The sequence below is a fragment of the Lissotriton vulgaris genome, chromosome 1_1 (assembly GCF_964263255.1).
Source record: "Lissotriton vulgaris chromosome 1_1, aLisVul1.2, whole genome shotgun sequence".
Lineage (NCBI taxonomy): Eukaryota > Metazoa > Chordata > Amphibia > Caudata > Salamandridae > Lissotriton > Lissotriton vulgaris.
In genome coordinates, this window is record NC_141685.1 from 1,919,520,709 (window position 1) to 1,919,592,797 (window position 72,089).

The window sequence follows — 72,089 nt, forward strand, 5'->3', positions numbered from 1 at the left end:
GTTTACTTCTTTGTGGTTTGCCATTCTAAGTACAATTGTTAATTGGGGCAATCCGACCCATGAGTTGGACTCTGAAGGCCTACAAAGAAAAGGGGAATTACTGATTTCCCTTCTGGTAATGCCAAATAAGATTTTTTAGTTCTTACTCTTTTTCCCTTAGACTCTCACATGTAGATAATGACTGTTGTGAGCAGCCGATATCTATGTCTGGAAGTAAAGAGAAACACAGTGTTCCTGCAGCTCTCTCAATTCTTAGGGACCCATTGTTGCTTATATCCTCTCCATTACAATTAGGCTGTTGCAAAAGGGAAATCAACCTATTTGCGATCGTAAAAACATGATGGTAGTATGTACATATGCTATTTTGCGAGTCACTGACTTGCAAAATAAAGTTTGCAACTTACTGTTATGAAGGGGCAAACCAAGGGCGTCCCTTCCTAATAGCGAGTCTAAACGGCATGTACCATTGTTTTGCGACCGCATTTGCAGTCGCAAAACTCGCAGTTTACCACCTACTTGAAGTAGGGAAGGGGTTCAAAGGGGACCCATTCCCCTTTGTGAGTGTGTGCGAAAATATTTTTTAAGAGAAGGCACTGGTCCCAAGTTTCATTTTTCTTTTTTAAATACATCCCGTTTCCCTTTAAGGAAATTGGGCTGCAAGAAAAAAAACAGCTTTATTCGAAAAGCAGTCACAGACATGGTGGTCTGCTGACCCCAGCAGGCCACCATCCCTGTGAGTGCTAGCCATTCCCAATGGGGTCGCAAATTACGCGTGCCTCATGAATATTAATGAGGCATGCAATTTGAAACCTGATTGGGAATCGCAAATCGTGTCTCAAACACTGTTGTACATTCACTTTTGCAAGCTACAATTTGACACAAATTTCGACTCCCAAAAGTGAATTGTCGTACATCTGGCCCATAATATCTGTTATAGTTGCTCTACTAACTTGAAGTAGACTGATATTATCTAGGTCTGCTTTGTCTAATGAACAAGTGACCCCTGAAACCTCTGTGCTGGGGTTAACAGAGGTAGATATGGCTCACAATCTGTAAAATAGCATCCACATCATTAATGAACCGGTCTCTGTTTGCACAAAAATACTACAGTAGTAACTGTAGGAAAACCTATCATACATAAAAGGAAACCATGGTGTTACAGTACAGGATTGACAACATATCAAATTTCGTATATTACAGAAAAGCAAAAATGTATACTGTAACTGCTAGTTAATACAAATCACAAATTGAAGCTCAAATTCGTTCCCAAATATTCCTATTGTGAGCTTTATGTTGATGGCCGAAGACATCAAAGTCACCGAAATGGGGGTTCCTTAAATGCCCAGCTTATTCTTCAGATTTGTTTTCATCCAATGCAAAAACCAATGTTACTATTCTTGCTTAAAGTCAATGATTAATCCCAGGCATAAAATGTGCTCTTACAGAGTACACAGCCACAGTTGAAAAATCAATGCTTTCACGTGGGCCGTAAAAAAAAAGACCCCAAGAATTTTCTTTCAGCAAGAACGGTTTCTATGGATAGATGTAGATTGTGGGACCTGTACGTGCAAAAAATATTACTTATTCTACTGATTTAACGAAGCTTTGAAGTGCACAAAACATGTTTACTGATGCACGATGTACTATCTAGAATGAGCATTTACAAGACAACAGGGCGGGAGTTGGCATGGTATGGCCCAATGACCATGCTTTCCTTTTACTTAGGGATGTGCTACCAGTGCATGTCACACATCCTTGCTTCTTGCAATTGTTTTGTTATTCAGGATTAAGATCACTTGCGATCATGTGGCTGAACAATGCTTCTGAGGACTCATCTCACGAATCCTTGTGCAGCTCCTGCGAGCGTTCATGTATGCTAGTCATACATGTAATGACCTGTGACTACAGTAGACTGGGACTGTTGTCAAAGCTCGAGACCAGTAATAATTCAGGCACATTGGCTTTTTTTTTTATCTGCAATAATAATAATTTACGACATTGGAATGTTGGGAGCTCCATTGAAAACAATGGAGTGCTCTGGGCTTATAATGGCTGGTATAAGCCTGGAGCTCCAACATTCCTTTATTTCTTTGTTCACAGCTCTGGCTGTGAACAAAGGCTCCAGGTAACCTGAGGGGATTCCAATCCCCTCACGCTCCCAAAAGGCTTTGTTTTTTTTGTTAGAACATTCTGTCCTCTAGTGACAGAATGTTCTAATAGCCTTATAGCCCTTCGTAGATGGGCTATACTGCTATTAAAGTCCCTCTCCCTTGTTAAAGGCCCTCGCCTTTGGCTCGGGGCCTTTAACGCTGGAGAGGGCCTTTAATAGCCGGTATAGCCCTCTACGGCGGGCTATAAGGCTATATTAAATCATACATTCCGCACTAATTTCGGTAACTGTAAATCACAAAACATAGAGAAGACATGAGTTACTCTCCACTTCACCTATAAGTTTCAAGTTTACATAGATTGCCAAATTAACGTACAGACAGAGACTATTGCAGGAATTTCACAAATAACATGAACATCACGGGAAAAAGCGAGAAGGCATTATCTTTTGTTTGGCAGCTACTTGGTAGCTAAATAGTATATTTTAAAAGCTGGTACAAATGTTATTTACTTGTGTATAAGACATTTTGATTTGCTGCTTTAGGTCTGCCCGAGACCTTCATTAAATACAAGACATTTTGTAATTAGAACAATTGGGAAGGCTCTAATGCATTTCACTCATCAACACTGGTATTCACAAACTTATATTTCACAGTTATTTAGGTCCAAGAGTTCCTTTTCCCACATACAATCATCAGAGGACTGTAGACTCTGGGAAGTAAGTGCAGGCAAACATTAACAGTGAGTACATTCAAGTGGAGCAATAACCTGAAAAACACATCGGCTTCCAGGCTGTAAACTCTTGCAACAAAACTGCAGCTTTTTCTTCACAGATATTGCAGATGCGCTGCACCGTGCACTACAACAGTGCTGCACTGTATCAATGTTTTGCCAAAGGACTGAGCAAACAGTCCAGAATGATTTCAAGTATAACTAGCCAAGGCACCAGAGCTGGATTTGATGTCAAACATTAGCTGAGGAGAGAGTACAGGTCCTGGTATGGGAAGTTGGTGCACGGATGCACAACATGACCCACATGGCCAGATTTACATAGGATCCACATGAAGTTGACCAAAAACAGCTACATTTGGTTAAGAGCTCCATCACTTTCAAAATTATGGTACTCGAACCGCCAATTCAGTTAGACTCGCAGTAGTAAAATGTTTTTTTTAAATAAAAAGCAAAAATGTGATAATTCTATAGGTGCACCGTTCAACTTTTGGAAACATTTAATCATTTTACTATTAACAAAGCGCACTTTCAGCGGTTGGAAGATACACGGAGGAGCAGGCTCAATGGACGCTCTGAATCACGACAGCCGGTAAAGAGCACAGCGTGGTATTCAGGTGTGTCGAGTTCCATTCTTGATGGACTGATCATTTTGTAGAAGTAACCTTATGAGCTCCAGTGACACCTCTTGAGATGATCAACTCACTCTCTCACTCAGAGCCACCACTTGAAATCTGCAGTCTCCTCTGAGCAGAGCTGCTGGTTCTCAGAGCTCCTTCACTTCTTCGCCAAGTGATGGGGCTTCCAAGGCTTCCTGGGGTTTTGAAAAAGGTTTCATGTTGTGTCCGGTGAATATTCTTGGGAGTTTGTGGGGTTGACAACTGCAGAGAAAGATATAAAAACATCATTCTTTTTCTAATTCACACCAGGAAAGATGAACTTAGCACAGTTTTGCATCATTTTGTATTCAACAGACTACTCCAGTGAACAGCAGTTTATTTAGTATTCTGTAAAAGTGCATTGCTTGTATACTTTGGGAAACCAGTTGATAATGTAAAACAATAAAACCAACATTTGCACTGAAAACTGGTACAACAGCTTCTTAATAAATACTAACATAAAAGTGCCAAAAATAAAGACAAGGCAGTTCAAGATCGTCAACACATCCATGAACTTGCATATATGCCCATATGCAACTGAAAAGCTATAAGGCATCTTTACGTAGGAAAGAAAGCCTCTTGACAGTTGCTTTAAAAATGCGTTGGAAGACTAGATCCTAAGGTAAAGAAGAAGAGTTCTCCTATGAAAGGATACAAGGAGGAAAATGCACAACCTGGAAGTAATACTAGTGTGCTTGTGGTGGTCAAATACTATTAGGTTTAAGGGCAGAATCGTGGCACAGAAGGGGAAGGTATGGCTAACTCTGGAGAGGTGTCAGGTTTGGAGTTATTTGAAAGCAAGCACGGTACATTTGTACACGAGTATTTTTCTTCCCTCCTATCAAGTACTGAGAACATTCAAGTGCATTGAATCTTTATTGCCACTCTCTACCTTGGTTGGATTATACTTTTGCACACACACAAAGTGCAATTCCAAATGTCGACAGTAAAGTGGGGAGAGAATGTGGTCTAACGGCTAGGACGGTCGATCTCGGAACTGGGGAACTAGGTTCGAGTCTCGGCAGGGACGCTCAACATTCGGCGATTCTGGGCAAATCAATTAATCTCCCCGTGCCTAACAAAAAATAATCTGTAACATAACTGGTGCTCATGTAAAGTGCTCTGATACCTTTGGGTCTAGTTATCGATATATAAAACTCTACACAAAAAAAGACAGCTGTGCAAATATCAGGGTTCACAGGAGAATGCAGAGAGGCTGACTTAAATAAGGACTCAAGTGCTGAAGATCGCCCTAAAAGATCGGGGGCACTGGAAAACGGAGTGGTGCAGGGCCCTTTCACCACCATCCATTGTCAGCTTGTGCAAAGAAAGAATATGGTGAACTATTGATCTCAGGCAGGGCAGAATAGTAACTGCCAGTTTATGGCTACATGCTTGCTCAAAGAAAAAAAAGATTTCCAATAGGGATAAAAGAATTATTACACCACAGGGCACCAATATGCATTTTCTTGGTCATTCCCAAATCACACATTTTAAATTAGTGACAACAGAACAAAATGCAGAAGAGCCTATTAAGGGCAGAGGAGACTTACAGCATTTTGAATTCATTAAGTCAAAAGTTGTATTAGAGTTTACCTTGTGAAGGCTAGCTTTTAGAAACTATGTATATTTTACAAACATTGGAAAGTAATTGTAGGAAGTGGCTATTAATGTGGTTATCAAAAATCTGATATATTGCGTAAAGAGTCCAGGAGTTCTCTTATTAGTGGACAGGGGCTAACTATGGCAATCCCAAAGTGCTCCGTTAGGTGGTAGTGAGGTTGAGCAGTCTTAGGCTTAACACAGATGAGTGCAAGACATCTGAAAATACAACAGTCAATAAATGAGACATGCGACTCAAAAAGAAGATCCACACTAATTTACAAAAATGTATCTTTATATATGTTTAGGCATCTGAAGATAATTGTTCAGGGAGTACGTTTATAAATATGAATTATTTTCAGTTCAAAAAGTCGAAATTTCTGGAGGATGCAATGTTATCCTATGGGAGGAAAAAGCAATGCAGCATTCAGGTATATTACAACGACTTACGGGACCCATCTCAAAGGTGTTAAAATGAGTAGTGGGCAAGGTCCAAGGCAGCAGCAGCAGAACTCCGCCACCAGCACTAGGGCGGCTGAGTGCAGAGATGCAAAACAGCGGTGGGTGCCCAATGTTATTCTATATACAACAGTCATGGTAAAAAGAGGCTGCAGGCATTGAATGGGGGAACCTGTCGGGCTGAACCAACAGGGGTGATTTGAGGACGAAGGGACACCTTTGGTCCTCTTCTCCATGGCCTAGGTACGACGGGCACAGAGGTATCTTTAGGAATCAGGTTTTCTTACCAGGAGAAGTTGCAGTAGAGGGGGGCCTAATGCGGGTGACATCAGGGGGTCTAGAGGAAGTCAGTGGATCTCTTCCGTCTTCTGCTTTTGCGGCTCTTCTGTGTCCTTCTTGTTCATAGGTTGTCAAGATCTGCTCGGCTCTTCTGGTGTCATGGGCTCCCCTAAATACTCAATTTAGGGGTGTTAGGAGTGTGTAGGGCAGAAGCCAATGGGCTACTGACCCTAGGAGTTACTACGCCCCTATATGACCAATTCCTGTTGGAAGTGGGCAGAACCCTGTCCCAAATTTCCTAAGTATGCCCTCACAAAGATGGCTACTAATAAAACAAAATTGTGTCCACCTCAGTTTAGCCCACCTTAGGGGAGGTACAAGACTGGGGGTGGCACACCTATCCGACTAGCTAATTTTCCCGATTGTCTGGGTGCCAAAGTGGCTCTGGCCAAGGGGACCAGCTTCCCTTCTATGAGGGGGAGCCAGATTTGCATTTCAAAGGAGGCAGCTGATTGAAGCTTGCCGGCCTAGGACGACTAATCAGCAGGTCATCCTGTGGGGGAGGGTGGTACATCCTCTGCCTCGACAGGCTTTCTTTCTGGGCCTCCTGAAAGCAAATGCTCTCATCCTAGGAGTTCAGAACAGTGTCTTGGGGGGCAGGCTGGCAGAAACCAGTCAACAAGCTCACCAGAAGATGGTAGGTTTTATGGGGGCGCCTCTAAGGTGCCCTCATGGTCCATGTATTGAGGAATCCATCAATGGAATCAGTGTGGGTTCATTAATAAGAGATGTTTGATACCAAACATCCCTATTTTCAGTGAAGCCATCATGTAGCTGGGGAACTAATTTTCACCAGTGTCCCCTCACATGTAACATTCAGCATCCTACATTAGGGCGGTCAGGCCTGCTTTAGGGGTGACTTACAATGCAAATGCTACTTACCAGTATGCATCTGTTCTTGGCATGTAGGGCTGCTGACATTCATATCTGTGCATAGATCGCCGCCTAGTGTTGGGTCCGGATGATTGCACATTGTTGTCCTGGAAGAGTCTTCGAAGTATCACGAGATAGGTGGCTCCTCCCCTGGACTACAGTGCGCATGGGCATCGCCTCCATCCCCAGATTGTTTTTAGCCATTGGCAGAGATGGAGTGAAGTATGTGAGTGATGACCATGCTATGAGCATATAAATATATGAATACTGCAGCTGCTACAGGCGCCGGGGAGGAGGGCGGGCGATATGAATGTCAGCAGCCCTACATGCCAAGAACAGATGCATACTGGTAAGTAGCATTTGCAGTTCGAGGCATGTGGGCTGCTGAATTCATATCTGTGCATAGAATACATAGCAGTCCCTCCATTAGCGGCGGCCGCCCGTGCCAGCTGCAGCAGTCTGAAAAAGTGTTTTGAGAACAGCCTGACCAACAGCTGCCTGCTGTTTGGAGTGTACGTCTACACAGTAATGTTTAGTGAAAGTATGTGTGGTAGACCATGTGGCTGCTCTACAAATATCTTCTAAGGGAATGTTACCTAGGAAAGCCATAGAGGCCCCCAACTTCCTGGTGGAGTGGGCTCTTGGTGGGATAGTGAGAGTGCGTTTAGCTTTAGCGTAACAGATTTGAATGCATTTCACGATCCACCTAGCGATCCCAGCTTTGGAGATAGCGTTTCCCTTGTGGTGTGTGGCAAAAGCAACGAAAAGCTGCTTGGTTTTGCGAAAATCTTTTGTCCTGTCCACGTAGTACATCAAGGCTCTTTTAACGTCAAGGGTGTGGAGCATCCGCTCCGCCAGCGTCTCTGGGTTTTGGAAAAACACCGGCAACTCAATTGTCTGGTTCATATGGAATTGAGATACAACCTTGGGTAAGAATTTAGGGTTAGTGCGGAGCACAACCCTGTTAGCATGTACTTGGAAGAAAGGTTCTTGGATGGTGAGCGCCTGCAACTCGCTAACCCTCCGTAGCGATGTAATTGCTACTAAGAAAGCAACCTTCCAAGTCAGAAACTGAAGCTCACAAGAGTGCAGTGGCTCGAAGGGAGGACCCATCAGTCTTGTAAGAACCACATTGAGGTTCCATTCTGGAGCTGGTGGGGTCCTTGGTGGAATGACTCTCTTGAGTCCTTCCAGAAAAGCCTTGATAGCAGGGACCTTAAAAAGCGACAGTGTTGCCTATTCTGGAGGTATGCTGCCATAGCAGACAGGTGAATGCGGATGGAAGAGTACGCCAAATTGCATTGATACAGGTGGAACAGGTAACAAATGATGTTTTGAATGGAAGCAACTAGCGGGTCAATATCGTGGTTAACACAGTAGATGACAAACCTCTTCCATTTAGCCGCATAACAAGCTCTAGTAGTGGGCTTCCTTGCCTCCCGAATGATGTTCATGCAATCGGGAGGAAGATTGAAGTAGCCAAACCCTAGGACTTCAGGAGCCAGATCGCCAGGTTGAGCTGTTGCGGATCTGGGTGCTGAATGTCGCCATGGCTCTGCGTCAGAAGGCTGGGAGTGAGATGAAGCCTTTGATGCGGTACCACAGAGAGTTCCAGAAACGTGGTGTACCACGGTTGGCGAGCCCACGTTGGAGCAACCAGGATGAGAGTCATCGAGTGCTGCCTGAGCTTGCGTGCCACCAGCGGTATCAGAGGTGCTGGGGGAAAAGCGTACGCAAATCTGCCTGACCAGTTCATCCACATCGCATTGCCCTGTGATTGCGGGTGTGGGAACCTGGCGGCGAAGCTTTGGCATTTTGCGTTCTCCTTTGTGGCGAACAGGTCTATCTCTGGATGACCCCACCTTTGGAAGTACGGTTGGAGTACTGATGGATGTATCTCCCACTCGTGCATTTGATGGCTGTGCCTGCTGAGCAGGTCCGCCATCTGGTTGTCCTTGCCCGGGAGATGCTCTGCCATGAGGAAGATGTTCCTATGAATGGCCCACTTCCACATGCTCTGAGCCAGATGAGACAGCTGCGGAGAGTGTGTGCCTCCCTGCTTCTGAATGTAGTACATGGCTGTCATGTTGTCCGTCCGGATCAACACGACTTTGTTGCACAGATGTACTTTGAACGCCTTCAAGGCCATGAAGATTGCCATCAGTTCCAACACATTGATGTGCATCTTCCTTTGCTGTAGTGTCCATAGTCCCTGCACCGTGTAGTGGAGTACATGCGCTCCCCATCCCTGGAGAGAAGCGTCCGTCGTCAGGATAATCTGTGGCACAGGCTCTTGGAATGGTCGGCCCTTGCAAAGGTTTTGTGGATTCCACCAATGCAGAGATTTGTATGCCCGACCGCTCACCAACACTAGGTCTGTCAGTTGCCCATGAGCCTGAGTCCACTGACGTGCTAGGCACTCCTGAAGCGGACGCATATGTAGTCTTGCGTGCGGGACAATGGAGATGCAGGAGGCCATCATGCCTATCAACTGCATGAACACTCGCTGGAAGCGAGTGTTGGGGTCTGAATCGTTGGATCAGCGTTTGGATACTGGCGATTCTCACTGAATTTGGCTGCGCAGTGGCTGCCAGAGTGTTTATTGTCGCGCCCAGATACTGTCGTACATGGGCGGGCTGGAGATGGGATTTCGGGTAGTTCAGAGAGAATCCCAGATCGTGCAGGAGATGAATAGTGCGGGACACGTGGTCGGCGCACTGCGGCTCTGTTTTTGCCTGAATGAGCCAGTCGTCCAGGTAAGGGTAGACGTGGACGTTCTGGCGTCGTAGGTGCGCCGCCACAGTCGCCAGGCACTTCGTAAAGACCCTTGGCGCTGTGGTGACCCCGAACGGCAGAACCCTGAACTGGTAGTGCTGGTCCTGAATTGTGAATCTGAGATACTTCCTGTGGGAAGGATGCAAGGGGATATGAAAGTATGCATCTTTTAGATCCAACGTAGCCAGGAAGTCCCCCTGTTGAAGCAGAGGGAGTACCTGCTGCAACGTGAGCATATGGAAATGCTCCGAGAGAATGTACCAGTTGAGGGGCCTGAGGTCCAGGATGGGCCGTAGGGATCCGTCCTTCTTGGGGATTAGAAAGTACAGAGAGTAAACTCCTGTACCCCTTTCTTGCAGTGGGACGAGCTCTATTGCCCCTTTTTGCAGCATGACTTGAACTTCCTGCTGCAACAAGTGCAAGTGCTCGCCGGACATAGGACGGCTTCTTGGAGGTATGTTTGGTGGAGTGGAAGTAAGTTCCAGACAGTAACCGTACTGGATAAGAGACTTGACCCACCTGTCCGTGGTGATGGAATTCCATGCGGGCAGGAACTGCTGGAGTCTCCCCCCGACCGGTGTTGTGTGGTCGGGGGGCAGTGACAAGGCGTCACTGCTTGTTGGCGGTGGTGGACCTGGAGCTGTTGTTTCCACGTCCCCTGCCTTTGATGCTGTTGCCTCTATAGCCACCTCTACCCTTGTTGGTGTATGAGGTTTGGGTATTACTTTTATAATACTGTGTGGATTGCGATGCCTGACCCCTTGAGGTGCCTCTGGTATTGGAGCGGCGAAAGGAACCACCCCGAAACTGCTGAGACTGGAGGGCCCCCATAGACTTCGCCGTGTCTGTGTCTTTCTTCATTTTTTCCAGTGTCGCATCCACCTCAGGGCCGAACAGGTGGTCAGGATTAACTGTTTGGTTCAGGATGGTTGTTTGTATATCCGGTTTGAAACCTGATATCCTAAGCCATGCATGTCTTCTCAGCAACACACTAGTGTTGATTGCCCTGGAGGCTGTGTCAGCCACGTCCAGCGCACATTTGATGGAAGCGTTTGTGATGAGCTTTCCTTCCTGAATTAACATTTCCACTGCCTCCTTGTACTGGTCAGGCAAGTGTTGCAGCAGTGTTTCTAGGGTGTCATAATGAGCCCTATCGTAGCGTGCAAGTAGGGCCTGCGTGTTTGAGATTCGCCAAATGTTAGCTGCCTGTGCAGCAATCCGTTTCCCTGAGGCCTCAAATATTTTAGACTCTTTGTCTGGGGGAGGAGCGTCACCAGTGGTCTGCGAGTTCGCCCTCTTGCGTGTGTTGGATACCACCAACGAGTCCAGTGGCAAGTGTCCCTTGATGTATGTTGGATCCGAGGGCGCTGCCTTATATTTTTTGTCAATGCGAGTATTGATGACACGCGCCCGTGTGGGCTCTTTGAAGACCTCAGTCGCGTGCTTTAGCACTCCCTTGAGCATTGGCAATGTCTTGACCGACTTTTCAGCCACTGAGAAAGTGTCAAACAAAAAGTCCACATCCACAGGATCTGAGTGCAGCTCGACCTCATGGTTAGCTGCAGCTCGCTCAATCAAAGCGTTGAAGGCTGCCGAGTCCTCCGTCGGTGAGGTCTTTGCAGCAAAGAGCTGCGGTTCCTGACCCGATTGCGGGTCGTCCGGGTCGCCTCCGGCAGACCAAGGCTCATGTTCCTCCTCCGGATCCGAGTACGCCAGATAGTTGTACTCGACCTCCTCATCGTCACCATCCCCTGCGTTGGAACGCGTTGGCGAATGTTCTAAAGCTTGAGGAGAGGCAGGCTCGATTGGGGCCGAAGTACCCGTAGAACCCTTCTTATTTTTGAGAGGAATGCGAAAATGTTCCAACACCGGCTCCGCGGTGATTTTCCTCTTGAGGAGAGACAGTTTTCCGGTATTGGCGTCGATGATGACCTCTCGACGCTCTTCCTCTGTAAGCGGCTGGAGCCGAGGCTTCGCCACCACCAGTGCTGCTTCGGGCGTCGACACCTGCTTCGAGGGCACACCTGCCCCATGCTTCGGAGCGAAAGCCTTCGGCGTCGACTTCGGCGGCAGGGTGAAGCGGATAGGCGTTTGCGCCTTTGTGGGCTTCGTTGTGTGCTTCGGCACCACATCCCCTGGTTCGGGAACCACAGCGTCCTTCCGAATCCGTTGCAGGGACTCTGCGACCTTCTTCGTCAAGGCCGTGGAGGGCTTGACCGGCTCGAGCGATCTCCCCGAGTCGGGAGTCGGGTCGGCGAGAGGCAACGTCTTAGGAGCCGACACTTCACGGTCCTTGTCCCCGACGGGCGGAGCCGTGGAATCGCCTTGACGCTTCTTCGAAGCCTTCTTCGGGTCATCGACCTCGACCATCTTCGGCGCCGACGCGGCCGCGTCGGTCGACTTCGTCTTCGGCGTCGACCCCGAGGCCCTTGGGTTGGCCATCTTGGCACGGCTCTTGAGGTCGGCCATTTTGAATTTTTTGGAAGTCGACGCCTCCAGAGCCTTTTGCACCAGTGCAGCTTGCACTTTCGGTTTCGAAACCGGAGGAGTGGATACCAATGGCTTCACTTTCGTTTTTGTTAACGGGAGTGGCGCCTTAGAAATGTCCGTGACCGGGCCCGGAGGCGGGGCTGCTGGACTAGTAACAAAGTCTTGGAAGGCCCGAAGGCGATCCCTCGACCTGGGCCGCATGAAGGGGATTGACCCCTGAGTCAGTCTGGGGACGCTCTTCCTCCGAGCTGTCCCCCACGGTGGCAATTGCCCCATCGTCGTCCCCTACCTCGTCGCCGGCTTCGTCAAAGTCCTCGTCTCCCGCGTCATAGGCATCCCCCTCAGACGCGGGGCTAGAGTCCGAAACCCGCATGACATAGTCGTCTTCAACAGATTCTTCGAAGATGTCGTCCGGCGGGGGCGCCGATGTTGCCGATAGCTGGGCCTGGAGTCTAGCGGCCCGACGAATCTTGAGAGTCTTCTTGCACCGGAACTTCGAGCAGGCCATGCACCTGGCCTCATCATGGTCCGTGACAAACATTTGTTGCACACAGGGTGCACATCGAGGTGTGAATACTTGGAGGTGCACACCGGGCACCTTTTGAACGGAGTCCGTTCCATGTCTGGAGCGTCGAGTAGGCCCGTCCGCACCGAGAGCACGCGGATGGGTAGCAAGAGTTCGGAGCTGAGAACAGACAAAAACCCGAACGAAACGATACCGACGCCCAGCCTAAAGACCTTTTGGTCTCGAGTTAGAAGAGTTTTACAACTATCGATTCCGACAGAGGGAACCGAAACACATCCGAACCCAATGGCGGAAAAAAACAATCTGGGGATGGAGGCGATGCCCATGCGCACTGTAGTCCAGGGGAGGAGCCACCTATCTCGTGATACTTCGAAGACTCTTCCAGGACAACAATGTGCAATCATCCGGACCCAACACTAGGCGGCGATCTATGCACAGATATGAATTCAGCAGCCCACATGCCTCGAACATATTGCATGAGGTGCTAGGGGACATGGCACACAGGGATGTGTTTTCACTTTTGTCTGCACCAAGACACGCATCCTACAATAGCAGCCTTGCAGGTGGTTGGTGAGAAGTCCCTTTGGGTGGCACAATTCGTGCTGCTACCCTTAGCGACCTTCTTTAGTACCTCAGGCCCTAGGTACCAGGGTTACCATTTACTAGGGACTTACAGAGGGTGCTAACGTTTTGCTGATTGGGGACACAATTGTACAGTTTTAAGAAAGAGCTCTGGCACTGGGGACCTGGTTTGCATGAACCCAGTGCGCTTCCAGTCGAAAAAACATAAGTTACCAGGTAAAAAGTGGGGGTGACCATGGCAAAAAGAGCTACTTTCTTACAGTCATGTCCAAAGGATCAGATCCTTTCCAAACTAAACACACAAAATCAAACTGCTCAGTAAGGTCCAATTCAAACAAAAATCACACCAAGCGTTCAGCTTTGGAATGAATTGCATCCGGATCTTTATAACTAACCAATTTGACCGCGTAAACAAATAATTTATACCAAGCTTGGCTTGACTTGAATTTCTTGAAAAAATTCTGACCTGTTCAAAACAACTTTATCAGGCACAAAGAACAAGTCTTTGGGTTCTTCTCAACTGAGAAGCAGTATGATATGTTTTTGTCTCCAATTTGAGATTTCATGAGTAGAAACAGTGTCTGGATTCATGAGGTGGTCCAGACTCCCTGGCGCCGAAAAGCTATAGTTTTGCAAAAATGGCTATGAGCTGTGCACAATGTGCCTGATGAAATGTCACACCTCAAGCTACACTGGCAACTATCTGCAGGCTATACTAAGTGGGTTATGCCCTTCTGTAAGAAATTGGGTTTTTGTTGTAGGTGTCCCACCCTTATTAGCTACTAGCTGCTGATTTTCGACTCAGACAGTGCACTGAGGCTACTAACTAAACCTCAGTGCCAGTGCTCCTTCCTTAAAACAAGGTGATGTCCAATTGTTTCACAATTGGCTAAGGACTTTAGCACCCCTGCAAGTCCCTAGTAAATGGTACCCCAGGGGTCAAAAGTAGGACAAACAGGAACTTCTCTCTCCAACTGAGCATGAGGTAGAGTTCTAACTGGCATAAAAAGTGTCAGTGGCTGGGTGCAACAAAGCCTATAAGATGGACTAGATGGTTTCTTAATGGATTTCATACCCATAAAGCAAATGGGGACACGTACTCAGGTCGTCTGCTTTCTGGTTTTAGGTTCCCAGCAATGTAAGAGGCTAGTTCAAAATGACGGCTCATTCCCACACTTTTGCTGTTAGTTGGCAGAACTGCAAAGAGTGAACACTTCTTGCCTTGCTGGTAGAATAGGGCTGTGTTCTTGTCCATATCAGGCATTCACATTCTGGGCTAATCCTCTGGAAAGAAGGCTTTTTATACAACCATGAAAGCCACTTCCACACCACCACATGTATGTAAAGCACTGGTGGAGATTACCTTTCGGTGACCCACCACATTCTATCCACCAAAATTCTGTAAGTTACAATAATTTGTGGTTATCATACAGGCACTTCACCAAACAAAGACATAGGCATGAGCTCTCTGGCTCAATGTATGCACTGGTGCTGTGTGGATGGGGACAGAATTAGACTGCCTGCCCAGCACTTGATCCAAGTGTCGAAACTGTAGAGCAGGAGAGAATGCATGCGGAGCGAAGCTTAGCATTGAATGGCCACCATGATGCAAGATGCATGTTACCTAGTAGAGGTCAATACTTGGGTAAGGCCTGAGGGAAGGCCTTTGCTAATCCGAATTACAGAATGAGCCCTCAGAATTGGATCCTCACGTAGGGCATGACGGGAGGCTCAGGGTGAGGCAGGCTATTGAAGAGTGGACCCTTCTGAAGATACAGAAGGGCAGCGATCAGGACCAGGATATTGGTGCAGATTTTTAGGGAGGGTAGACATGTTTAGACCATAGTGCAGCACCCTGTATCTGTACTGTTGGTTTTCCTGTGTATTTCTGCATTACGGGTACATGCAAGCATCTTTCAAGTCCATTAAGTGAAGCTAGTCATTATGTACAGATGCAAGATCTAGAGCCAACATTAGGATCTTGACTTTTGATGGGGCCCTACTATGCAGTATTTCTCAACCAGAGATCTCATGAACCAGGCCTTGGAAAGAGAAGGCAGTCACTTAAGTCTAGAGCGAACAAAGCCATGACTGAAAGGACTGCAAAGAAGAGGCTGGAAAAAGGAGACTGGTTTGGACAGTAATATTTAGATTGTCCTTCACAATTTGCCAGTGGCTTTGTTCAGCTTGTACTTGTGCAGAAACTCAATGGTAATGTCAAATTGGCTCTTTCGTTCAGAATAAAAGCCAATGACTTTTTCCTGGGCCACCTGTTCTAGAACCAGAGAGGTTGGCCAAGTCTGTGCATGAATAGTTTGATGTTCATAAACGTTTAGGGATGTTAATGAAGTCCCACATTATCAGCAGTTTTGAGCCAGTTTGAGGGCCTTGGTCTTAATATTAACTGCTGTATTTGGTGCAGGAGCTGTGGATTCCACAAAAACTTTGATATCCTGATTCTCAGGCAGGGTGCCAATCTCTTGATGGAAGTCTTGCAAGGGAATTTGCTATTATTACATTTTACCACCTGGAGAGTGGATTTACCTTTGTACTCACCAGATACCAGACCCACATGCTTGCTCTTGTACCTTTATAGCCACATCCCATACCTCAACTCTTGCAGGGAGGACAGAATGTGAATTAACTGGAGCCCTAATCAGCCTGCTGCCATATTCAACATTGAACCTGAACAGTAGAAATGGACTGCTGCTGGCAGTGCTAGAGGATACAGGGGAGCTGGTGTCGGAGTGGGTTAAACTACTGCCAACAGATACCCTAGAAGCCAGAGAGAAGCTGGTTCAATGTTTAACTTGCCACTAAAGACATTCAGAAAGAAATTCTGAACTGTGGAGGGACTTACGCCCTGAGATTGGATCGGAGGTATGTGGAGCAGGTGTGGACTGGGGGTGTTAGACCTCTCTGCTACAGTATTACTGATATACTGCAGTATCCTGAATGTACAAACCAGCAAATGCTGTATTAGAGTTCTAGGTGTTTGCAGCATTATTATGCAACAGCAGCATATGAGAAACAGACTATTAGGCATGGACACCTCAAGGTTGCCTTCAGGAAAATGAGGCCTGGTCTATTGTGTCACCTCTACAAACAGAGCATCACTGCAATTATAAGCGAACATTTGAGACCTGGACAGTTGCTCACTAAAGTGCTCCTGATATTCTTTTACAATAGCTCAGTCAACAATAAATATCTGGAAAAACCAAGTTCCCTCAGGTTGGAGCTTGAGAAAAACTTTTTTTTTTACAAAGATTCATTAAAATCTGGTTATTCCATGCAATGGTACAAGAATATCATCTGAGCAAATATGCGTTCCCAAAATTACTTACCAAAATATCCCCACGTTGAAGTTAATAATAAAAAGTCTAAACCCTATCATGCAATAAGTTCCAAACAATTTTCTGGTATGCAACATTTCAATAGATTAAGCTGCTTGCTAAGAACTCTTCTTGAAAGTGAAATTAAAATACTGCAGTTAGGAATCAGGTGATAAGGAACTTAACACCACAGACAGCACACATTTGATAATTAAAGGGGGAGCTGCACATCAATGTAACAAGAATACCTGAAAACCAACAGTTTAAGAATAAAAAGTGAAGCCAAGAAGATCCAAAAGAAATCAAGGTAGCGTGAAATCTCACTTTAAAAGAACTGTGTGCCGGTCGAAGACATGTAAAAGAATTAGTGGATAAATGATGCATTCAGTAGAGACAGTATAGTACATATGGAGGACATTTCTCAGTGTTATGGTAGAAGGTTTGGTAGTAGTAACACAAGGAGGCGGACCTCTCAAGCAGCCAAGGAAGAGAGGATAGAAACAAAAATTATGGGGTCCATTAGGATGTCGGGCGGACCGCCACCGCCATGCGGGCGGTGGCGATCCGCCCGACAACCTTATCCGCCCGCCATCCGTTTCCCCCCTGCCATATTACTATGGCGGGGGGACCGCGGTGGACTGAAACACGGTCCGCCGCTTTTCCGCCCCGGTCGCATTGCGGCCATGGCGGAAAAGGGTGTATATGGGGGCCCTGTGGGCCCCCACGGTGAAGGCAAGCTGGGGGTGCACATGGGGGGCACCTGTGGTACCCCCCTGCATTTGCATACACAATGCGGCATGCACCGCGCGGTGCCTCCCGCTTTGTGTATGCAAATGCAAGCCATGCATTTATAGCATTGCGGCGGGTGCAGGTGTAAACACCGCCCGCCGCAATGTTATAAATGCATGATGCGCCCACCACAGTGGCGGGCGCATCATAATATGCAAGGCGGGACCGCCGCTTAGCTCGCAAGCCGTCCCATTTTCCGCGAGGATGGTGGGCGGGCGAAGTCCGCCCGCCATCCTAATGGGGCCTATATGTCTATAATATATTTAAGGTGGTAGTTTAATCTGAGCTGTAGCCAAAAAGACAGAATGGAATTAACTGTGGTTATCCTGATTTAAGATCATTACCTAACTGAATTATGTGATTGTATTCCAAATGCCTCAGCATTCAAATGCCTCAGCATTCTAACACACTCGTTTATATTCACTTACAATGTCTAGCACAAAATGTGTTACAAACTTGCATTTGTGCATGAAATGCTTGCTCTATGATTTTATACCTCGCCATCAAATATACATGACAAAACCATTAGAATGGAGGGGCGGTGTTTATAGCCACAAACATGGAGAGAGGAACTGATGCAATGGGAAGCGAGTCACAGTTTTGAATATTTCTTTATCCCCATTGTTGTTCGGCTCATTAACACGACTACAGTATCTAACTCAAACTTAAGGTAAAGGAGAGGTACCAGCAGTATGAAACTGAGAACGAGTGGCCAGCAGTTAAAAAAGAAAATTGTTTGTATGGCGAAATTAAAATGATCTCATCTTTTAAAATTGTGTTCTTGTAACTAGAAATACTTATTTCAATTGCTTACCTGTTGAGGATTTTTCATCGCCAGTGGTTGTCCTCTACAAACAGGCGAGTCTGTCCTAACTGAGCCTTCTGCGCTTCCTACCACTGGAGAATAGACCTGAAGTGATTCCAAAGAAGGTGACTCGTCAGCCTTTGATGCAACCATTGATGCAGCTCCAATTAGAAGGTGAGTCGCTGACGCCATGCCAGGTGCATTAAAATTCATTGACCCAACATTTGTAGCGGAGGTAGACGGAGCTGTAGGCAGCTGACCGGCGATGGAGGGAGAGCAGAGAAAGGGAAACTGAGGCAATGAAGAAGATGGCACCATCACACAAGGAACATTCACTGGGGGTAAATGACTGGTAGAAAGTGCAACAGCACCGGTGGCTTGATTTGCAGATAACAAGAAATTGAACCCATTTAAACCTATGGAAAAGAACACATGAGACATAAATAGGCAGAAAATCCTTTTTGAGTAAACCAACAAATTTATGTTCAAGCACAACTTAATTTGTCTTTGTTCGACTAGAAAGCCATACAATATACCATGAACATGTTAAGAAAAATATAACATACAAGTAAGGCACATCTTTTTTGTAAATCTAATAAAAGAGCATTTTTATGTAAAAGTCACTTACAAGCAGAGGAAGGCACATAGAGATACTGTGGAACGGAAGCCATATTTTCTTGAAGAAATGTTCCTTTGGGGTGTACAAGTTCACTGTGGTCCATACGCAAAGTCATATTCTTCTGTCCATTAAAAGCATAGGACTTATTCAACTCTTGTTCCTCTGCAATAACCGGGCTGTGACATCTTGTTTGAAAGTGATCATCTCCCTGATCCGCTGGCAAGCAGTTGTCTCTCTGGAGATATTTTAGCTCAGTTGGCTTTAGGTGTTTCTAGAAAGAAAATAAACAAAATGATGTGTTGATATGTGAACAAGATGTACTTCCCCTGCACATTCTACTAAAAAAAGCAAGCATTATTTAAAATGATAGAGGGAATACAGAACAATTACCACTCATGTGCATTGGCATCAGACAAATATCAAATGCTAATCACCTACAGTTCTTTAAAAATAACTCACTACTCAAATTTTTTATACCACACCCTCTTTCTCATTCAATAACATTTTTCTGGGAAGCTTATCTGAAGATTGGAATATGGGTCAATCACAAGTACAAATCGTAGACTAGTTGTTAGCAGTTGCTTTTCAACAGATAACAAAGAATAGAAAGGATACATCTAAACTGTCATATTTAACATGGTGGTACGCTGTATGTCATAGCCACAGGCTAGATACAACCTTTGTATATCCCCTACCTCTTGCTAAGAATGGCTTACAGCTATGGTCCCCTCTCACACTATTTTTAGATAATAGCGCAAAAAATTTTAGATTATCCTTGCTATTACATATTCCTACCATATTAAGTCTTTCTTCTTTTTTCTTCTTTTATTACGGGTTTGACAAAACAGCTCTCCATATTTCTTAAAATGTTTCATTTGTCTCCTCTAGACAGAATTTGGTATATCAGTGCTATTTCCTATGTAATCTTTAATGTTTGATTGTACGAAGTATTGATGTTTGTTCAATTTCTTCAATAATTGTGCTTTTGAAACTAAAAAAACAACGCAGTATAACACATTTAAGAAAATTCGAGATTTTGTACTTCACGGGCTCACCGTCAAGTAACCACTATCTAAGAGGCTCTGCTGCTGCAATAGTGTTGAGAAGATTGTTTTTTGGTTGTAGAATACCTCATGTGCAATCCCTCCTGGGCAGAAATCAAGGTTTTCTTTCAAAAACAGTACTGCTTTGACATACACTATTTCAGAAACATTTTCTATACAAAACTATCCTGATAACCCAGATCTGTCATGTCTGCTATGGGATCTAATTTTTACCTGAAGGTTCTACCACAAATTCTTATTTTGATACAGGTGGGATGGGACTTTGACTCAAACAGGGGAGCTGCCTCCAGTAGCAATGACAATGCACTCATCCTTCCTGATCAGCTTAGTCAACTCCGACAAAAAGTTATCTTCCATGATATTTCAACTGAAAGCCATTTCTCAAATACTTTAAATCCTATTACATTAGTTTGTATGCACATTCAGGACAAATGGTAAAATACTCCGAGTAAAGTATTATTCCAAGTCCTGAAGAGATAATTTGCTAACGTGGTCAGTCCTCAAAATGTTAGCAGTGATAACACCATCAATCTTAAATGGATATTTTGAAGGATTGGAAACACATTTTTGGTAATCATTTTCTCAAACGCATCTATTGCATCAATAAGGCATTGTGCAACTATTTATTTCTGTCTACTTCTGTGTGCAAAAGAAGAGCACTAGAATTTGAAAATGTTCTTTTTTGAAGACGGAGACCCATTGCATTATGTAACATGCACATACAGGAGTTTTACGTGGAATCTTAGCGTGTTTTGTGAGTTTTACGTGGAATCTTAGCGTGTTTTGTGTGTTGGATCAAACACTTTATACTTGCTTTCTCCCATTTTAAATGCTTACGAACAGTCCACTAATACACATAAAAATACCATGTACCTTCGGTAAAACGAGTGAGAGTGCATCTTCTTGCATATCAGTCTTTCGGATTTTAGTAGCTGGTTCCTCATCTTCGCCAGCTGAACATGGGGACACTGCAGAGGAGGCCAGAGATGATCTATCTGGGGATGCCCAACTATCGTAATGGCTCCTGCAAAAGTCTCCTGCATTAGTAAGGTTTTCTGTTGTAGAACTGTCCCTGAGGTTATGGCACAACATGTACACAGAAGCAGAAGGAAGGCAGACAAATGGCTGGCTTGTGAGCAGCGCAGGGTTCCTGTTGTCAGCTGTGGCAGTGGTATGTCCAAGCATGCAATTCTGCAGAGATATCTGAGAATTATTTGACTGGGATGCAGTTGATGTTATTTGTGTCGATTTGAGGCAATATTCTGACTCCCTCGGCACAGGGAGCCCAACAGAGAAAGGCGTAGTAGCACTGTTTCCTGCAAAACGGCTCCTTTTAGGGGAAGGCTTTCTACTCCTAGAAATAGCAAAACAAAAAAGGAATTTATTGTATATCAGCTTAAGGACTTTAAAAAAAAAAACACAAAATCACATATTCATTTTTAAGACATGCTACTACAGAATGAGGTTAGAAGTTTTTAATCCTTCAATTACTTACCGGTAATTACATTACTCTGAGTCCTCTTCCCTCGCTTCTATTCATTATTACATTGAGGCAATCCTGCCTCACTAGACATCAATACCACATGGTTCTTTTCACAAAAAAAAATGACCCTTGTCCCCCAATCCTCCTGTAAATATCAGGTAACCCGACAAGTCTAATTTTGGTTGGCCAGTAAGTAATTGAAGCATTAGCTCAACGTCCCATACCTTGCTTGCCTTCACTTCTACATTGAAAAGTCCAAAGCCAAACAGGACGACCAAAAAGGTACTGCACAAACACATGTTTATTAGACACAAAGACAAAAGGCCTGAGTCAGATCTTGGTTGACAGGTTACTCTGTCACAACGGTGGCGGATATCTCGTCCGCGAAATATAAATCCCATAGGATTTAGTGTAATTTATATTTCAGTGGACAAGATACCAGTCACCACTGTGACAGGGTAACCCATCTCCCAAGATCTAAATGAGGCCTACAGTAATGAACCACTATTTAGATGTGGCCAACATCTTAAACACAAACACCTCAGATAGGTTAACCTCCTGAACAATCCTATAATGAGTAGCCAAAGTCAAAGGAGACGCCCAGGTGGCTGCCCTGCCGATCTCAGCAATGGAAGCCCCCTGGTATCTCAGGCCATGAGGTAGACATAGACCATGTACATCTACCCTGAACCCCTAGAACCTTGTAGGCCAGAGAAATCAATGTCCGAACCCACCAGCTGAACAAGGAAATGGAAAGCTTCAACCCCTTATTCACAGGTCCAAAATTCACACAAACAGTGAATTGGAATGCCGGACAGGAGCAATCCTATCCAAACATATAAGAGCTCTCCCGACATCCACACAATGCAGCCTCATTTCCTCAGAAGAAGAAAGAAACTCAAAAAAGGAGGGCAAAATCAACTCCTGGTCCTTATCAAACTGGGAAACAACCTTAGGATGAAATGAAAGGCCGCAAAATGACTATAATCAAAAATCAGACAAAAAGGATTCTGGAAAGATAAGGCACCCAGCACTCTCAAACTCCTAGCCAAAGAAACAGTCCACAAAAAGCAATTCTAAGGGGCAATAACTTTATGTCAACGGAATGCAGGAGCTTAAACGGAGGAGCCATCATTGGCTCCAAACACAAAGATAGATCCCAAGAAGGGAAGTGCTTACTAGGAGAAAGAAGACCATTCTTCAAACCCTTGAACAGAGGACCCACTAAACCTTCTGAATCTGCAGATTGTTCCAAGAACTCCTAAAAGCTTTAATAGCTGCCCACTGAAGCTTAAAAACCCAAAGATGCCCCATCCTGAAGAAATATCATCACCGCAATAAGTCAAACAAAGTAGGGTCCAAACCCTTACTCTGACAGCATTTACTGACGGCACGCCAGTGCCACAAATAAAATGTATAAGTAGACGAGTGCCTAGCAGCCTGCAGAGTCGGAGTCATACTAGCCAGAATACCCTTATACAGCAAGCCTAACCTTTCAACCTCCAGGCCACTAACCTCATTCTAGACAGAACATCCTGCTGCAACACTGGGAACAACAAGAGAGAGGGATTCAGTGGTAACATCCACTACTCCTCCGGCCTTATCTCCACTAGAATAGGAAATTAAGGAGCGCAGCCAAGCCGTGGCAATCAGAATGACTGACACTCTCCCTCCGCACCCAGAGAAGAAACTTGTGAATGAGCGGAAAGGGAGGGAAGGCGTAAGGCAGACTCCAAGGCCACCTGCAAGCGAAAGCATCCTCTGCCCTAACCAGACACTCCCTGGCCCATGAGCAAAACATCAGCATTTTGCCGCTGAGAGAGCTCATAAAGATATATATCATCTAGACTCCCCAATGATCTGTAATCTCCACAAAAAGCTCCTACAGGAGGATCGAGGGAGGGTTGTTTTTATTCGTGAAGAATCGCGGAAGAGTCTGGTGATGCAGGATTGCTTCAATGTAGTAATGAAAGGAAGCGAGGGAGGGGATAATGAGGTCATTTGATTGTCCACAAAAAGTCAGTTACAGTGCATACATTTTTTTCTTTCATTGAAAAAGCTGTTTTTTTTCCTGTGCCTACATTACCCTAACCGTCCAGTATCAAGAGCCATCTGCCAATACAAGGCAGTAGTAAGCAGTGACACGTGTTAATGATAGAACAATTAGACAATGAAGGAGATCGGGTAGTATACATGTGCTTGGATTTTAGAATGGAAACAAATATACTGTACATGATTAAGATTGACAGTTTAAATTAATGGTTACCCGTAATGCTAGTCAGTTAGATTTCTTGAGACAAACCATGTATGAAATGAAGCCGCCGCCCAGATCTAGACAGTTTGAGGCGCTACGTAAATGGGATAACATGTCTACGGAGAAAGAGAGAAAGAAAGCAGCAAAGGAGGTGAAGAGATCATTTAGACATTGGCTTTAGAATAAGTAGGATCAGCAGGAGAAAAGCTGGAGGGTGGAAATAATTGAGTGTGTGTAAACATTCTGTGCATAGTCACTGAGAAGGAGGAGCACGATAAAACCAAATCGAAAAAGAAAGATGAGCAAGCAGATGAGACTAATAGAGATAAATCAATACATAAGTAAGCGTTTGCATTCTAGACCTCCTCCATATTCAGACTGAGCAGTTAATACAACCTCTAATGCTGCAGGGATGGACACAGGTGCTGGGGGGATTGCGTTGTGGTGCAAACTCCTACTGAAGCTGTACCAACTGCTGTGACAGAGTTGGCGATGACAGCAGTAGTGCAGTGCTGAGTACAAGTAAAGACTTACCATCTCAGACTCAGGCTGTCACACCTGTGAGAACAGTGGTGGCAGACGAGCCACGTAAAGAGATTAGCATTGGAATTCTGAAAATTGAATTCAGTAAAATGTTACAGGGCAATGTAGATTGAAATATACTTTTTACTTACAATGCTGATGAAATGAGCTACTTGGTAAAGGAAGCAGCCAGATATGCAAAAGCGGCACATGATAAATTAGTGTAATTAGGTGATTTTTTAGAGGTTGACATCCACAAGATGAAAAATGCGAAACTAAATTATAAAATGGATTTGACACAATGAATATCTGACGCACCATGAAATTAAGGCAATAGGCTTGAATACGTTGAGCTCATATTAAAGAACTCAAGATCGGAATGATTTGAAGAAGTATTGAGAAAGATGGAAGATAGGGACAGCAAATAAAATGAGAATGAAAGGGACTGAGAGTAAGGCAAGAGGTATTGCAAGTAATTCTGAATTTGTAGCAGGTTCAGTTTTGGAGTGTCCTTTGAGATAGGATAATGGAGGGAATGTTGTGCATGTGCCATGGACACAAGTTGATTTGTATGCATTTACACATAATTTTCCAAATTTGCGAGAGCATCCAGTGAAGTGGTACGATGAAATACACAAGTTTGCATACATTTAGCCGATGTTATGAATGGATTTGAATTCAGTATTTCAAATTGTGGTTACTGGAGATTTATGGTTGGAGTGTACGTTTGTGGTAGTATGGCCGACACATGAACCAGCTACAGTTGGCCCTAATAATGCACCAACTACAGAAATAGAAGACATATATATGGCTGTGATGGAGTTTTTTGAAAAATTTACAATGAGAAAGATATAAATTAGAATACAATTTTGAGAACCTCACAAGTTCCGAAAATAATATGATGGTTCCAAATATGAAAAATTCAGAATTGAATGTGCAAAGTCAGAATACATTTTTGTGAGAAAGTGGCTCAATATACACTGGACCAGAATATGGTACAGTGTGTGTATAGAGTCCACAAACCCCAGAGGTATAACAGAGGTTAAAGCCAGGTGTGACCTTACTCTCTAAAGTGGTAGCTTGGTCGAGCAGTAAGGCAGTACCAGAGGACAGTGTAAAGCATTTGTTGCACACAGTCAGCAAAAGGTTTCACACACTCAAAGACTGAACTCCAGGCCAATTGTTTTCATACCAAGAGATATAGTTGTTTTATTTCTAGATCCAACAGGTATCAAAATGAATTGTTCTCCATATGATGTCTCAGATGAGTACTTTGCAGAAAGGCAATTAACTTTGTAAATACAATAGGTACAGGGTTAGCAGTAGGCTACACAATTCTACACACAATTTAGCATTGAACTCAATGGATTTCCTTACATAACCACAGTTGATTACTTTGGTAATTCCAGGACTGGCCCCTAGGTTCAGGCCTGGGGTCTAAGCTGAAAACAGTTTAGCAAAAACGTTTTAGGTATTGTTGTGAATTTTCAGGAATAAAAAGCTATTTTAAAAGTTCACACTTTTAAACTTTTCAACAGAAACCTGGCAATGTTATCCAATAAGAAAAAATTCCGATTGCAGGTAAAGTACGATCTCGTTACTTTTGTAATCCAGTACTGGGTTCCTGGGGTCAGCACTGGGGTCTCAACTTAAAACAGGTAAGTAATTACGTTTCAGTATTTTGTATGATTTTTAAAGAATATTACCAGTTTTCAAAAGTAGACACTTGGAAGAAATTTCATAGAAAAGCAGACAATGGATTCCTATAGAGAAAATACAAGTTACTAGTAAACCCACTAGGGATTACTTTTGCGGTTCAGTACTGGGCTACAGGGTACAGTACTGGCCCCTCTCCTGATCACAGGTGTGTATTTCGGAATTCAGATGATTTTATATGAATATTTTACGTTTTCAAAAGTAGACACTTAAAAGATTTTTCGAGTCAAACCAGTCAATGTTATTCAATGGCAGGTAAGTGAGTTACCGGTTTCCTGGTGAGTACTCAACTGGTGAAGTTGTGGTTCTGGGCATAGACTCAGGGGTCCCCCACGGTCAGGTAAGTACAGTTGGTACACCCTCAGCAGCACAGGGGCGGCCGGGTGCAGAGGTAGTTAGACCCAATGTTATCCAATGAGAGGCAGGGGGCCTTCGGTTGGTGGCTGCTGGCTAGCAGGCCACGCGGCTGTGGGAGCTGGGCTCCTGGTCACTTGCTCAGGGCAAATGGGGAAGTAGAATAGGACAACGGTTGCACTGCCAGGGGCACTCGGGCGGCGGGGTGCAGAGTGCTTTTGAGCCGTTGGGTGCTCAATGTTATTCAATGAGGATCTTGAAAAGGGAACAAAGGCTGCAGGCTCGGGGACGGTGGATCTTCTGGAGCGACCAACACTTCGAGGGGTAAGTTGGGATCTTGGAGGATAGGTAGGCACCCAGGAGTTGGGCACAGGGGGCCGTGGGGCGCCGGGTGCAGGGATGTCTTTTGAGGTCTGGAAATCTTACCCTTGCTGGTCACGGTCGGAGGGTTCCCTTTGTCTTGAGGCTGCAGGCGTCGTCAGGGTCATCAAGGAGGGTCCTTGGGCACTGGATTCCAGGTCAAATCGCCGGGGGAGCGTCCTGAGGGTTTTGATTCACTCTGGCACAGGCCAGGCTTGGCGGGTGCTGAGGGTGCAGGGTTCGCGGTTCAGGCTGATTCCAGGGCTTGTTACTTGCTTTAAGCAGTACCACTGCTCGTGGGAGACCCAGGTAGTCAGAGTCACAAGGCAGTCAGGTCCTCCGGAGTTTTTGAGGTTGCTGACCACTGGAGATGCCGGGGTTTAACAGGAGCAGGTTCGAGGGTCGACAGGCCGGTAGTGCTGGGGCCAAATCAGTTGGTGTCTACCTCTTTTTAGCAGCTGCACAGCAGATCTTTGTGTTCCTTGATCTTCTCTCTTGTTTCATAATCTGGATCTGAGGAAGGAAGGTTCAGGGAGCCCCTAAGTACTGAATATGGGGCGTTACAGGTAGGGCAAGGGCAGGGACCAATAGGTCCCTGTCCTGGGATGGGTACACCACCTAGCCCGCTCCTCTCCTGTGGGAGGGGGGCAAAAGGCTAGCTGTGATTGGGCAGGGCTTCCCATCTTCAAGATGGCCGGATCCCGGGGTCGTGCTTTACCTCGTCTCCCCCACCTGAGGGGAGGGGTTGGCAAAGGCTGGCACCCTCCCTTCCTGATGTAGTTTTTCCCGCCAGTCTTCCCGCCAGAGTGGGAGTCAGAACTGGTGGGGGCCAGTTGCTGGGTAGAGCAAATGGTCTGGAGAAGCTCACAGAGGCGGCATGCCTTTGAAGCTTGCCCCTGCCCATCCTGGAGGAGGAGACCTAGCACCTCGCCTAGGATGTGCATTGTTGCAGGCCCAGGAGAGCAGGGGGGTGGCTCTCCACCCAGGGGTCCAGCAACATGTCTGCTGTGTGGCAGCCTCTGAGCCCACTCGTGGATTGTAGGTTAGGTTTTCAGGGGGCATCTCTAGGATGCCCTCTGGTGCATTTTACATTAAATCTCACAATGGCATCAGTGCGGGTTTAATGTGCTGCGAAGTTTGGTACCAAACTTGTCAGTCTTCAATGTAGCCATTATGGTGCTGTGGAGTTCGTAATGAAAACCTCCCAGCACCATATACTCTCAATGGCATCACTGCACTTACAGTGCCCAGGAATGGCCCTGGATACTGTAGGGGCACAGGGCTCATGCACCTGTGCCCACACCTCTGGCATAGGACACCCAGCTAGAGGGGTGACTGAAGTATGCCAGGACAGTGGGTTATTTGGGCATGGCACAGAGGGATGTGTACCATGTCGCCTCTTTGTTTAGTTCTGTACTTGGACACTCAGCCTGCAAATGTAGTGTGTGGGTGTCAGGGTACAGGGCCCCTGAGGATGGCACAATAAGTGCTGCAGTCCTCAGGGGTCTTCTCTGGTCACCATGCCCTGGGTACCTAGGGTACCATTTACTAGGGGCTGATAGGTGGCCAGCCAGAGATGCCAATTGGGTTTTAGTTTCAACACAGTTTTAGGGAAGGAACACAGGCCCTGGGTACCTGGTTGGCAGGAACCCAGGGCACACTCAGTCAAAGCACATCAGCAGTCCAGAAAAAAGTGGGGGCATACCAAGGCAAGAAAGATGGCACTTTCTCACAATTTTGAATACCAACAGCTCCAGTGATACAGTAAAATATGAGAAACAAAATGTTCTATAGTGCTGGGTACCAACAATATCCTTTGATTCTGAATGATGAGATGGCAGGGAATAGTTCATAACGACTATGCCTGAGGGGGACTAGGATTGCATGCTTGGAGCAGTCCTAGAGATATACCAAAGTAGCTCAAACATTGACGCAAAAGCCAACAGCCATCCTGTTTCATTTTTGATTGATACTGGGAATTTCCGTTCTATAGTTTGTTTTGTGGAAGTCCCAAACCTTCCCCTTCTCAGGAAGAGAGGCAAAGGTTTTAATGAACAGCAGTAACAAATTGTTAACCAGGTTCAGCACATGTTCTAGTTAAAATTGGTCCGATGTCGAATAAGCATCAATTTATTTTATATGATTCAAGTCCTGTTAATTTATTATGAAGATATTTACTTTGTAAAATGAATAGTGTCATTTATTGTACACCAGGTAATCTCTTATTTGAAATACAAGAGGATTCAGATTTTAAAGTTGGTTCTGAAAATTTGAGAGTTGAGTTGTTCCCAGTTTTAACAAACGAAGACCTGCCTCTGGATTTAAGACATGCTGTCACAAATGAGGTATGGGATTAGGAGTTATTGGGATGAGGTATTGGGAGAGGATTTGGCCTAACAGCTAGGGTGGTTGACCTCGAATCTGGGGAACTGGGTTTGAGTCTCAGCAATGATCATGAACATCCTTTAATTCTGGGCAATTCACTTAATCTCCCCGTGCCTAACAAAAATGAATGTGTCCTCATGTAACGCAACTGGTGCTATGAAAAAGCGCTCCGATACCCGATTCCGGGTCAAATTTGCACATTTAAAACTCTGTTAAAAAAAATAAAAAATGTACACCAGGAGACAGGCTGCAGCTTACGGGGAAAAACATTTAAAGAAAAATGTAAGCTGGAACTCAAGTGACTTGGGTCTTATAACACTCCATACAACTGTGCTAGAGAGCAAAGAAAAGAAGGAGCCATGATGATGAGGAGGGTTTCTTTTTTTCTATTATTACAAACGATTGTTAACATGACATAAATGCTGTAGTAACGTGGGCACAAAATATCACGCCTAACATGATAGCAAATAAAACGGTTCTCCCATTCACTGTGTCGTTGGCGCAGCACTCTCCGCTAAAAAATTAAAATATGTACACACCGAGACCTGAACTACTCCACTTGCACTGTTGAAGAGTCTGCTATTGTAGATTCTATGTGGTAGGTAATGCGCAGTAGTTCACCGACAAATACCTAAGCTGCTACAAAAATATGTATTCCAATACCAAAACTAGATCCAGTCCAGCGGTCTCTTTAGAAGTAGTTTACACACAAGTACATTGAAATTATTTACTTTACTGAGATGCATTATATACAAACCCAAATTAAATTAGATGAGCAGCCGATAAAAAACAACACAAAAATTCATGAGACCTTTAGGGGATACTTAGAGAAGGTAAAAATAATAATAAAAATATAAATCTAGGACATCAACAGGAAGCAGAAAACAAGAGCCACAGCAGGAATCTGCTAGCTTCCTACCGCAGCCACAATTACTGACTCTCCTCACATGTAGGGAACCAATTCAAATATTACCAAACGCAACAGTATTAAAGAATAATTAAACAAACATTCATAGCGTCAAATGAACAATTCAAAATAATGATGGGAATACACAAGCTTACTTTGCATTTTCTTCATTTTCCTTCCTGCAGACAGCCACAAGACGTTCTTTTTTGGTTGGGAGGTCATCCAAACTTACACCATTGTCTAAAAAAGCATGAACAAGAGGAGAATAAAAGTGCTGTAAAGTGTCAAACAACACAGACATTGACAGTCCACACCGAGCTACCCAGTTCTCGCTCAGTGAATATTTCTGTGGCATTTTGGATAAATAGCACTTCGGTAAATTGTGCTGTAGAAACACTAGATGTTAATTATATTTTTAAAATGTAATGCAAGAACATACACATTCCTGTATGTGTTTACCTCTGCTGTCTCTGTCGGGGCTATTGGGCTCTGAGCTGACCTTCCTCTTTCCCTCTTCGGGAACATGAACAGCATTAAAGGAGGCGTGGCGCGAAAGCGTCTGCATTAGTTTCGAGGTCTGACTTTGGGAGCTGGAGTCATTATGAATTTCTTGAAACAATGTTGTAGGTGTGACTTCAATCCTTTGGTCACCTAAATGACAAACAGAATTCTACAGATTAATAAAATATATTTCCTTCCCATTGCAGTAGCTGTAATTTCAGAATTTTTAATACAATGCCTGTAGGGTAACTCATTTTTTACAGTCCAACCAAAAATATAAAAGCAGGGAGTGGCCATGATGCATGTCATTTAAACAAAACAACGAGAGGCAATAAAACTCTATTCCATGAGACTAGGTATATGATATCAATATCAGCTAAATGAGTCCGCAGCTCCCAGTTATGACAAGATAGTTCTTTATTTTCTTATTCAGATTCACAATTTGTAACCAGGCATATAGAAGCAACCAAAGAGTTTCGCCCAAACACAAGGTTTTCTACAGGACAGAGTCGCAAATGGAAGAAAATCAATCACAATAGAATATTACGAGTATTTGCTGTAGCTTCACACGATTTCCACAACTTTAATTCCAGAACAACCTTCTGTTATTCTGCACATAAGGCATCCTCAAGGGTATAAAAAGCAGTTGTGCCAAGTAATCAAACGTAATATATCTTTATAAGTCACGGAGCAGTCATAGTTCCTACAGTGAAAAATTGTAGGAGTTTAATTAGTTCCCTCACTGGCTCAGAGCGATATAAGGCCTGTCGCGCCTCCTCTACGCGATGTTTCACACGGTATTACGTTTGAATACTTGGCCCGACTGCCTTTTATACCCATGAGGACGCCTTTGCAGAATAACAGAAGGATGTTCTGAAATTAAAGTTGTAGAGATCGTGTAAAGCTATGGCAAATATTCGTAATATTCTATTGTGATTAATTTTCTTCCATTTGCGACGCTGTCCCGAAGAAGCCCTTGTGTTTGGGCGAAACGCGTTGGCTGCTGCTATATCCCTGGTTACAGATTGTGAATCTGAATAAGAATATTAAGAACTATCTTGTCATAACTGGGAGCTGTGGACTCATACTGCTGATATTTATATCATATACTTAGTCTCATGGATTAGAGTTTTATTGCCTCTCATTCGTTTGTTTAAATTATTTCTGGTCTATGGCCATGTGGCAGCTGGTCATTTGAGGTAGGCAATGCACTTGAGAAAATTTGTATGTAACTATACTGGGTGGTGGAGTAAGTTATACCTAGCTGCCCCCTTATTTTGTTTCTATGATGCATATCATTTTTTACAACGTTTCTAAGTGATGATGAAATAAAACCCCACTTACTGCAAAGGGCATTGAAGTCAGTAGGGCCAATCCACTTAAATGCCGGCTTGCGACCTCTCTCCTCTGTGACATGTACTTTCTTTATGAGACCCAGACTGGTGAGAACATTGGCAATGTCGTACAGCCTACGTACCTTCGCTAAAAAAAAAAAAAAAAAAGGGATTAAAAACGGATGCTACAAAAGAACAAAAGCATAATCAATTATCCTAACATTTCCAGAAAAGAGCTCAGAAGGGAAATCAATGGTTTTCAATAAATATTTTGTATACTTAACTGTCTTATGCAACCTCTCCAAAATTGAAAATTTAGCAGGGAGATTGCGTAAAACATTTGAAACAATGTAGGTCGATTGTTTGTTACCAGATTTCATCCTGGGATTTTCTTTTAGTTCTTAGGAGTCTACAGAATGCTCCATTTGAAACATTACATTTGCTTGTTTTGCCATGTGCCAGCTAACTTAGCCTTTTCATTAGTCTTTACCTCAGCTGAAAGACTTGACAAGTGGGGAGCTTTACTGCTAAAATCCATTAGACTTAATTTATTCTAAAGCCAGGTCATCTTTTTTAGACTAAAGTATGTTCGAAATTTCCTTTGCAACAAGACATCATTTTTCAAAATCCATCATCTTTTTTAGATGTGAGGAGAGCAGAAACCCTGGTCCTCCCTCCCAATGCTACCCCGCTGCGACCTTTCATGCCCTAAACACCTACGTCTGCTCCACCACAGAAAACCGAGGGAGTGCTCTCCTGTACGTTTCCGTACACTTAACCACGCCTAACCCTCACTGCAACCCTACCGACAGAAGCCAACAGCCCATTGTCTTACACTCACATAGTCCTGCAACCACCTACACAACACCCTGCACTCACATGCATGCTTTTTAACACCTGCTCACTCAAGCAAACCAGAGATCTGGTACCTGCTGCACAACAATGCTCCAGAACTAATGCTCCTCACAGAATCCTGGCTGAATCCCGCATCTGAACCTAAAATCGCCACAGTCAAAACCCTCCACCAGCCCGGAGGCAGAATCACCACATCCACAAGAAAGTCATCAGCTGCACCACCTTCACGGACAAGTCGTCCTCTAACTTCTGTCTTTTTTCTGTCTTATATTCCCCTCTGTTGACCTGCCAGTTCCGACTCTCCTAACCCCCTGTCCCTTGTGCCCTTAGACAAAGCACTCCTTCTTCCCATGATCGGAATAGTTCCACTAATAATACCCTGGAGTCTCAGTGACCCCTCAGAGAGAGTCCAAAGCGCCAAAGGATCCAATCACGGTTGAGGTTTGGTATGGCACCCCTTGCCAAAGCACTCTCTCTCCTTGTTGGCGAAGGATGCAGTAGGTAGGTCTTGGAGTCTCAGAGACCCCTCTGAGAGAGTCAACTGCGTAATGGGAGCCTCTCGCAACAGAGATGTGGGTTTGATACCATTTCTCCTGGGATCACAGCTTACCGGACCTTGGACGTGGCTTTAACTCGTCTACCGGTTTGTGTCCCCTCCACCCTCCCCATCCTCTTTCATGCTTTGTCTCTCATCCTCCCCTACCTCTTTCCCTCTTTCATTCTTTGTCCTCTTCCCCTGCTCCTAACCCCTCTCCCCTGAATCTCGCAGCCTAGCCCCCTGTTCCTTGTGCCCTTTGTCTAAGCACTCCTTCCCTTGTTGGGGAAAGATCAAATAGTCATACTCAGGAGTCTCAGTTACCCCTCTGAGAGAATCCACAGGGTCAAGGGAGCCACTCACAGTTGAGGTTACGGTATGGCCCCCTTGCCAAAGCACTCGCTCTTCCCTTGTTGGGGAAGGATCCAGTAGTTAGGCCTTGGGAGTCTCAGAGACCCCTCTGAGAGAGTCCACTGCGTCAAGGGAACCTCGTGCAACGGAGATGTGGGAATGATTCCACTTCCCCTGGGATCACAGTTTACCAGACTTAGGGTGCAGCTTTTACCTGTCCTCCGGTTTGTGTCCCCTTCACCCCCCCCTCCTCTTTCATACTCTGTCTCTCTCCCTCCCACACCTCTTTCCCTCCTTCATTATGTCTACTCCCCTGCTCCTACCCACTCTCTCCTGAATCTCCTCCATGCCTGCTCTTTCCCTTACGTATATGTCTTTATTGTTTTTTAACCTAACATGTAACTTGTAACTATGCTCTGAAACTGTGTAATCTTTTAATGATGTAACCTGCAACTATGGTCTGATACTCATGTAAAGCACTCCGATACCTTCGGGTCTAGCCAGCGCTATATGAAACCTTTCAAATAAATAAATAAAATTAAATAAATAAACTTCGAATACCTGTCGTTCAAGCTGCACGTCACAGCCAACTTCACCCTAGGAAGCACTCTCATCTACAGACCACCTGAACCACAAACCACTTCACCAATACCATCACAGACTCCACTGACCATTTGCCCTCAACATGAATGAATACGTCCTACTTGGAAACCTGAAATTTGATCTGAACGACCATGTCTACCCCAACCCAAAAGAATCTATCAAAGACCTTGAGTCTGAGCCTCAACCAGCAAATAAAGGGATCCACCCACATCGCCGGACACCTCCTGGACCCTATTTTCCCCACCTTCAATAACATCCGAGTCAAAGAGCCCACACCAATCTCCAGGACAGTCCACACACATGACAAGATCGGCATCCCCATCCTGGTCAAACTCATGTACACCACCGTCAGACGAGACTACCGAAACCAGAGCATCATCAGTGAAAATGACTGAAACACCGCTCTCAACACCTACTGACCTGAACACAGTCTCCTCAAAGTCATTAAGAATTTCAACCACTGAATCACCTCCTAGGACGACTCCCTAGCCCTCCTTAGATACAATAATACAAAAAGATTGAGACCTCGGGTCAGTTTGTACATGATGGAACTCAGACTGATGAATCACCAATGTAGACAACTTGAGCACAAATGGACAATGAGCCAGGACAATCCAGACAGGAATACATTCAAATCTGTTCTGAGATGCTACCACCAAATGTTACAGACCACCAAACACGCTTCTGTGGCACACCACATCAATGCCAGCACCAACAGAAGCAATGAAATCTTTGACATTGTGAAGTACTTCACCTCAAAGCGGCTGCCTCAAACTCGAGCACCCCTAGCAGGACCTCTGCACCAAACATTCTCAAATCTTCAGCAACAAATCCACTGCTTTTACCACAACTTCAACCAGCAGCCAGACCCAACAGACATTGCTAAACACCACATGATCTTAGTTAAAGAACTAATGCTAACCAATTGCTCCGTCATCACCCCTGAAGAAATTGCTGCCACGATGCCGAAGTCCACCCCATCATGGGCCCTATCGGACCCCTGCACTCACCACGGCCACTCCAGAGGACCGTAACCCATAAGCGCCTTGCTCGCATCCATTCTGTATGTCTCCAGGTCTTCCGCGACCTTCCCGATTGCTTGTGAACATACAACTATCCTTCCATTGCTGAAAAAGCCTGTCAACCCTCACCAGCTACAGACCGATCTCCCTGCTATTGTTCCAGGCCATGGTCTTAGGGAAAATTATCAACAGACATCTCACTGAATACCTCAATGACCACCAACTCGTGAACACCACTCAGTCTGGTTTCAGCCCAGACCACAGCATGGAAACGGCCCTCACTGCCTCTATGAATTACTATCTTATGACTCTGGGTGGAGGCGACACAGTGGCCTTCATGCCTCTGGACCTCTCCACAGCGTTTGACTCAGGCTCCCAACCCATCCTCACCCAATGCCTACTTGACCTCGGAACCCAGGGACAGGGACTTCGATGGAACTGATCCTTCCTAATTTGAAAGACCTAGTCATTTAGCATGTCACCATACACCTTGGAAACCAGCAAGCTCATTTGTGGGGTTCGACGAGGATCCTCCTTGAGCCAGACCCTCTTTAACGCATAGTTGATCACCTCAGCCAGCATCGCCTGCTCTCACAACATCAACGTCCTCTCCAATGCCAAGGACTCACATCACATTCTCTCCCTCACAGACAAGTTGCCCAATGCCTGGATCAAGTTCATGCCTGCATGACTTCGTGCACTGGATGAAGACCAACTGTCTGAAGCTGAACATGGACAAGAATGAAATTATGACCTTCGGGAAGAGCACTTCACCATGGTACTCAACCTGGAGGCTTCAGAGCTAGGACCAACACCCGCCCTCACCACCTACGTCAAGAACAGAGCGATAGTCATCGTAACTTGACATGACCACACAAGTCAATGCTGTCACCGTCCACTGCTTGGGTCACCTGAAGATGCAAAGGAAGATTTTCAATTGGTTCTTAATCAGCATCCAGAAAACCGTCACAAATGCGCCCTCGTCACAACCAAACTGGACTACAGGAATGCCCTCTATGTCAGAATCAACAGAAAAAACTCACCCGAAGGCTCAAGACCACTCAACGAAGTGGTCAGAATCACTCAACCTCCCGCACCATTATCCCATCACACTAAACCTGAAGAAGCTCCACTGGCTTCCCATACATAAACTAGCACAATTCCAAATCCTCTACTACATTTTCCGGGTAAGGCATAACACTGGCCCAGCATGCCTCAACAATCGTATCTGCTTTCACAAACCTTCCGGTCACCTTCACTCATCAAGACTACTACGCCTTAAGCCTGGGCGGTGAAGTCCGCTCAGTTTGCAGAGTTTTTTGTGCTCTTCGGAGCAAGCAGGGTTCCACAACAGCTTTGGCGCACCATCCACGCACCCAACCACCGAACCCCACCGCCACCCTCCGCACCTGAACCACTGTGACCACCGAAGACACAGCCCGCACGATGAACACCATCCACTCCGGCTCTCCAACCGACCCCTGCCCCCACCACGTCTTCAATAAGGCCGACTCCACCATCGCACCCCAACTCCGGGACATCATCAACACCTCCTTAAACACCGCCACCTTCCCGGAGAGCTGGAAGCATGCCGAGCTTAGCGCCCTACTGAAGAAACCAACAGCGGACCCCACCGACCTCAAAAACTCCCGACCCATCTCGCTCCTCCCTTTTCCCGCCAAAGTCATTGAGAAGATCGTCAACAAACAGCTTGCCGCCTTCGAGGCGAACGGATCCCTCGACCCCTCGCAGTCCGGTTTCAGAGCCAACCACAGCACCGAGACCGCCCTCATCGCAGCCACCGACGACATCCGAGCCCTGCTCGACAACGGGGAAACAGCGGCACTCATCCTCCTGGACCTCTCCGCAGCATTCGACACTGTCTGCCACGGCACCCTAGTCCAACGCCTCGACAACACCGGCATCCAAGAGAAGGCACTGAAGTGGATCATCTAATTCCTCGCAGGAAGAACACAGAGAGTCCACCTCCCCCCGTTTCGATCCGAGGCCACCGAAGTCATCTGTGGAGTCCCGCAAGGATCATCACTCAGCCCCACCCTCTTCAACATCTACATGAGACCTCTAGCCGCCATCGCACGCCAACACAACCTCAACATCATCTCCTACGCCGACGACACCCAGCTGATCCTCTCCCTCACCAGAGACCCCGACACCGCCAGAACCAGCCTACACAACACAGATCCCCGACCCCAACCACCTAGAATGCATCCTTCTCAACACCCGCTCGGTCCACAGGCACGCCATTGACCTATGGAACCTACTAGACACCATCTCTCCGGACGTCGCCTTCCTAACGGAAACATGGATGAACGCTTCCTCCGCCCCTGACATCGCCATCGCTATCCCTGATGACTATAAGATCACACACAAGGACCGCACCGACCATACAGGGAGTGGAATCGCTATCGTCCATAAGAAATCAATCCGCATCTCAACCAGCTCTGACGCCAACCTCACCAACTCCGAACACCTTCACTTCCAGATCCACATCGACCCCAAGACCACACTCAGAGGCACCCTCCTCTACAGACCACCAGGACCACGCGCAAAATTCAGTGAAGACATCACGGACTTCATCACCCCACACGCGCTCCCCTCCAAAGACTACATCCTTCTGGGAGACCTCAACTTCCACCTTGAAAAGATAAACGACCGCAACACTGCCACCCTCTTGGACAACCTCGCCAACCTCGGACTTAAACAACTGGTCACTTCCCCCACCCACATCGCAGGCCACACTCTCGACCCCATCTTCACCTCCAGCAACCATGTCTCCTTCAGCCACACTACGAATCTCCTCTGGACTGACCACAGCTGCGTTCACTTCACCTACAACATGCCGAAACCCATCATCCACCTCCAACCAACTCTGCAAAGAAACTGGAACAAAATCACCACAGAGCAGATCTCCACATCGCTCCTTCAAACCTCCCCAGCCCTCTCCTCTAACACCAACGAAGCCGCCTCCAACCTCACCCTTTGGTTATCCAACACCGCCGACAACTTAGCACCACTGAAAAAACGTCAACACAAACTTGGCATCAAGAAGGCCTCATGGTTCAACGACGACCTCAAGAAGTCCAAGAAACTGTGCCGCTCCCTTGAAAATGCCTGGAAAAAAGACCCATCCACCAGCAAGAAGGACGCCTTCAAAAGCGCCATCCGTACTCACCACCAAATGATCCGAAAAGCCAAGAAAACAGCATTCAAAGATCGACTTGACAACAACGCCCACAACAGCAAGGAACTGTTCAACATCGTCAAGGAATTTTCCAACCCCTCGGCCAACTCTAACGACATCACCCCCTCTCAAACCCTCTGCGACTCCCTAGCCTCTTTTTTCCACAACAAGATTGCTGACATCCACAACAGCTTCGACAACCAACCTGGAAACCAACCCACCCTTCCATCAGCTGACCATCTTCCCCCCGTTAACACCCTTAACGCCTGGAACCCAATCTCCACTGAGGACACCATCCGCCTGATGAATTCCATCCACTCTGGATCCCCCACAGACCCATGCCCTCACCACATCTTCAACAAAGCAGACTCCGTCATAGCTCCGCACCTCCGAGACGTCATCAACTGCTCATTCAACTCCGCTACCTTCCCAGAAGACTGGAAACACGCTGAACTCACCGCCCTTCTGAAAAAACCCACAGCGGACTCCACCGAACTCAAAAATTACCGCCCCATCTCGCTTCTCCCATTCCCGGCCAAAGTCATCGAGAAAGCCGTCAACAACCAGCTCGCCGCCTTCCTCGAAGCCAACAAATCACTCGACCCCTCACAATCTGGCTTCCGAGCTAAACACAGCACTGAAACCGCCCTCATCGCAGCAACAGACGACATTCGTACTCTACTGGACAATGGAGACACAGTCGCCCTCATCCTCCTCGACCTCTCTGCAGCATTCGACACACTCTGCCACAGCACCCTTCTACAACGCCTCAATAACATCGGAATCCAAGGAAAAGCACTTGAATGGATCACCTCGTTCCTCACCGGAAGAACCCAGAGAGTCCGCCTTCCTCCATTCAAGTCCGAGGCCTCTGAAGTCATCTGCGGCGTGCCTCAAGGATCATCACTCAGTCCCACCCTCTTCAACGTATACATGAGCCCCCTCGCGGCCATCGCCCGCCAACACAACCTCAACATCATCTCTTACGCGGACGACACTCAACTGATCCTTTCTCTCACCAAGGACCCCAGCACCGCCAAAACTAACCTACACGAAGGAATGAAAGAAGTCGCTGAATGGATGAAACAAAGCCGTCTGAAACTGAACTCAGATAAAACAGAAGTCCTCATCTTAGGCACATCCCCCTCTGCTTGGGACGACTCCTGGTGGCCGGAAGCCCTCGGAAAAGCACCCATTCCGACAGACCACGCACGGAACCTTGGCGTCATCCTGGACTCTTCACTCTCAATGAACAGACAAGTCAACGCCGTATCCTCTTCCTGCTTCAACATTCTTCGCATGCTCAGAAAAACATTTCGCTGGATCCCCTCCGAAACAAGGAAAACAGTCACCCACGCTCTGGTCACGAGCCGACTGGACTACGGAAACACCCTCTACGCAGGTACCACCGCTAAACTCCAGAAGAAACTCCAACGAATCCAAAACGCCTCAGCCAGGCTCATATTAGACATCCCACGCAACGAACACATCTCCGGTCACCTTAAAGACCTCCACTGGCTACCCGTCAATAAAAGGATCACCTTCCGACTGCTTACCCACGCACACAAATCACTCTACGACATCGGACCAGATTGCCTCAACTCTCGACTGTCCTTCTACACCCCCTCCCGCCAACTACGCTCTTCCAGCCAAGCCTTCGCCACTGTACCTCGAATCAACAAGACCACCATGGGAGGCAGATCCTTTTCATACCTGGCTGCTAAAACATGGAACTCACTCCCCGCTTACCTTCGCCTCACCCAGAACCACCTAGCGTTCAGAAAGCAGCTTAAAACGTGGATATTTGACAAATAATCCTCCTCCCCTTCCTAAGCGCCTTGAAACCCTCTGGGTATGTAGTGCGCTATACAAATTTTATGACTTGACTTGACTTGACGTCGCCGAGTGGATGAAGAACAGTAGCCTGAAACTGAACTCAGACAAGACGGAAGTCCTCATCCTGGGACCATCACCCCCCGCCTGGAACGACTCCTGGTGGCCCCCAGCCCTGGGCACCGCCCCCAAGCCAACAGACCACGCACGCAACCTGGGCTTCATCCTGGACTCCTCCCTCTCGATGACCAGACAAGTCAACGCCGTATCCTCATCATGCTTTCACACCCTCCGCATGCTTCGCAAGATCTTCCGATGGATCCCGAAACCAGGATGACGGTCACCCAGGCCCTCGTCACCTGCCGACTGGACTACGGAAACATTCTCTACGCCGGAACCACAGTCAAGCTACAGAAAAGACTCCAACGCATCCAGAACGCCTCCGCCCGACTCATTCTGGACATCCCCCGACGCAGCCACATCTCCGGCCACCTGAGGGACCTACACTGGCTCCCCGTTGACAAGAGGATCACGTTCAGGCTCCTCACCCACGCACACAAGTCTCTCCACGACCTGGGCCCCAAGTACCTCAACGACCGCCTGACCTTCTACACACCCACCCGCCAGCTACGGTCTACCAGCCTTGCCCTCGCAACCGTACCACGCATCCGAAGAGCCACCGCCAGAGGCAGATCCTTCTCCTACCTGGCGGCCAAGACATGGAACTCCCTCCCCATCCACCTCCGGCTGACCCAGGACCACCTCGCCTTCAGGAGACAACTTAAGACCTGGCTGTTCGAGCAGTAGCGGACCCCTTCCCCCAAGCTCCTTGAGACCCTTCTGGGTGAGTAGCGCGCTATACAAATGCTGTGATTGATTGATTGATTCGGTAATTGCCATTGATTCCTATGGGCCGTAAGGCCCATAGGAATCAATGCTAATTACCGAATTGGTAAATACCGATTCGGTAACATTACCGAATTTGCAAGGGGGACAGAGTGTCACTTTGACACGCTGTTGCACCCCTCAATTGTGCATGGGTGCACATGTTGCTGACATACATGCCCTTAGGGCATGTATGTCTGCAACATGGCACGTTTTTTAAAGCAAAAAAAAATATGCTTTCTGAAGGGTTTTCATTATTTACCACCAACTTCTAGTTGGTGGTAAATAACGAATTCTTAAACCCTTGTAGCACTGATTACAGTGCTACCTACATGTTGAATTACAGAATCGGTAATTTTACAAATTCAGTATTTTACCAAATCGGAAAAATTTTAAATTCGGTAAAATTACCGATTCTGTAATTTAACATGCCCCTACATCTCAATATCCAAAATACCGGTCGGAAACGGACGAAAATCGGTATTTTCGGCCGTTTCCGACCGGTATTTGGATACCTACATCTGGCCCTACATGTATGCTCCATGCATAACAGGAATCTAGCACACTTACAGGGTACACATGGCTCTTACCTCTGAATTCACCAATAGCACTGCCATCAGGGCAGGGTCTGGAATGTTCCTCAATTCAAGTTTAAAAACTCACTTTAATAAATATATTACTAAAGCATGAGGTGGTAGTGCACTGCCATTTACAGACAGCACATTTTCCATTGAAATGGCCAAAAACGTTGCCACTAACATGCAGTTTTACTTATAAAACTAAATAGTGAATAAACAATAATCTGTGGAAATTATGTTTCAGCAAACAAATTTATCATTTTCACATCACCAAGTAAAGTTTTTCGATTTGTTTTCATCCATTTAAAATATTTTTTTCACACAGAACTACAAAACAAGGGCTTCCATAACTAGTGAAATGTATTTTCAAATGTCTGTACAGTTCACTTTTATAGGTATTTAAACGTGTGTTGGAATAAAACAGGACATCCTACAGCCTTTCATTTCACACTTTTTGTACAGCACGTTTGTCATACAGTTAACTTTACAAAATCCTCGAACTTTACAGTCAAAGAAAGAAAAGTAATTGTAGATGTAAACTGACTTTTGACCTCAGTCTCTGAAAACAGAATAAATATGACAAGATTTAAAGTAATGTTTAATGCTCTTTCACTTTGAGAGTGAACAAAACACCTGTTATTTGTCAGCTCACCCGAAGGGGCAAGTAGGCCCTACATATAGCTTGCCCTGAAAAAAATCAGACTCACCATAGCGAGGGCTGCTAAAGCATGGAACACCCTGCTTCTACACTTAAAAGTTCCCTCCTCTTTTTTTGAATTAGGCAACAAGCTTAAGACCTGACTTTGAGTGGTTCCACTAGGCCCCAGGTTTGGCTACACTCACAGCTGCTTCATTACATAGCAAGCACTGGGGCTTGTTAGAGGCATAGGTCTCATTTTACTTAGGGGTTATGGACAGAGGAACTAGAGATATGGCTGCCTCTTGATCAGAAGCAAAGGCCATTTTAATGTCGGGAATAAGTAGTGTTACAATTTATTCATCACTGTTATTTGGGTGTGAAGTTTCTTCTGACACAGATGTTCTGTTTTTAGAAACGGTGTTATTCACAGTAATGACAAGTCTGTATGAACAAAAGTCGGTTTACCGATACGGTGGGAGTGGTTGTGGGTAGAATTGCATTACAATGTGTGTGTGTGTTCATACATAAAATAAGAATTGTAAAAAGGATTGCTCAATTAGAAGGTAATGCTAGATTACTCACGGCTGATCCTAATTTCTTCAAATAGAATGTATGACATTATTAAGCATTCCTTTTCCACAGAGATGCAAAGCTTAATTTAAGCTGGTGCTTGATGGTGGGGGGTACTAGCATCTATTTCTGAGGATCGGAAGTTCTTTCGCCACATCAGACATTTCCCAAGGCCATCAGAGGGAAAAACAAACGAAAAGATGGAGAAAAAGAAACACAGAAAATCTGTCACCAAGAAAGAAAGTATGCACCTTTAAGAGTGGGATAACGTGACAGGGAGTGACTGACAGTACATTAAAGAGGCCTGAGGTGGAGGACTGTGCACCCTTGCTATTCGTGCTCTGACATTTTACAGCGTCAGCCGTGGATGTCTGAGCATCGCTTTGAGCACCAGCAGCTCTTATTTTACAAATAAAGCACTGGGCACATGCCATTACCCCACATGGTAAATATATGTCAAGTAAAAACCCTAAAACAACACGTACCTTTCTTTATCACTGCCCACGCCAAGATCCTAAGATTATCCTTACCTCACTTAACCACACCTAAACTCTTTTTAGGTCGAAGCCTTCCAGGCAGGGCAGCTATCTGGTTTGCTAAAGACATCTTGGGCACATTCGCAAAGGTTCCCTGGGAATCCATTCTGCCCATTGCTTACCATTGTAATTTAGATTGTTTCCACAGGGATACGTCAATCTACAAAGGATTTTTTCCTGGGATTACCCATCTAACCAGTGGCAACTATACCTCGAGTGGCCCATGTTGTTGGTCTCTGCCCGACACCCTGTGAGTCTCCAAGTGCCTGCTATGAAGTCCTAGTGAGGATTTAGAACTGTACTTCTGTGGTGGCTTGGGACTTAAAGAACCAAGTCAGAAAGCAAAATCTTTGACCAGGACGAACCTGATTGGTGAATCTGACTCGTGTTCTATCGCGGCCAGCCTCAAATTGTTCTTAGGTCCTAGTTTACTGAAACCATAAACTATCATTGGTGCTTTGTGTTTTTGGTGCCAATTTACCTTAAATCTTGAAAAACTCAAGTCTCTGGTTTCCCTTATTGATTTTTTGTCATTTTGTTTTTTAAATTATGTTTCTCTAATTCGGTTTGGGCTTTTATTGTTTCGCATTTTGACTCTAACTGTTTTGGTACTGCACAAACACTTTACACATTGAATTAAGCTGAGCCTGTCTGCTCTGTGCCATAGCTACCAGGAGGTTGAGCACAGATTAATTTAGTGGCTTTGAGGGTTCACCCCGACAAGCGGTTTGATTGCTCCTTGAAGTGGGTAGTCACCAAGTGGGTAGTCACCCACCCCAAATAATAATCCAATTTCTTACAATCTCCAATAGGGCACTAGATTTTCAAACAATACTTGCGGCTTGATATTTAAATCAGACAACAGTGTGCCAATGGTATCCAGGTAGCATACCACCACATAATCCATTAGGTTAGTAGATTCATAATTGTACCAAGTGTGTTACAGTACGCCATTTTAATGATATAACCTCAAATTATAAAATTACTGTAGTCTTTTAGTTGCTATTGTCATTTGTTAAGAGTCTAAGGATGCATGATCTGGATGAAGACTAAAGATAACATAGCCTAAAGCCCTGGTGCCTTACAAGGTTGTTTAGAATCTGGCAAAGATATTGAGGTTAGACAACATTTTTAATTATTCTCTGGTCTAAAGTCTAGCAAGAGATTGTTCCTGGTGGCAAGAGCCAGAAGAGTGAATAATACATTTAAGTGATTACTGTTAAAATGTGGAGCCTTCAAAAAGAGATACTGAGCTCTGACAGCTGGTATGCAGTGAATCTTTTTGATGTAGGCGGACATCCTGTCAAGGAGGCTCCTGTAGATCAAGCAAAGAACACTGAAATGTACTAAGGAGATTGGGATGCAACAGGGCTTCTTTAGAACAGGGTAATGCCCACAAAGTGTGCTGCCCCATCTTTCCAAAAACGGAGTAATCCTTCTGATCTGATCTTGGAACACAGACCAGAGGGATAATCACGGTAATGCGTAGCGGCTGTATTGAAGTGAGCAAGTTCATAGTCATACAAGATGATCAACTAAATGTTCATTCTGTGTCACGGCCGAGTACTACACCCATGGAGAGAAAAAAATACAAAGCCTTCTGCCAAAACAATTAGTCATCGGTTCTGCTCTTGCAGTATATTGAATATGATCTTACTTTTAAATTTGCCTTGGTCAGACACATCTTGGCTTTCTTCAATCAGTATTTTGGCTGCTATTTCGAGAGTGACAACGTTCGTGGTGGAGACGAGGAACAGCATAACAAACTTTTGACTCATGATCCGTAACGATTTGTCCTTCCTGCTGTTTGCAGATGCTGGTATGTAAAAATGGACACTAAATTAGCAATAGCAGTCATTAAAAAAAGTTTGGCACGTATAGATCAAAACATAAGTTGTTAAAAAGAAACTACCTTTGTGAACACACAATTAAAAGAGAGTGATGGAAATCTACTTAAAATATATTGAAAGTGGTGCCCAAACTTTATTCTCCTCCCCAAGTTAGGTCATGGAAACCTATTGTACATTGCACAAGCATTCCGAGTTTTATTTTTCAAAATAAAGTTGATGTTCAAAGGCAAGTTTCTAAATGAGATATTCTCCATCAAATCTAAACAAATGCATTCTTAACATGTTCATGGCATGGAAAAGGGAATGTATTTCATGACATGACACAACACATGGTAGCCTTCGCTCTTAGGAAAGTGTGTTCCTTTCACAAACAACTAAACACCAATAGCAGATTTCCTCAGTTTGACTAGTGTAAGGGGTCTGCTCATCCAAATAACAACATGGGCATATTCTCTAGTATTAAATGTTGTTTGCAAGCTTTACCATAAGGTTCTTTTATATAGCTTATAAATCTAACATACAAGTGCTCAATTTCTGAGTAACTACTTGGATACAGAAAGTTTGAACTCAATTGCTAACCCATGAGTAGATCCGAATGCAAATGTTAAGACATTATTTGGCTATATATCTAAAATGAATTGAGAATGTTGAATATACACAAAAAGCAAATTGATTTAGCACTAAATAGCGATAGTATTTACCTGTGTCTTATGGTAAAATAATATAATATTCTTTAGAAAAATAACGGTTCATATTGCTATAATAACACAAAAGAAAATAAAGGAGAATTAAAAAAGAAAAAAAGCGTTTAATAGATTAACGAAATAACTTAGGCTAACTCACCAGAATGGCAATCTGCTTCTGCAAAGTCAGGAACGTGTCTACTCTGAAAGGTCACGTTGTCTTTTTTTCGTTCGCCGACCTTGTGCTCTGTGTCCCCATCCTTGTGCTGAAAATAGGCAATCTGCTCTTCGTACTTCTGCAGGGTGCCTAGGCAATGCAAGTTTTTCAGAGTTTGTTTCAATCCATGAAGCCCGTGCCAGCAGTACTGATTTTTTGCCACACGGCTAACGAGATTTAAAGACTCCAGCACATTCACAATGTCATATATTCGTCGTCTTTCAACTCCTATTTAAAAAAAGAAAAGGAAAACAAGCAAGTTAAGAATTTAAACCAAAGTTAGGTTCATCATTTTCCCAATTACTAACAGAAATAGGGAATCATTGGAAAGTACTTCCCATTTACAAATAACATAGGCAGTGTGTTTGAGGTAAGATTGGTACTTTAGCAAGAAGTCCAACTATAACCCCAAATTAGAGATGGCAACACTACATTTGTCAAACTGATTGATTGTTCTGCGGCTCTAAGTGTACCACACGCAAAATATAATTTAGTTTAGTAAAGCACCACACATATTCTTTTGCCCATTTTAGAGCTTGTCATCAGCTTTACATTGTATTGCAAGCTTCTGAAGAACTTTGCAACCAACAGGTTAAAACAAATATTAATTAGCTCTGTACCATTCAAAATATGGAATATTGCCAGAAGGCACATGCCAAGAACCTCATCTCACAATAACAAATTCATTTCATTTTGTATAGATGCCAAAGTAGTGAAAAAATGATAATGTTATAGAACCGTAACTTTAAAAACTGAAACAAAAAATATATTGTTGTGAACACAGTAAACAACCTATCTATTTTTCAACTTTCTAGTGACTGTGGTAGAAAAATAACAAAATGCTAGATATTAAGTGAGAGAAAAGAAAACTGCAGGCATACTTACCAAGAGTTGCAGCCACTTCATCTAAAGAAATAGTAGTCTTTTCTGTTGATAGAGGATAACTTGGATAGCGGGCTAGGAATTTTTGGCACAAAAGACCCAAACTCTTTTGCTTTCTACTGGGGCGCTTTTCATAATCATCTACGCTGCCATCATCTGCTGCATCTGCCTCCACCTACAAAAGAAAAGTAGAAAAATGTTGCACCTTGCAGATGCGCCTAAAGAGCATTTGTTTTTTAAAAGCCCTGTTTTCCATTTGTTTACTGTCATACTTTTTATGCAAATTAATTCAATATTGAGAGATCCACACCTTAGGGGTACATCATAGCCTAAAGAGAAATAACAACTGATATTTATCACGAGCCACGTTGCGTTTGTGGTGTGTGCTCTACAAATCAGCTAATCTCAATACTGCATAACTGATTTCCAAACAGATTTCTTTTAAATGCATCATGATGATTAGCTTTTGTTTTAAGGTCATTCGGTCTCTAATGATATCTATTTATCTCATCTACGACTTGGGGCTGGCATTTGCAAGTGCTATAAAATGGGAGGGTAAAAGCGCAGAGCCTTGGATGTACAAGGTCATCCAATGTATTCCTTCCTGGACCCTTTAGAATTTACAAACTATTTGTACATCATGCATGAGACGTGATTCTTAGCCTATTTGGTGTACCAAGACTAATGCAAAAACTACAGTGTAAGGTAGCACGACAATAAAGAATACTCAAAGTGTGCTGCTGCTGGTTTGGGGGGGATATAAAAAATAAAGCAACTACCCTCTAATTGAGTCCACGCTCTTCTGCATGTATGACTATTGCGCAATTAGTGGGTCATTTTAATATGGAATTAATGTTTTTGAAAAGTGGATTTTACAATGCAACATTAGGAAATGGCTTCCTTTGTTCTGATTTAAGAAAAGCTATTTTCAAAAGGAAACGGTGACTAAAATAAATTTCACTTCAAACATACATGTGCAGACAAAGGAGCACCACACAGGGCATCACTAAGATTGGGTCAAAAGATGCACATCTTTGCATTATTCACCAGTGTGCAGTCCCCATTTCTGGACACACGCCACTTCAGACTTCAAATAAGACATAATATGTGAACTTCTCAATGTCACCCAAAGGGAACACATCCTGTTTGAATGCCCGGATGGTAAGTTGGGTACCACTCATCCACAAAAACAAACATTTCACACTGCCTGCTTGACCTTGAACACTAGGCTCCTTTTAATTTGATTTCCTTTGAAAATATTAAACGTTTTCAGTGGTTCTTTATGGGGCTATGTGAAAAATATTATGGAAAACTCTGGATCTATTGTAATCGTGAATTATACTTTGTAAAACAATAGGAAAGCATTAACTGACAGTTCGTTGTTTTCAAAACGTGATTGATAAAACACCCTGATCTGATTTTCAGAGCAATTGCACATAAAAAGTACAATCACCTACAGATGAATTAATGATTTGTGTTTGGGCGCTAAAATGAATATTTTTGAAACTCTGCTGCATTTCTACTATGCAAGAGCCAATCCTCACCAACAATGATGATCACTAAAATAGTAGAAACAAAAGCAAACACCAACTTAACTAAGACTGGGTATTTTAAAGCGAGCGTCCAGAGTGTAGACAAAGGACCTACAAAATTGCAACAGACGACGGGGCAAGCCAGAACACGCCAACTACAAATTAACAAAGAGGAAACTAGGCAACCACTAAAGTACAGGAAGCCAAGCTCAATCTGTGTGTGTGTACTGGAAATTAACAGCACTATTATATACAAAACAGCACTGAAGACAAGGGAGTAACCAGAAAACTAAAATACCCCCACTTTGAACCAAAGATCTGACGGCACCAAGCAAGTGAGCCCCACCCTCCCATCCATTTCTGATATCCACTATTTTACCATTACATTCAGTCACTCATTAATTGTTAAATTCATTCATTCTCCCCCTTCCATCAATCGACCCATCCATACTAATCCCATCCATGCATTCATCCTTTGACTTACCCATCCATCAATCATCTGCTCTGATTAACCCCTTACTCTGCATTCCTTTCACCTGTCCATCCACCTATCTATTCACTCATCCTTTCACTCACTAATCCATCTGCCCGCGGATTCATACACAGACTCATCCATCATTCCTGTCGACCATCCCACCTTTCTATCACCCTTCCTTTGATTCAATATTCCTTCCTCCTTTACTTTTTTTTATCTACCCTGCTTTCTTTCTCCTTTCTGCCACTTGCTCGTCTATTGTCGCTGGTATTCCTTTTTATCATTGATTAGTACTTTTTTTCTGCCGAGTTGCAGACAGATGAGGAACATAAAGAACCGCAACATTGCTACAGCTGCTAAAGCAAGGGGTTCACAACACCCCTGATTGAAGATATCCACTCGCATGTTTGCCCAGGACTATTGCCAGCAATTTTACCCGAGCACTCAAAGAGGGCGCTCTCACCTTTATGTGAGGCTGTCATATTTGGCCATAGGAAACAGCCATCACCTTGCATAGTTACAAACCAGGCTCATTGCACAGTAGCATTGGCTTACCTGCCCTGCCTCGGGGGCTTCGTCATCCTGCTCGTTGTTCTCAATTGGTCGGAACAGCTCTTTCTTTTTCTCTCGGTCACGAATGTCAGGGCTGGCAGCACTGATAAGCATCTTCAAGTTTGCTGTGGGGGTCCATGGCTCTGACTGGATCTTATCAGCGAGCTTAATGGGTGTGATTGGACTTCTATCAGGGGTGAAACCCCTCTGTTTTGACAAATCAATTGGCTCATTTTTCATCGGCGTTGATCGGGATCGATCAATAAATATGTTTTCCTGAATAAAAGAAACAAATAATTTAAAAAGTGCTTAGATGGATAGAAAATTCCACTTAATGATAATTCGCAACTATACCTATAATCATAACACACCGAAGACCTTACAGAAATTAGAGGGGGGGGGGGGGTTCTAGTTTTTGACAATAACGTTGGCAAAGGGGTATAGTGACAACTGTGGCAAAGTGTGGAGATTCATTGGCTTGATGCATCCATTCCCAGCTCAACAACAATATAATGGACTATCAGATATCCAAGCTTGCAGTTATTTCTGTGTTCATGGGATGAGCAATGCATAGGGCTATTGCTATGCTATAGTTGAGAAGCACTAGCAGTGTGGGCGATCGAATGTCACACTAGTGTATAATAGTGTTATAATGTATTTTGCCAGTGCTCTACTTATCGTGACCCCACTTCTATGAGGTCACAGAAAATTCTGAATCAAACACAAATGACAAGGAGCATGTAATTATAGTCAATTTTTGCTCTGTTTACAGCAATATGTCACATTTGAAAGAAATATTCTATCATTAAATGTTGAAGATTAAATACCCAATCTTATTCATCAAGTGTCTTGTGCGTAAGTTTCAGTTCACTTTATTGAAGTTTTATTAGTTGTAACAATAGCACCTCAGCCCAACCAACGAGTTTCGTCCTTGCGGACTTCATCAGGGTTGGGTTATTAGTGGAATCCTCTACACAGGAGCTCTTATTTCAATATGAGATGGTGACTCGATCGAACAAGGGGCACTACACCACCTTACAATTTATCATTTTGAGACATTATTGGATATGGTGCTTATCGGACATTTATTTATTTTGCTGCTACATTAGGATTCTACTAATAACCCTATTGCTATGCTACTGCACAAATGGGGATTGTTGTCATCAACATCACACTAGTTTGAGACTGGAAAAACAAAAGAAGTTACTAAGGCAAAACACACTATAGATGGCAAACATACAACAAAGCACATCAGAGAGGATGGGGAGTGGATATAGCCTAACGGCTAGAGCTGTCGACGTCAAAGCTGGGGAATCAGGTCCTAGTCTCGACAACGAAGCTCAACATCCGATGATTCTGGGCAAATCACTTAATCTCTTCGTGCGTAACAAAAATGAATGTGTCCATTTATAACAAAACTGGTGCTCATGTAAAGCGCTCTGATACCCAACGTCTCAGGTCTAGTTTGCGCTGTATAAAACTCTAAAAAAATTAAAATAAAAAAAAGAGAGGATATCCTCACACGTCTATTCATTACACAATTGGACACAATAGACAGCTAATTAATAAGAGACATATGCATCCTACGATATCATCTTTTATTAGGAACATTCAATAACTGATAAAGACATCTTATTTTTTTTATCGATTTATGCAGCCTGATGAGCCAAGAAGCTATTAATTCCCATGTATTTATGTTTTTATTGTACTACCTTGTACAGTTTAACTGCCAGGCAATGACATGTGAATGGGAAGGAAAATTGGTAAGATCCTCATGCCTTTAAACTCAATCATACACCTGCAACTCAATGAGTGAAACCTTGCCTTGTAACCATCGAGTATGGCCAGTGTTTCGCAGAACTTTTGAGGCATGTTGAAAGATAGAAATAAAATACAAATTATTGGGACTGCTTTACTGTAAGATATGAATCTAATTCACAGCTTACGGTCTTTTTTAGAACTGGGTGGTCAGAGAAATTCCCATGGTTTAAAATCCAAAGAATAAGTGGAATTTCTGTTACAATAGGAAAGCTATGGTGGTGGAAACTCTGCTGGTGGGTTATCTTCCAGATGTAACCATTCCTGGGACACCCTGAGGCAGATGGCTTCAGAAATGGAAACGTGTCACAACATTCTGCTTCAAAATGGCAGCGCTTAAAGAAATGGCACCTACAAACTTTCTTGACACTTGGTCACCAGAGTAACTGCACGGGTCAATAGGAACACTCCCCAGAATATTTGTGGCAAAGATCAAAGTTGCTCATCTGTACTTCCAAATAAACTTTTTGGTAGCATTTAGAAATATATCAGAGGGTGAGGCTCGGTTGTATTCACAATTGGGGGTTACCAAACAGGTGACTTTAAAAGCCGTAAAATAAAGTCAACATAGCTGTTCTGCATAAGATGCGTTATCAGATTGCGTCACTCTAGTGTGGAGTTAGGCATCTGTTTACCCTGACACACAAGTCTCGCCAGCAGGGCAGCTATCTCCTAATGGAGAAGAATGGTATTGTAATCTGGTCTGAAACAAGACACAACAGAAGGCAGAGATGACACGAAAAGATGGCCAGGCAACACAAAGGTTGTTTTTATTGTATAAGTACGCTTCAAAGTCGCGTTCAAGTGAATGCTAAGGAAGTACTACAGTCGAACTTTTTACTGTACGTGGGTAGAAAAAACTAGAGCCTAGTTGACACTGGAGTTTACATTTGCAACCTTAAGATAAAACATTTTGCAACTATTTGTGCAACAAAGACGTAGCTATCTGAAACAAATGGCGACCTAGGACATTACATATTTAAAAAGAGGCAAAAATATGAGTTATAAAAATACAATACTATGATGTGAAAACGGTTTACATCGTGATCTCATTATTAGAAACATGTCTTTTTTATAATTTGCTAACCTTGTGGGCATGCTTTCCGTGCGTGGCAATGTCCGTTTTCACCTTTTTTGAGCTGACTAGATCTTTCAGGGTTAAGCAATTCATCACCTCCATCTGCAAAGAAACCAAGTGATAAACATCAGGAGCCTGTGAGATTGCGGGAACTAAAACAAATATTTTTAAAGATATTTTAATGGTAGTATATGCATTATGTAGCTTGAAGAACTATGGCATAACAAGGATGGCTAATAAAGTTTTCCACAACTAAAACAAATCGAGTTGCAATTAAATAAAAAATCTGTCCTGCGTCGTCTGTAGCCACAATGCCACACCGCATTTTTCGTTTTTCCCTTAAAACTGTACAGGGTAGCGGGTGAAATAGGTAGTTATTTGTACACACTTCGTTTTTAGCGAAGTTGTTTCCTGTTAAATGGCCAGATCCCACCCCCTTCTTTAAGGAAGTTAACGACAATTCGACCCCTTACCGCAGCCATCCTAAGTACCAGCAACGGCCCGCTTCAGAAACTTTTTATCCCGCTTCGGCCTGAGTGACTTGTACAATTCTCACTCGTTGAAAATGTCCAAGGGGTGGCGCCCAAATCGAGTAGGAAAAAAAACCCCATAGAAAGCTGCCTCCACCTAAAATGACCCTGTAGTGCAGAGCTGTCTGGCGCGGGAAAGGGTGCGGGCTGTGTGGGGCGTGGAGGACGACCTGCAGAGTGAGTTGTGGCGGGGAAGTGACCTGCAGTCTGATGAAGGGGGTGGGGCATGCAGACGCTGCCCATCCCTCGGGCAGTGTAGGCGCTGCGTTGCCCATTCCTTCTGACCTCAGGGTGGAAGGGAGGGGGTTAGTTTTGGCGCTAAGAACAAAAGTTTGCAGCTTTGCCGGTCTTCCAAGGCGCCACTGTAATAGGACACCGAGGGAAACTCTTGGACCTCCCCAAAACAGTCACGGGGAAGAAAGTTCAGCAGCGACTGGAGGAGACGGTGACAGTGCCAGGGGAAAGGTGAATCTTGAGTTCAATCTAAGAGCAACTGGAGCTCCCTGCAGGACCTGAGATCGGTACTGTCAGAGTTCTAACCTGGTCCGACATGAACCTTGATAGCGCCACGTCAGGGATATGACGCGCTATATATTCAATAAATTACAATTGTGTGACATCCTCTACTGTCTGCTACCAAGTTTTGATAAAATTAGAACCTGATAGTGATGGCGCAGAACGAGTGCTGCTGCACTTCGATGTTGACACTTCACATTTTCTGAAGCAATGGGTTTCGGCCAGTGTCTGAGCAATGCCACAGAGACTCCTGGCAAACGGACCTTCCTGAGCCTAGTAAAGCCTGAAAAAGTGTTGACACCACAATCCAAGTTATTGCATATCAGCCTTGACAGTTAAGGCCCGGAAGTCTTACCCCTGTTTTAGCCCGAGTCTAGCACTGCCTGGCCCTTGCACTGTCTGACGGTGGCATAGGCATGCCTAAGTAAGAAACAACTAAAGCAACCCCTGAATCTGGGATAGAACGAATCCATGCAGAGGGGATCTCAGTTAAGGCCACAGTCTAATTCAGTGTGACCCGACCTCCCTCCCAACCGCGTACAACATAAGTCCGTCATAAACTGGCACAGCCCCAGCCCTAACACAGCCCTAATCATGCCTAACCTAACACTGGTAACATATGGCCTTGGCAGTACCCCAAGTCTTGGCAGAGGGAAACGCTGTTGCAAGTGTTCTCACACTTTTCTGTCATTCAGTCGAACTCGTGCAGCCTGCGCATAAAGCCCAACCAGCCCTTTGGTCTAGCGCTGGAAAGTCATACCTTGGCACAGTCTGGCTGCGATTCAGACACAGACCCATTAAAGTCTAGGCACAGACTCACTCATGGTAAAGCCTAACACTGGAACCTGTCAGAGGCACACCCGACCAGCACCCTCCTCTGCCTCTAAAGTAACATGTCCTGGCACAGCCCCTGTACTGCTCGAACTCTGACACAGCCTCAGCTCTGGTGCCAGTCTGTACTTCTAATGTGTGACCCTGAGCAGGTAGTCACTCGTACAGTGCGAGACTTCGCAGTCCTGGGGCACCCAGGCAAGGCGCTGGCAGAGCAGGATTCTAGCACTTTCAGACCGACACAACCGAACTGTGCACAAAGCAAATATTGACAGAAGTTAGTCTGTCACCACTGCAGTCCTGAAACATTAACCCCAGTAATACGCGTCTCAGGCACAAATGAAGCCGAGAGCACATTAGTGTCCGACCCTACGACAGCCTTGTACTTGATTCTGTTTCACTCTAGCGAAGCGGACCCTGCTGCAGCCTGAGCGAACTTTCTTGTATTACCAGAGACCTGGTACAGCCTCAGCACTTCCCTGGACAGCAGAGGGGCTGCCCTGGCACGTCTCTTCAGGAAGGGCTCAGTAGCAGAAATACCAGATACCATGAGCTGTGGATGCTTTCGCAGCAGTTCAAACTCACCGCCTGCGTTCGGACGAGTAGCCAGTTCTGTGACAGTCGCTAACAAGTCCCCGGACAGCTCGGGACATCCAAACCTCCCGCTAAAGTCTCTCTTCTGGCGCCCTAATAGAGATTTTCAGATCCGGCCAATGAGGAGAGGGCTGCAGTTGGGTGACTGGCCAATCAGCATTTGAGCTGGCATTGGCGAGGCCACGCCTACTCCGCAGCTACAGTCAGCGCGCTCTCGGGCTCTTTCCCGGCCTGATCCCCGCGCTCCCTGCCCTCCCCCGCACCTCCTACCTGGGGACGCGGCTGTTGGGAGTATAGGACGCGGTGCTAGCTGGCGGGCTCAGAGCAGTGCGTGATCCTGCCGCCTCGGGGGGCCGCGGCCTTTGTTACCGCTCTAACTGGCCGTCTCACTTTAAGTGAGGAGGGAAGAAATAATCGAGCAGATGGAGGTGCAGCCAGCAACAGCTTCTACCTTTCAGGAACATATTGGGGGGAGGAGGGCGGGAGCCGTGTCTGAGGGGTTTATCAACCTGAGTGATAATAGGGGCTAGCTGTTGAAACCTCTGTCTTTCCTTTCTCACACGAAAACACTTTGCGCAACTTATTTGTTTAGATTAGTTTAAGACGCATTCGTGACAAATGTTCAGAGAAAAGTGTAGATATCTTAAATTGTTGTATTTTCTTTAGTACCCCTCAAATAGTTCTCTCTTAAGGATAAATTAACGGACGAGTGCAATTTTTTTTTACAACATCCCTCTTGTGGTGTTATCAAGCTATGGCATGCACGGTGTCGCCTTTTAAATTGTAATCAGTTTTACTGTCCATGCAACGCACCTGTTCCTTTAATAGTCTTTTGTATATAAGGCAAACATAATGCCCAGTAACTGTCTTTATTGACTTCTTGGCTGTGCTGCATATTTGAAGTTTAAAGGCTAATCAAAGAGAATTGAATAGTGATTGCACCACAACACATATTTTACTTACCACAGGTAATTATGCAATATAGTGGATGGCTTTTCAAATACACATAGCTAGGCTTTTTGACTTTTTTGGATGCTCTGTACAGTAACACTGCACCTATCCAATACAACTTGGCACGTCATTCAATCCCATGAATTGATACCGTTTTTAATGTACTGCATGAATACAATTCCTAGTTACTTAATGGATGCAACCTTGTTTTTGAAGAAATAACTGCTTTGGAAACTGTCATAGAACGATTGGGAGGAAGGGGTGCAGGCAAGCACTGACCACTTTTGTGTGTGAAAAAGGCTGCTTTATTGAAACATATGCACATCACATTTCCTGGTCAAACGCCTTACAAAACTAAAACCTCGCTATACATTCAGAAAACTAGCCCCTATCCCACCGCCACCCCAACAACCCCCCCCCAAACAAGCCCACCCTGCAGCTAACTCATTAACTTTATTGTAAATGTAAATGTAAATGTATTTGAGCTTATATAGCGCACAGCTACCCACAAAGGGTTTCCCGGCGCTTGCTTAGGGAACCCGTCCTGGTATTCCCCTATGAGATAACCCCGGTAGGGTATCCACAAGGTGAAAGCCAGGCATCCCGCCGCGAGGGGCCGTTGTGGAGATTAAGCAAGCTATTGCCCAGAGTCGCAGAGTGTGAACCCGTGAGTCGAGAAGGCACCGGAGCGAGAATTATCGAGCATTTCATCATTTCCTAATTAAATTACCCCAACATCCTATGAGTATCTATATGAACCTGTAAGTAACCAAATGTCCTAAAGTGAACCTTTAACTACCTGCCTACTCTCCCCTTGCACATGGATCCCCAACTGGCAATGCCAAGCAGCTTCTGCAAACTCCTGTCAAACTTTACATGCCCACTGCCACCCAGACAAGGGGGAATTGTGAAACTATCCCCCTTTTCTGCCCCCCCGGTGTCAAAGACACACAGATGATGGGCGGAATGCAGGGCAAATCAAACATTCACCCTCAGTCCATAGATCTGCGTTAAATCTATCATTCTTTTGCTCACCATGCCACTCCAGTTTAGACGCAGCCATATACAAATCAGTCTTGACCCTGTGCCTCAAGGGAATAGTCCAGCCCGAACTGCCAAGTCAGGTCCTCCCTGTATCGGAAACAAGCATCCTGGGACCGGTTTCGGGGCATCAACCCTCATTAGCCAGGCTAGCTTGAATCCAGTGACACAGTGAGCGCAGGACCCATGTCTAGGCATGCCCGGCACACTTAGGGCGAGAAAGCAAACATTCTTTTGCTCACCATGCCACCCCAGTTCAGACCCAGCCATATGCAAATCAGTCTTTGCCCTGTGCCTCAAGGGAACAATCCAGCATGAACTGCCAAGCCAGTTCTTCCCTGGATAGGAAACAATCATTCTGAGACCAGTTTCAGGGCATCACCCCTCATCAGCCAAGCTAGCATGAATCCAGTGACACAGTGAGCCCGGGACCCACGTCTGGGCATACCCAGCCCACTTAGGACGAGAAAGCAAAAGGCGCACAATGATCGACGGAATGCAGAGCAAACCAAACATTCACCCCCAGTCAATAGAACTGGGTTAAATCCATCATTCTTTTGGCTACCATGCCACCCCGTTTAGACCAAGCCATATGCAAATCAGTCTGGACCCTGTACCTCATGGGAACAGTCCAGCCCGAACTGCCAAGCCAGATCCTCCTTGGACCGGAGACAAGCATCCTGGAACTGGTTTCGGGGCATCACTCATCATCAGCCAGGCTAGCTTGAATCCAGAGACACAGTGAGCCCAGGACCTACGTCAGGGCATACCTGGCGCACTTGGGGCGAGAAAGAAAAAGATACACAGTCGGGCCCTGTCTCTAATGTTTCATGTTCAAAAGTTTACCTAAAACCTCCCTGATCTCCAACAAATACAAATCCATGCCTATCCGAGACAAATGTACTCCGTCTCCTCTAAAAAAGTCCTAGGCCTCAAATCTAATGTCAGAGTGACAAATCCTACCAAATCTAATATCCCTGCAAAAAACACACAGTCTCCCTGTTAATTTTCCTTCTATCCCTGTCTATTGCCTCCAGTTTAGAAACCCCTCTCCAAGAACGCCACTGCACAAATTCTGTCCATAACAAAAACACACAGGACCACTGGTCCTTAATTTGCATCAAATCTCTCTTCATGGTTCTCATCAAATCAACTCATTTTACCCTGACTAAATAATTCTTCCCCAAATGAATGAGCAATACATCCGGGTGCCGAGACCTGACCATCATCCCATGTAATGTGTGTAACAAATCTCTCCAAGGCATACCCCCTTTTATTTTCCAGGTAATTTGAAACAAGCATTCATCAAAACACAAAGTAGCCCCCACCCCCTCTGTCCTGCTTAAATTGCTGCCCATTTTACAAAAGAATGGTCCACTATCCAAATTACCACCTCCTCAGACGCATGGTCCTGTACAGCACCTGGAAAGAAACAAAGAAGCAGTAAGCGTTTCACAGGGCCGCTTCCAACGTGCTAGCCTCCTCCACTAGTCCCTGCACATAATAATAATAATAATAATAATAAAAACACTTATAGAGCGCCTGGTTACACTTGTGACAGTGTGTCCCCGCGCTAATAGCACCCTGATGACCAACGTTCCAACACATGATATCCTCTCGTGCCCAACCACCGGATGCTGCCTCTGAGGCCACCCGATGCGGAAAGAGTGTGCCATATTCCGCAGCCTGCACCCAGCGCAGACTGCAGCCTGCACCCAGCACAGACCGGGGCATCGTCAGAAACTGGAATGCTGTCACCCTACCTCCCTGTATATGAAGGAAAACCACCCCAATATCCCTTCCTCAACACTCCGCCCAGCGCCTACCCCATGCCACTGGGAATAGTCCTGGTGTACCCATAGCACTCAAACTGACCAGCTTTCCTTTGGCCCTCTGATCTGTCTTGAATTGCCGAATCCACACCTCCCAGCTCCTTGGCGCTTGAGTCACTTCCTCCCAGAAAAACCCTCTCCTATCCCTGCCCCCTCAGGAACTCTGATACTATGAAAGCCCTGTAGGACATCCAGACCATTATCGTTGAAAACAGGCAGGTTTACACTGGGTTTTGGCAAACTGCTGGTAATTTTACCAACACCCTTAGCAAAATATTCCTGGACAGAGGTTTCCTATTCCACCCCTTTGGCCCCGCTCCCATGCCCAACCTTCCTGGATTCTACTCCCCAAATTCCTCACCAACGGGGATATCCTCACAAAAATTTCCCCATTAAAACTAAACCTGCTAACTTCCCAGCAATAGTCACCCTTGAAAAGTCTTTTTCGATCAGCTCCAAAATGTATTGTATCACATCTTCGCTGCATGCCGGTTCCATCACCCTGCGCCATGCGTCCAACGCCAATAACTCCTTCAAAGCCTGTACATATGCCTTGCACATTGAATCCGCTAATGAGCCTACCACCAGTTGTACCATCTGGCGTTACCTACGAACCATAACTTCTCCGGCATGTGTGTCGGGTCTCTGTCTGCGTCCCTGGCTAACCCACATAATCTTCTCCAATGTAAAAGAGACAAAGCATTCGCAGTGTCATTGTACACACCTGGAACGTGGCACGCTCTGAAAGTCACGCTATAGTGCAAGCCATCCAGCACAAAAAACGCAGTAATTTCAGCACCTGCATGTAACTTGCCGACTGTTTGTTCACCATCTGTACCACAGCCATGTTGTCCACGGTCTATATGCCAACTCTGCGCCGCAGAGGGTTACCTCTACCACCAATGTGAAGAGTTCCAGAAAGGTAATGCTCCTCCCTCAATGAGCCCATGCCTCTGGCCATTGCTCAGCGCACCATTTGCTCTGCCAATACATGCCAAAACACAGGTCTTCTGCCACATCAAAAAAATCTGGACGTCCTAATCAAGATCCTCCTGTCTCGCCAAAGGAATCCCATTGAAGTCCTGCAAAAAAGCGCACCACATCCTCAAATCCACTTTAACCCCCACTGAGATCCTTTAACCCGCCACTGAGACCCCACTGAAATTCCATAAGGAAGAGAGTTCCCTGATAATGACCTCCCCAGCCGCCTGTAGAAGGACTTTCCTGACCATACGACCCTGCATAAGAAATTGAGATGACCCAGCAGAATCCGAATTGGGACACTCCTGAAGGGACAATACTCGATAGGCAGACCACTCTCTGTAAATATTGTCCCCCCCCCTCATAGCAGCCCCCTTAGTGTGCTGCCATAAATCTGAATACAATCACCCCATTTCGCTTCTGGGTCCCTCGCCAATCGCGCCCAAAACTCCTTGTTGTATTGTGCCCATGTATACGCCCTGTAATCTGGGCCTTCCGAATCACGTCCATGTACTTAAACAATGCCAAGCTGTGGTCTAAATATTTCTTACAATAAACGCTGGCAAATATTAAGAATGCCACAGTCCAATTTTCTATTGTAAGAGGAACTTTCAGCCGCTTGGCCAGCTCATATTCCTCCTCCTTTGGACCTTCTCTCAACTGCACCTCTGTATGCAGGAGTTTTACCATCTCCCTATAGTCCCCTTTTCAAATGCCCTCCTTCGTGGCCAACATCAAATGCGCACCAAACGGTTTTGTCACACCCCTATAAAGCAATATTTGAAACTTCAATTCCTTGCTGTTCGGTCTGTCTTTACTTCCTCCCCTCACCCTGAGTCTGCCATTTTGCTTGTGCCTTCTCCCGTGCCGCCAGTACCCGCCTGCTTGTTCATGTGCACTTCTATGTCAGTCAAGTCTTTGCCTCTCTTTTCCGTCAACCCATGTGTCAGAGACCATATTAAGAGCAGGAGCCTTATTTGTGACATTACCTGGGGCCAAGGTCAGTGCCCGTGCTGATGCCATCCGACTCGCCAGTCCTGTCCCTTCTTTCCCTCCTGTGTTGGCCATGCACACCTGTAATACATGATGCCTCGTTAGAAGGCCCCGCCCACCCACAGACTTCAAGCTCCTCCTCTCGGAGCCCACCCTCTTCCAAACTATCCTTGTCATAGTCCAACGTAACCCCTCCCAATGTGTCACCCAAACACTCCCATTCATCACCCTGCACCTTCGGTGCCGTACACTCTCCAAACTTTGCTGTGATACCGCAACGCCTAGCGTCCAGGGGGACCAAAGCGGCTCTGCCCTGTTGGTTCTCCACTTCTCCATTCACCTTTACCGAATCTCGTGTACCAGAGGCCGTTTGTGACCTACCGGCAGCTGGGGTCTACAAGGTTTTTTCGGACCTTCGCGTCGGGATCCCTTGCCAATTTTGGGCAAATCAGGCCCAGGGCCAGCTCTCTTCACCTTGGTGTTGTGGAGCCACCACAGCTCTACTGAGTCCGCTTTGGTGCCCCTCACCTGGACCCCGTTCTCTGCCACTCCAGAGCCCCACGACTTACTCCCCCGTCCTTTCAGCTGGAAACGACCAGGGGGCACCCCCACCTTGCTCCCTCCCCCAAGGGTCCAACCCCTAATGGGGGTTCTCCTCACCACGCCAAAGTCCTCATATACCAAAGCCTCTTCCTTCAGGTCCTCCTCCCTATCTCTCCATTCCATCATGGCCGCCACTAAGTCAGAGACAGCCTTTGCCCTCCCTTATCCACCCGTACCTAAATAATCGTCCAAGCAGGATACCAAGTCTCCCTCCCTCCCTGCCTTTGCCTCCCCAATGGCCAGAAATATCTAAACCCGCCCGGACACCTGGGAAGGCAGCGCAACAAGAGGCCCAGCCACTGCCCTCAGTGTGGCTGCTCCCTTACACCCAGAGCACCCGCAAGAGCTCACCTCCTGGGGCACTGCACCCGACACCCGCCCAGTGGGGGACCCCCTGCAAATTTCACGGAGGGGGGCCCCCACGCCATGGACCCAGTCAGGAGCTTTAAGGACAGGGACATCACCGCCCGTGTACAGTGCAGGAGGGGGCACTCTGGAACCCAGGGGCCCTCCACACCATGGGTGCTGCAGGGGCTATTGTTACACCACTAGCTACACACCAAGGATTTAAGTGGCTTGTGGGAAAGGTGATGGTGTGACCATGTATTACATGGAATATAGTACCTGCTGCCGTAGATGATAATAATATTGTAAGTCACCTTCGGCCTCGTTCCGCTATATGGTCACGGAACTCCTCAGTGAGTTGCAATATGCTTATAATGTATGGCAGGCGCTACTTTATCTCATAAAGTACAGCCACCAGTTTAACTATGGCGTAATATATCCCCCCCCCCCTACAATTTGCTTCTAAGGACACCACAGATAGTCCCACTAGAGATATTCTAGACAATGCATACAATAAAAAACGCATAGAGAAAATAGTGCAGACGTCTGTGATAGTCCACACTGGCATGGGTAATTGCTGATTTGGGTAATGCATTTAAAATACTTGTAATTGAATTACCTTTTCAATTTACCTGCATGGATTTAAGTATATTACGTCCCCACACAACCAGTGCATATTTGATCCTGTGGTTTCCGGTGCTCAACACTGGATCTTAATTTGTTTCCGGTGCTGCGCACTGGCACTTATTTGTTAACACCACACTTAGGACAGACTGCCCCATGGTGGCACTGCTCATCTAATTTAGAGATGAGCAGAACAACGGTTGTTTATAAATACAATATACATTACAAATTACTAATATCTGCCGCCATAGTAATTCCTTTAGGTTTGGGGACCTCGAATAATCTGAACTGTAGCACTTGCTGGCACGAGATATCACTATTAGTTGTTTTGGCAGCGATTACAGGAGCGATAGGTGGTGCAAGTTGCAGTGGCCTCCTGGTCAGGGCCCTGGCACTTAATATTTGACAAGTTAAGCACTGCACACACCAACTCCCCATGGGTGCAGAGAACACCATGCCTGCATTTGACTATTTAAAAAAAATGCTAGCCCTGTCCCTTTACAGCAGATCAGTCACAAAACAAGATCCCTGTGCAAGGACCAACTGTGCTTGTCATTGAGAAAAAAGGCTGGTGTTGTAGGAGAGCCTTTTATGGGAGGGGGTCCACTTCATTAGCGCTCACCTACCACAATCACTCATATTCAATCACCCTTCCAAATCCTTCACCACTCATTCAACATTCCAGCTATATTTTGTCCCTTCATTGCCCCTAAGTAGAGTCCTGGTTATGTTTCTGCAGTTGCACACATCCTCTTCCAATGGTTGCCACCTGACTGGTTTTATATGGGCATGAGCTGTATTTTAAAGTCCCGGCCAGGACAGTTAGAAAAATCAGATTGGTATTTTTTCCCCTTATAAGATCATAGTTTACACAGGCAATGTAAGAAGAAAACACATTAAGGGCCCGATGTAGGTAATCCCAGATTACCGATTCTTAAATACCGAATCACACCGCTTCGGTATTTAGGAACAGGCAAATGGGATGTAGGTAATTTTACCGAAAAAATTACCGAATCGGTAAGTTTCTGTAATTACCGAATCGGTAAATACCGATTCGGTAAAATGGGGAACACATTCAAGGGTGGCAGGGTGTCACATTGACACCCTGTTGCACCCCTGAATAGTGCATGGGTGCGCATGTGGCACACATACATGCCCTAAGGGAATGTATGTCTGCCACATGGCACTGAAATAAAGCAAAACATTGCTTATTAAAAGGTATTAGGAATTTACCACCAACTTATAGTTGGTGGTAAATAACAAATCCTTAAATGTAAAAAGCACTCACTTGAGTGCTCCCTACATTACGTATTCGGTAATTTACCGAATCGGTATTTTAAGAATTCGGTAATTTACAGATTTCCTAAATTACCGATTCAGTAAATTACCGAATCCTGAAATGTGGCCCCTACATCTCAAATGCCCAATACCGGTCGGTAACGGCCGTAATTTGGTAATTTCAGCCGTTACCGACCGGTATTGGGCCACCTACATCTGGCCCTTGGTGTGCTCTATAGCTGCCCTGGTGATCCCTGACTGACAAAGACAGAAAGGCCATATTCAAATGAAAATCAATGATTTCTTATAAAGTTCTATTTCAGAACCATATTGGGGCCTTTTTGCAGAATGTTAAATTGTGAACATATGGAGATATTTGTCTATTGCAATTAAAGGTAGCAACCTGATCTCTGCCCCAATAAGTTCTGTGCAGCTTCTTCACCTCTCAGACAAGCAGTGCCCTAAGGAAGAAACTCTCTGTGAGGAGGAGTGGGGGGAAGGGGTGGGGGGGATATCTGCTCTTGTAAGAGACCTCGGTACAAAAGGGGGGGGTGATGGACGGAGCATCTGAATCAATCAAACACTCACACCCAGTCAAAAGATCTGGGTTTAATCCATCACCGTCCTTTAGCCCACTCTGCCACCCCAGTTCAGACATGGCTATATGCAAATCAGTCTGACCCTGTGCCTCATGGGAACAGTCCAGCCCGAACTGCCAAGCCATGTCTTCCCTGGACTGGAAACAAGCTTCCGAGGGCCGGTTTCTGGCATTCCAGCCATCTTCAGCCCGGCTTGCTTGAATCCAGTGGCAAAGTGAGCAAGGGACTCACGTCTGAGCATACCCTGCCACACTTATGGCGGCCAAAAGCGGTACAAAAGGGGGGTGGTGATGGACGGAGCATCTAAATCAATCAAACACTCACACCCAGTCAAAAGATCTGGGTTTAATCCATCACCGTTCTTTAGCCCACTCTGCCACCCCAGTTCAGACATGGGTATATGCAAATCAGTCTGACCTTGTGCCTCATGGGAACAGTCGAGCCCGAACTACCAAGCCATGTCTTCCTTGGACCAGAAACAAGCTTCCGAGGACCAGTTTCTGGCATTCCAGCCGTCTTCAGCCCGGGTTGCTTGAATCCAGTGGCAAAGTGAGCAAGGGACTCACGTCTGAGCATACCCTGCTACACATATGGCGGCCAAAAGCGGTATAAAAGGGGGTGGTGATGGATGGAGCATCTAAATCAATCAAACACTCACACCCAGTCAAAAGATCTGGATTTAATCCATCACCGTTCTTTAGCCCACTCTACCACCCCAGTTCAGATATGGCTATATGCAAATCAGTCTGACCCTGTGCCTCATGGGTATAGTCCAGCCCGAACTGCCAAGCCATGTCTCCCCTGGACCGGAAACAAGCTTCTGAGGACCGGTTTCTGGCATTCCAGCCGTCTTCATCCCAGCTTGCTTGAATCCAGTGGCAAAGTGAGAAAGGGACTCACGTCTGAGCATACCCTGCCACACTTCTGGTGGCCAAAAGCGGTACAAAAGGGGGTTGGTGATGGAGGGAGCATCTGAATCAATCAAACACTCACACCCAGTCAAAAGATCTGGGTTTAATCGATCACCGTTCTTTAGCCCACTCTGCCACCCCAGTTCAGACATGGCTATATGCAAATCAGTCTGACCCTGATGCTCCGTCCATCACCACCCCCTTTTGTACCGCTTGTAAGAGACCTGGCAGGTTCGGAGTGAAAGAGAAACAAAAGTTGTTATTTTGTTTCTCTTCACTTCTGAGTCAGCGCAGAGCAGCTCAAAGCAGGCTGCAAACTGCATCTGCGTTACAGGAGACACACACCCTGGACAAACAAGCTGAGGAGTCCCCCTTCATATATAGAAGAATGGGGACCTCTGCACTGCAGGAGTGTACGTTATACCTCTGCACCTGCACTGATTGCAGCTGGGAGCAAGCAAACACTGCCGCCTCCACCCCCGCAGAGGCGGCGAACCGTGCAGTTGAACGCCTTCCCCAACACCAGGTCCATCCTGCCTGCCTCTTTCAAAATGCGCATCGCCACCGCCACCATCATATCGCTATTGGCCATGGTAAGTGCAAAACCTTACAAATCGCCACCAGGCAACATTTGCCAAGTAAGCACAATAGCACCTTGACAAAGATTACCACTGACAAGGACTACCAGCCACCAGGTCACCTGAACCTAAAATGGTGTCTGGTAGCCCAAGCTTTACCCCTAAATATACGTTTGGCTACTTTTGGGCTAATATATACCCCAACACAAAATGGCAGTCGTTGGACTGCACCACACTCCCAATCTGCCCAGGGGGCAGACTTCCCTTTGATCAGCTGGCCCTTAAGTCCCCTTTGTGCTATTGACACCATGATGTCGTCGTATAAGAATATCAAGGAACAACATATTGAAAGGTACGTGCATGTAGGGAAGTATTTATTTACTATTCGTAATTTCACACACATTGAAGATATGTACCAGAAAGATACATTCAGTGCTTTAAGTGAGATTGAAAAAGTGTGGGGGGGGACTCAAAATGGTTGTGGCCTATCTAACAAAAGGTGTGGTCTAATAGAGGGAACTACAATCCTGCACTGCACAAGTTCATAAACAAGCTCTTTTACAAACCATAAACTGAAAACCGCAACAATACGATTAAAAGTAGTAGGCACGAAAATACATTTTGGGGAAAAATACTCAGTATTTTTAAACAGCTGACACATTTACAGTAATACTGTATGAACTTGTAAAAAACTCAGCGATGAGCGAGCAGCAATGGCAGCCATGGTCGGCAGTAGGAGTTCCTGCAGGGCGGTGACGTGGAGAGGGGGAGGGGCAGGGTGGGGGGTAGTAATGTATGGATTACGGAGTTTAATAGGTAAGTAAACATATAAATTAATAAAATGAATTTAGTTGCGGGCCCCTCATCGCATTTGGTGATGCAATGCGCGCAACAAATACAAAAAATGTATTTATATGTTTACTTACCTGTTAAACTCCGTAATCCATACATTATTACCCCCAACACTGCCCCTCCCCCGCCCCACGTCACCGCCCTGCAGGAACTCCTACTGCTGACCGCGGCTGAGCAATGGCAATGGTTACCCAGCCTCCATGGCAGCCCCAGAGAAAGGGAAGAGTGTGGATGGCTAGCAAAGTTAATCAATGCATGTATGCTGACAAAGTCCCATTGCTCTGTGCCTCACTAAAGCAGGATGTTAAAGCAAAATGTTGATGACAGTGAGAGTGCCAGTAACTAGAAGAAAAAAAAAGTCCACTTAATAGATTTTTCATCAGTTGCAGTGAACCCTTTATCCGAGTAACAATAGAGAATGACATGTGTTTAAAAAAAATTAATGCTTTATTATCAGTCTTCAGCATCTTATCATTATATGCATATCACATTTAGAGTCTGAGCTCTGCCCACCACACCTACGCCTCTTGCACCCCTGCGGATTTAGTGGCATGCACTTTCAGATCACTATCAGGTGATCACATCTTTGAATTAGCTACTGATCTTGGCAACAGGCAAAACAAAGCAGTCTTTCCAAATGTTCAGCGAAGGCTGGGGATGAATGGTACTGCTACCAAGGACAGATTTTTTCACACTGTGGGTGAGGGCAAAAACAAAGGGCTCGGTGTGGACCGAACTCAGAACTTGGTTTTTAGAACAGCCAGTGCTGGGCACCGGCAGGAGCCGTCTTGCTTAAACTCCTGGGTACATGTATGTGGAGTAAGGTACAGTAATATAGACTTACCTGTCTTTTTTTTCCTTTTTGTTGATATTTTGTCTTCAGTATTGTGTCACATCGATGTTCTGCGGTCAATATTCAGGGTCCACACCCGTAGAACACATTACACAATTATTTATTAGACATTTGATTTAAACACATAACAAAAGGTAGCAAAACAGTTTTGTTAAAATCTAAAATTCTGACAGTTTATTTACATGTATTAGACCTGGTTCTTTTGACCAGCTTATCCCAAAACTATTTACCATTTGCCTCCTATTTTTCGGACCCTGTTTTTGTTGGCTATAGGATTCTGGGCACGTCACCACTGCTGGTCAGTGTTCAAATGCATATGCACTCTGTGTAAATTGTGAATATGATTGGTTACCCCAAACCTTCCCTTTCCTTACAGGTAAGGCACCCCTAAGGTAGGACCAATGTAACTCAGTGGGCAGGTTGCAGTGTATGTGAAATAGTAGTACATGTACTGGTGTGTGTGACATGTGCTGATAGCGAAATACTGTGTATATCGTTTTTTATTGTTGAAAGGCTGTCTGTCCCATAGGCTACCATTTGGGCTGCACTATAACCATAAGACATGCACAACTGTCAATAGGGACAAGATAGAAAAATGTAGTTTAAGCTCTCTGGACTCAGAATTTATTAACACACCTTTTGGTAGAGGTGGTTTTTAAATTGAAAATGCTGCTTTTAGAAAGTTCACAAAGCCCTGGAATGGATCCGCTTCTTCCTCACCGACCAAACACAAAGGGTCAGACTATCACCGTTTCTCTCCGAACCCACAGAGATCATCTGTAGTGTGCCTGTATGATGGTAGGATCCTACTGCATGTTTAGCCCCACTTTTTACTAAGCTGTTTTTGACTAGTCTGACTGGGATCCTGCTAATTAGGACCCCAGTGTCTCTTCTTTCTCCCTTAAAGAGTACATCGCAGATTGGATACTGAGGGTCCCTTGTCAGTCCCTAGAATATGGCACTAAGGTACCCAGGGCATAGGTACCCCAGATGTCCCCCAGGGGCTGAAGCATGTATTATGCCACCCATGGGAGACCATTTGAACTGCAACTACAGGCCTGCCATTGCAGCCTGTGTAAGCTGGTGCTAGCACCACTTACAAAAGATCTAGATTTCCTATAACTGAGGTCACTGCACTTAAAACGTATTAGTCACCCCCTATAGCAGGCCTTTGCAATCCTGAAGGCAGGGTGCTTTGTTCTAAGAGTGAGGGTGCCCCTGCATGAGCAGGACACCCCGTACAACCTAGGGAGTACATTCTCCTGGGTTGTAAGTGAAGCAGCCACATACCATATAGAGGGGCGCCGAGTAATTTCACAATGATCATCTCGAATTGGGCTGCAATGAATCCTATCATGTTTGCCATCAAACATGTTGGAATCATACCTCCCACACAGTAAACGGTGCAGGAGTTATGATTCCAAGCACTGGAAGAGCCCTCCGTTAGGCTCTCAGTGTTCCCGGTACCAGTCTTCTAGACGTGGACAGCACAAAATGGTTGCTGCCAACCAGACACACAATTTTGTCTTCCTGCTGCTGAGCCAAGCTCGATCAGTGGAAGGCAGATCAATAGGCATCTTGTTACAGGGAGGTGTGACCACCTCTCAGACAGGATTAAGTGTATTGGGACTGGGTGGGTGCGCCTGCCAGCACCATTTAGCCTACATGAGGGGCACATTTGGTGCCTCCATGCATAGTCCAGTTCAAACCAGCTCTGGGAGCCATTGGCTCCCGCTCTGGTACGTAGCTGGACAAAGGACATGAGAGTAACCTCCCCCCTGACCAGACCCTTTCCTGGGAGGGCCCCCTGAATCGTCCCAACTCTTTCTTTAGGGTACTTAGGGCTTACCTGGATGTAGGCCCCTAGATTCATCGTGGGACAAGATTCAATTCAGACACCACTTCTTCTACCGTCTGGACAATCTGGACTTTGCTGGACTTCGTTTGGGCTCGACTTCGTCTCCCTTCCAGTCTGCTGCATCGTCTGTGCATGTATACTATACAGGAACCTTCCAAGGCATGCGGGCATCAAAGATACCTGAAGGAATCTCCCTTGAAGTGAAGGAGTCACTTCTCTGCATTTAAAGGCACCACAACTAAGCTGACCGGTCTGCTGATCCTGAGCTCCTCCGGACTGCGAAAGGTTCTGCAGCAGAGGTGGTGGTTCTCCACAGCTCTCAAAGTCTGCCCTGCCCTCTCACCAAGTTTGAGGCCAGTATCCCTCGTGGAAGCTGCATGAACTGAACCCCTGTGCAGCACATCAACTTGCAGTTGCAAAGGCTTGTTGGTTTTCTTCCACCAAGATGTTCGGGCTCCATGTAGCCCCAACCTCAAGCACCTCCAGGCACCAAAGCCTTCATCCACATTGCATCGTCTGCACCCTGGCTGCATCTTTTGTTGAGCTGCCCGAGGTCCTCTTGCTACTCCAGTGCCTCAGGTCGAAGGGTCCTGTTGTAGGTCATCATTGCTTCTTTTGGGCTCACCTGATTAGTTGAAGCCTGCCCTGACTCCCCTACTTGTGGTGAGTCCCCTGGACCTTGCTGGTCCCGACATTGCACCTTCTTTGACTTCTGTGTTGGTTGCATTTGTCAAGGCTTGTTGGTGCTCTCGCTGGACACCGACCCCTCAGCACCCGGCATCTGACGTGGTATAGCTTGTACATGGCTCCTGTTCTTCCTCAGTGTCACCTGGTCCTCACACCTTCAGAGTCAAGGTCATTGTCAACTCTCCTGCAACTCTCCACATTGGTGGGCATTCGGCTTCCAGATCTCCTGGTCACTCCTGAGTGACATAGACTCTGTCCCCTCTGCTTGCAGGTACATCACAACTAGAATCCACCTACAGATTCCACCGGACACGTTCTCCTTCAGCAGCGACACTTCCCTGAAGTCCTTCATTGGGTTTGACTGCGGTACCCAACACCACTTCACACCTATGGGCCCGGCTTCCCTGGTGTAGGTAATGTGGGTACTAGTGTATCCACAGGTGGGGTGTCTCTCTAACTTTCTGTCCTCCGAGGGGTTTCTTCAGGGTCCACTGGGTAGGGTCCTTCAGCTTTAAAGTTCCAACCGCGACTTACACGTTGATTTGTGCAGAGCACGGAGTCGTGTTCCAACACTGTACAAGCTCTCCGAGGGATTCCTAGTCACTCACCTTGGGTGATTCCTTGGGTCCCCAGCATTTCTACGTCCTCTTGACATTGTCCTGACCCGATTTGTGGTTCTTATTCTGCTTTCGTAGTATACTGTTTGGTCCCCCCCTGGGGTCCACTGTGTATTCTGTGCTCTTTACTTGATTTCTTTGCAAAGTATTGTGTGCATTGTGCATTTCTCCGGGTAGGAGATATTTGTATGTGTTAGAGAGTGTTATATCATAAATACATATTTTTATAAATACCTTGTATGGTTCTTTTTCACTTAATATATATATATAATGCTGGAGGCCTTGTGTAAAAACCTGGTGGCATGGAAGGGCCTAGGCATGCTAAGCGGAGATGAGTTTAAGTGCATTAAAAAAGATCATCCACTCACTCCATATATTTATTTCATACCTAAGGTCCACAAGAGTATCTCCAAACCTCCAGGCAGACCAATAATCGCAGCGTGTGGTGGCCCGTTGGAGAACCTCTCAAGGTACATTGACTATTTTTTGCAGCCACACATGAAGTCTTTAAAGTCATATGTACAAGATTCTAGTGACTTTCTGCGAAAATTGGAGGATGTAGAGTGGAGCCCAGACTTAGTGTTGGTAACGTTGGACGTCAGTTCATTATACACATGTATAAAGCACATAGATGGCCTGCGTGCATGTGAGTACTACCTTAGCCGCAGGCCTATTGAACTGGCCCAACATACCAAAATGCTTTTAGAAATGTTAACATTCTGCCTCAACAATAACTTCTTCATTTTTAATGGACAAATGTACCAACAAGTTCAAGGTGTAGCAATGGGGGCCAGTTTCTCCCCTAGTTACGCGTGCCTGTTTATGGGGTGGTGGGAGGAACTGGTCCTCATGCGTAAATTTGAGAAATTGTGGTAAATTAAAATTACCTGGACTTAATTTCTATGCGGTAAAGTTCAATACAAAATAGCTCAATCAAAATAAGAGGCAGAGTCCGTGGCATCTGAGTTTATAAGGGGTTTTATTCCATAAAATGGAATTGGTTCGAACCAGGTATCATGTTCCATCACCACGAGGGTTCAGGAAGGGATAGACAATGCTTTATTAACAGTACACAGTATATATAGTCAATGCATTACAGTGGTGATGGATCCAGAAGGCGTAACAGCTGAAAGAAACGAGATAAGAATACAAGTGCGTAACAATACGTAATCAGAAGGCGTGCACTAGGGCGTACACGGAGGTGTGTGCTAGAAACGTCACATAGAAGTGACACAAGTGGGTGGATCCCTAGAAGAATCCTGCAGTGTCAGCAGAAATATATGGCAGAGATGCGCGCGCTAAGCATGACGTGTAATTGACGTGTAACTGGAGGGTGAAGGGGACTTGACATTTAGCATTACATGTGGAGACAGAAGTCTGGCGTGTCAGAACAACCTAATCCCAAATCATATCTGGTATCTTGTGTTTGAGGAACTGTATTATCTGGAAAGAAAGGTCTCTCGGGCAGAGGCTATTCTATACTGACTGCTAGTGCGTGCATATGCGACTACGTGTCTACGTGTAATACGAGGGGCCATGGGCCTACCATGGTAACAGGAGCTATGAATTACTTGCATGGAGACAGAAAAGGCCGGGCCCTTTGCTCTGCAGCTGGGGGGATGTTTACCTAAACTACTAGACAGGAATGTATTTTCGAGGAGCGGAGCAGATAACTTGAAGGCAAAATACAGTTTTGGCAGGCAGGCAGGTCGAGCCAGGCACCGCTCGCCGCACAGGGAGTAAGGGATAG

At 45.5% G+C, this 72,089-nt stretch overlaps 1 protein-coding gene across 2 annotated transcripts; it reads right to left on the bottom strand.

Annotated features, from left to right (window-relative positions):
- Positions 1-880: 880 nt before the first annotated feature.
- Positions 881-54,812, bottom strand: E2F7 (E2F transcription factor 7). Of its 2 annotated transcripts, none has more exons than XM_086919574.1 (13): positions 54,728-54,812; positions 52,275-52,367; positions 49,373-49,645; positions 46,814-46,985; positions 45,872-46,156; positions 44,836-44,994; positions 31,579-31,716; positions 30,193-30,384; positions 29,889-29,973; positions 20,626-21,106; positions 18,698-18,959; positions 18,079-18,485; positions 881-3,719 (listed from the first exon to the last, which is right to left on the bottom strand). In XM_086919574.1, the coding sequence occupies exons 2-13, from the start codon at positions 52,365-52,367 to the stop codon at positions 3,549-3,551; spliced, it is 2,718 nt and encodes a 905-aa protein (XP_086775700.1). In that variant the 5' UTR covers positions 54,728-54,812; the 3' UTR covers positions 881-3,548. The 2 variants fall into 2 exon arrangements, with proteins under 2 accessions (XP_086775700.1, XP_086775696.1); XM_086919570.1 differs by lacking the exon at positions 54,728-54,812 and adding an exon at positions 52,739-52,863 and having other exon boundaries at positions 3,405-3,719.
- Between the last annotated feature and the right edge of the window lie 17,277 nt (positions 54,813-72,089).

What these genes read in the sequence shown, in the direction of transcription:
- E2F7 (XM_086919570.1), bottom strand. An exon ending in TGAAGTGGCTGCAACTCTTG is followed by an intron (nt 46,157 to 46,813) that starts GTAAGTATGCCT and finishes TTTTTTAAATAG; the next exon opens with GAGTTGAAAGACGACGAATA. An exon ending in AGAAGCAGATTGCCATTCTG is followed by an intron (nt 44,995 to 45,871) that starts GTGAGTTAGCCT and finishes TTTACATACCAG; the next exon opens with CATCTGCAAACAGCAGGAAG.